General features: G+C 44.7%; 1 protein-coding gene across 1 annotated transcript; it reads left to right on the top strand.

Annotated features, from left to right (window-relative positions):
- Positions 1–4911: 4911 nt before the first annotated feature.
- LOC139394380 (uncharacterized) lies at positions 4912–52629 on the top strand. The gene is made up of 15 exons (XM_071142434.1): positions 4912–5012; positions 5332–5507; positions 10245–10347; positions 10553–10598; positions 12087–12191; positions 26049–26144; positions 27571–27696; positions 27908–28027; positions 28195–28331; positions 32142–32358; positions 35063–35245; positions 35802–35946; positions 40916–41366; positions 41598–42493; positions 48452–52629. The coding sequence occupies exons 1-15, from the start codon at positions 4912–4914 to the stop codon at positions 52108–52110; spliced, it is 6561 nt and encodes a 2186-aa protein (XP_070998535.1). The 3' UTR covers positions 52111–52629.
- Positions 52630–65599: the final 12970 nt, after the last annotated feature.

Here is a 65599-nt window from a genome sequence, read left to right as displayed (position 1 = left end):
ATCCCCTCCTCACACAACTGATCCATTGGAGACCCATTTAAAAGAGACACCACAGCTGAGATTGGCAATTAGGAGCCATATTATTTGAAATCAATTGACATTATGCTCACCACATGTAGATTATCAGCCAATCGCAGCCTGTCTGGTCTACAGACCAATTAGAGCAACACAATCCCTAGTGACATCATCTCTGGTCCCTCAAAACCACATACAGCACTCTACTGAATAATATATACGTGTGTGTGTGTGTGTGTGTGTGTGTGTGTGTGTGTGTGTGTGTGTGTGTGTGTGTGTGTGTGTGTGTGTGTGTGTGTGTGTGCGTGCGTGTTTGTGAACTTTTATTTATTCAGGCGAGCCCAATTGAGACCAAGGTTTCATTTCCAATGGTGCCCCGAGGACAGAAAATAAATCAATTAATAAAATATAAATCTACAAGATAGAACAACAAGATAGAATAACAAGATGTAATACGCAGGAAGAGTAACTAGATAGAGTAACTATATAGACTAACCAGCTAGAATAACCAGATAGAATAACCAGATAGAATAACCAGATAGAATAACCAGATAGAATAACCAGATAGAACAACCAGATAGAATAACCAGATAGAATAACCAGATGGAATAACCAGATGGAATAACCAGATAGAATAACCAGATGGAATAACCAGATAGAACAACCAGATAGAATAACCAGATGGAATAACCAGATGGAATAACCAGATGGAATAACCAGATGGAATAACCAGATGGAATAACCAGATAGAATAACCAGATGGAATAACCAGATAGAACAACCAGATAGAATAACCAGATGGAATAACCAGATGGAATAACCAGATGGAATAACCAGATGGAATAACCAGATAGAATAACCAGATAGAATAACCAGATAGAATAACAAGATGGAATAACCAGATAGAACAACCAGATAGAATAACCAGATAGAATAACCAGATAGAATAACCAGATGGAATAACCAGATGGAATAACCAGATAGAATAACCAGATGGAATAACCAGATAGAATAACCAGATGGAATAACCAGATAGAACAACCAGATAGAATAACCAGATAGAATAACCAGATGGAATAACCAGATAGAATAACCAGATAGAATAACCAGATAGATTAACCAGATAGAATAACCAGATGGAATAACCAGATAGAATAACCAGGTGGAATAACCAGATGGAATAACCAGATGGAATAACCAGATGGAATAACCAGATAGAATAACCAGATAGAATAACCAGATAGAACAACCAGATAGAACAACCAGATAGATTAACCAGATAGAATAACCAGATGGAATAACCAGATAGAATAACCAGGTGGAATAACCAGATGGAATAACCAGATAGAATAACCAGATAGAATAACCGGATAGAATAACCAGATGGAATAACCAGATGGAATAACCAGATAGAATAACCAGATGGAATAACCAGATAGAATAACCAGATGGAATAACCAGATAGAACAACCAGATAGAATAACCAGATAGAATAACCAGATGGAATAACCAGATAGAATAACCAGATAGAATAACCAGATAGATTAACCAGATAGAATAACCAGATGGAATAACCAGATAGAATAACCAGGTGGAATAACCAGATGGAATAACCAGATGGAATAACCAGATGGAATAACCAGATAGAATAACCAGATAGAATAACCAGATAGAACAACCAGATAGAACAACCAGATAGATTAACCAGATAGAATAACCAGATGGAATAACCAGATAGAATAACCAGGTGGAATAACCAGATGGAATAACCAGATGGAATAACCAGATAGAATAACCAGATAGAATAACCAGATAGAATAACCAGATAGAATAACCAGATGGAATAACCAGATGGAATAACCAGATAGAATAACCAGATAGAATAACCAGATGGAATAACCAGATAGAACAACCAGATAGAATAACCAGATAGAATAACCAGATGGAATAACCAGATAGAATAACCAGATAGAATAACCAGATAGATTAACCAGATAGAATAACCAGATGGAATAACCAGATAGAATAACCAGGTGGAATAACCAGATGGAATAACCAGATAGAATAACCAGATGGAATAACCAGGTGGAATAACCAGATGGAATAACCAGATGGAATAACCAGATGGAATAACCAGATGGAATAACCAGGTGGAATAACCAGGTGGAATAACCAGATGGAATAACCAGGTGGAATAACCAGATGGAATAACCAGTACATTAGAACATCATAAACTACATATAAAGTCTAAATAATTGCACACCTCGTTGAAGTCATTTATCATCAGGGTTTTCAACCACTTTAGTGGCACCAGGGAATCCAAATGTCATAAATTGTGTAAGTCCAAAATGTGGAGTGTTAAAACTACATTTGGATTTAGCTGGTTTGGTGGCGGCCCGAGGAATGTCAAGAGTTAACTACCAATGTGAATGGGTTTGGTATCTCATGTTTTTATGAGTACTACCATACCCTGTTCAAAGGCACTTAAATATTTTGTCTTACCCATTCACCCTCTGAATGGCACACACACACAATCCATGTCTCAATTGTCTCAATGCCTAAAAATCCTTCTTTAACCCGTCTCCTCTCCTTCATCTACACTGATTGAAGTGGATTTAACACGTGGCATCAATAATGGATCATAGACTGACCAGGTGATTCCAGGTTAAAACTATGTCATGGAAAGATGCTTTGTACACTCCCCCATCGACTACCTGCTCGGACCCCCCTTTGGGCTTGGAGACATTGTTCCGTTGGTATCAAGGGACCTAACGTGTGCCAGGAAAACATTCCCCACACCAGTACACCTCCGCCACCAGCCTGTACCGTTGACAGCAGGCAGGACTGGTGGACTCATGGCCCCATAAGCATGACGCAACAGGAACCGGGATTCATCGGACTGGTCTAGGATCAGTGGGTTAACTGGTCTAGGATCAGTGGGTTAACTGGTCTAGGATCAGTGGGTTAACTGGTCTAGGATCAGTGGGTTAACTGCCTGTTCAGGGGTAGTATGGCCCCATAAGCATGACGCAACAGGAACCGGGATTCATCGGACTGGTCTAGGATCAGTGGGTTAACTGGTCTAGGATCAGTGGGTTAACTGCCTGTTCAGGGGTAGTATGGCCCCATAAGCATGACGCAACAGGAACCGGGATTCATCGGACTGGTCTAGGATCAGTGGGTTAACTGGTCTAGGATCAGTGGGTTAACTGCCTGTTCAGGGGTAGTATGGCCCCATAAGCATGACGCAACAGGAACCGGGATTCATCGGACAAGGCAATGTATTTCCATTCCTCATTTGTCCAGTGTTGGTGATTGCGTGTCCGCAGGAGCCATTTCTTCTTGTTTTTAGCTGATAGTAGTGGAAACCGGTGTGTTTGTCTGCTGCAATAGCCCATCCGTGACAAGTATCAACGACTGTTGTACTGCACCATTATTTATCTGTTTGTGGACTGCCTATTAGCCTTTGTGCGATTCTTGCCATTTTCCTTTGACCCATCTCGATCAACGAGTTGTTTACGCCCACAGGACTGGATGTGTTTTGTTTGTCACACCATTCTCTGTAAACCCTAGACACTGTCGTGAAAAACACAGGAGTCCGTTTCTGAGATACTGGAACTGCCACGCCCGGCATCGGCGGCCATACCGTGCTCAAAGCTGCTTCGGTCACTGGTTTTGACCATTCTAACGTTCAATTGAACAGTAACTGAATGCCTTAATGCCTGTCTGCCTGCTTTATTTAGAGTTGCTTCGGTCACTCGTTTTGACCATTCTAACGTTCAATGGAACAGTAACTGAATGCCTGTCTGCCTGCTTTATTTAGCAAGCCACAGCCATGTGAGTCACTGCCTGTAGGAGCGATCCATTTTTGTGAACAGGGTGGTCTTCCTAAACTGGCCACTGTGTGTAGTTTGAAGTAAAAAAAAAAAAACTTCTTAGCTGAAAGGTGCCAGTGATTCTAATATTTTTTTTTTACCAATTTAGCTTTAGCTCAGTCAAGAGGAGCCAGTCAAGAGGTAGAATCAGTCAATTTAGCTTTAGCCCAGTCAAGAGGAGCCAGTCAAGAGGTAGAATCAGTCAATTTAGCTTTAGCCCAGTCAAGAGGAGCCAGTCAAGAGGTAGAATCAGTCAATTTAGCTTTAGCCCAGTCAAGAGGAGCCAGTCAAGAGGTAGAATCAGTCAATTTAGCTTTAGCCCAGTCAAGAGGAGCCAGTCAAGAGGTAGAATCAGTAAATTTAGCTTTAGCCCAGTCAAGAGGAGCCAGTCAAGAGGTAGAATCAGTCAATTTAGCTTTAGCCCAGTCAAGAGAAGCCAGTCAAGTTTAGCTTTAGCCCTTTCTGACAATTAATGCGTGATCCATGAATTGTCTTTAACCCTTGATTTTTTATATGGGGCATGCTGATCTGCAACAGTTAAAGTTAAAGGGAGAGAGAGGGAGGGAGGGAGGGGTGAGGGAGGGAGGGGGTGAGGGAGGGAGGGAGGGAGGGGTGAGGGAGGGAGGGAGGGAGGGAGGGGTGAGGGAGGGAGGGAGGGAGGGAGGGAGGGAGGGAGGGAGGGGGGTGAGGGAGGGAGAGAGAGAGGTGAGGGAGGGAGAGAGAGGGAGGGAGGGAGGGAGGGAGGGAGGGAGGGAGGGAGGGAGGGAGGGAGGGAGGGAGGGAGGGAGGGAGGGAGGGAGGGAGGGGTAAAACATTTAAAGATCTGAATCAGAGATAGAGTACACACCCTCCCAGTCAGACATCCCTAGGTCATACAGGAAATGTTGCTCATTGAAAGTTATGACATGTCTTCGTGCATACTGCTAATGCAGGCAATGGAACAATAGTCACAATGTTAATCTATATTTGAACCCCTGCTCTCATCCTTGGCCTCTGACCTTTAACCCCCGTCTGTAGTTAAATGGAGGAGCGGGACAGAAGCCGCTCCCCGTCCCGCAGGACCAGTCGGGTGGAGCAGGTGGTGGGGCGATGGCTACGACGCTCCAGGGATTCCAGCAGCAGGTTAGTACTACCAGGCCAGCCACGTAACACAGTTAGCTTTGGCATTAGGCCTGGCTAGTTTGGGTTTGACTGGGATAGCCAGGGAGCTAGTAATGGCTTTGTCTGGGTTAGGCCTGCGGGGTAGAAATGGGTTCGTCTGGGTTAGGCCTGGGGTCTAGTAATGGGTTTGTCTAAATGGTTTTATTTGGGTTAGGCCTAGTTATTCAAGGCAATATTGGACATCATCTGTTGGAGACTATTATGAGGAAGTGTTTCCTTGTTTGTTTTGATTGGCTGATACCTTGTCCTCTGGCTGATACCTGGTCTCTACCCCAATCAGAGAGCGTATCCTGGTAGATGGGAAGGCGGCTGCGGGGGGAGAGTCTAGCGGTCAGGATCAGAAGAACAGCTACCCGGTTAGACTGACCGTCCAGATCCTACGAGACCCCCTCCTCAACACTCATGGAATCACCCTGACACCTCAGACACCCATACTGGTGCAGGACATCACCCCAGGTAGGCTACATAAACATGACATAGGACTATCATAACCTGACATAGAACTATCATAACCTGACATAGGACTATCATAACCTGACATAGGACTATCATAACCCTGACATAGGACTATCATAACCCTGACATAGGACTATCATAACCCTGACATAGGACTATCATAACCCTGACATAGGACTATATTGTGCTGTCATGAGCATGGGACCGCTGGACAGATTAATTTAACAATCAACATCTGATGAGAAAAACAGCAAGAGAAAAAAACAAACATATGGTTTCAGAGTCACTTGAAGATTTGATTTAATAATTTGGTTGGTTGGGTGGCAGAAATCAGACCAATTAGTTATGCTGTTGAATTCAGGTGGCAGTCTTTTGACCAATCATCCTTTGCTAAACTGAGATCCTGGCAGTCTTGCTAGTGATTACTCCATCAGGTGCAGGATCCAACTACATCTATGATCAAATTATTGAATCCGATTGTGATGTCATTGAGATTGACAGGCTGTACAGAAAAGGGAGAAGAGGGGTTTTGTGTGGTTCCATAGGCTCCATTAGGGTTTGTGTTGTTATAAGCCCAGGTGGAGACTGAGGGTGGGTCGCTAATGGCACCCGATTCCCTATATAGTGTACAACTTTTGACCAGAGTCCTAGTAGTGCCCTATAGAGAACAGGGTGCCATTTGGGACACAGTGAGAGGAGGGGTTAAGGTTGCTGAGCTAGTGGAAGTATCGCTGGTGTGTGTGTGGTGGTGGTTACAGTAATGAGAGGAACGGTTCATGGGAGATCAGTAGGACAACAAAGGGTTTATCCTCATATGCTGTATAGTACCTACAGTAGGGCCCTGTGTGTATGGATGTGTATAGACTACCCTCACAGACCTACTGTATATAGACTACCCTCACAGACCTACTGTATATAGACTACCCTCACAGACCTACTGTATATAGACTACCCTCACAGACCTACTGTATATAGACTACCCTCACAGACCTACTGTATATAGACTACCCTCACAGACCTACTGTATATAGACTACCCTCACAGACCTACTGTATATAGACTACCCTCACAGACCTACTGTATATAGACTACCCTCACAGACCTACTGTATATAGACTACCCTCACAGACCTACTGTATATAGACTACCCTCACAGACCTACTGTATATAGACTACCCTCACAGACCTACTGTATATAGACTACCCTCACAGACCTACTGTATATAGACTACCCTCACAGACCTACTGTATATAGACTACCCTCACAGACCTACTATATATAGACTACCCTCACAGACCTACTGTATATAGACTACCCTCACAGACCTACTGTATATAGACTACCCTCACAGACCTACTGTATATAGACTACCCTCACAGACCTACTGTATATAGACTACCCTCACAGACCTACTGTATATAGACTACCCTCACAGACCTACTGTATATAGACTACCCTCACAGACCTACTGTATATAGACTACCCTCACAGACCTACTGTATATAGACTACCCTCACAGACCTACTGTATATAGACTACCCTCACAGACCTACTGTATATAGACTACCCTCATAGACCTACTGTATATAGACTATCCTCACAGACCTACTGTATATAGACTACCCTCACAGACCTACTGTATATAGACTACCCTCACAGACCTACTGTATATAGACTACCCTCACAGACCTACTGTATATAGACTACCCTCACAGACCTACTGTATATAGACTACCCTCACAGACCTACTGTATATAGACTACCCTCACAGACCTACTGTATATAGACTACCCTCACAGACCTACTGTATATAGACTACCCTCACAGACCTACTGTATATAGACTACCCTCACAGACCTACTGTATATAGACTACCCTCACAGACCTACTGTATATAGACTACCCTCATAGACCTACTGTATATAGACTATCCTCACAGACCTACTGTATATAGACTACCCTCACAGACCTACTGTATATAGACTACCCTCACAGACCTACTGTATATAGACTACCCTCACAGACCTACTGTATAAAGACTACCCTCACAGACCTACTGTATATAGACTACCCTCACAGACCTACTGTAAATACAGTGGGGCAGAAAAGTATTTAGTCAGCCACCAATTGTGCAAGTTCTCCCACTTAAAAAGATGAGAGAGGCCTGTAATTTTCATCATAGGTACACTTAAACTATGACAGACAAAATGAGAAAAAAAATCCTGAAAATCACATTGTACGATTTTTAATGAATTTATTTGCAAATTATGGTGGAAAATAAGTATTTGGTAAATAACAAAAGTTTATCTCAATATTTTGTTATCCACCCTTTGTTGGCAATGACAGAGGTCAAACGTTTTCTGTAAGTCTTCACAAGGTTTTCACATACTTGGGACAGCTAGTCTGACTGGGGACAGCTAATCTAACTGGGGACAGCTAGTCTTACTGGGGACAGTTAGTCTGACTGTGGACAGCTAGTCTAACTGGGGACAGCTAGTCTAACTGGGGACAGCTAGTCTAACTGGGGACAGCTAGTCTTACTGGGGACAGTTAGTCTGACTGGGGACAGCTAGTCTAACTGGGGACAGCTAGTCTAACTGGGGACAGCTAGTCTGACTGGGGACAGCTAGTCTTACTGGGGACAGCTAGTCTAACTAGGGACAGCTAGTCTAACTGGAGACAGCTAGTCTTACTGGGGAAAGCTAGTCTAACTGGGGACAGCTAGTCTAACTGGGGACAGCTAGTCTAAATTGGGGAAAGCTAGTCTTACTGTGGACAGCTAGTCTAACTGGAGACAGCTAGTCTTACTGTGGACAGCTAGTCTAACTGGGGACAGCTAGTCTTACTGTGGACAGCTAGTCTTACTGTGGGCAGCTACTCTTACTGGAGACAGCTAGTCTAACTGGAGACAGCTAGTCTAACTGGGGACAGTTAGTCTTACTGGGGACAGCTAGTCTTATTTGGGACAGCTAGTCTAACTGGAGACAGCTAGTCTTACTGGGGAAAGCTAGTCTAACTGGGAACAGCTAGTCTAACTGGGGACAGCTAGTCTAACTTGGGGACAGCTAGTCTTACTGTGGACAGCTAGTCTAACTGGAGACAGCTAGTCTTACTGGGGACAGCTAGTCTAACTAGGGACAGCTAGTCTAACTGGGGACAGCTAGTCTTACTGTGGACAGCTAGTCTTACTGGGGACAGCTAGTCTTACTGGGGACAGCTAGTCTAACTGGGGACAGCTAGTCTTACTGGGGATAGCTATTCTAACTGGAGACAGCTAGTCTTACTGGGGACAGCTAGTCTAACTGGGGACAGCTAGTCTAACTGGAGACAGCTAGTACATAAACACAACCAGTAGGTCACATGGGGTACATAAACACAACCAGTAGGTCACATGGGGTACATAAACACAACCAGTAGGGCACATGGGGTACATAAACACAACCATTAGGTCACATGGGGTACATACACACAACCAGTAGCTCACATGGGGTACATAAACACAACCAGTAGGTCACATGGGGTACATAAACACAACCAGTAGGTCACATGGGGTACATAAACACAACCAGTAGGTCACATGGGGTACATAAACACAACCAGTAGGTCACATGGGGTACATAAACACAACCAGTAGGACACATGGGGTACATAAACACAACCAGTAGGTCACATGGGGTACATAAACACAACCAGTAGGTCACATGGGGTACATAAGCACAACCAGTAGGTCACATGGGGTACATAAACACAACCAGTAGGTCACATGGGGTACATAAACACAACCAGTAGGTCACATGGGGTACATAAACACAACCAGTAGGACACATGGGGTACATAAACACAACCAGTAGGTCACATGGGGTACATAAACACAACCAGTAGGTCACATGGGGTACATAAACACAACCAGTAGGTCACATGGGGTACATAAACACAACCAGTAGGTCACATGGGGTACATAAACACAACCAGTAGGTCACATGGGGTACATAAACACAACCAGTAGGACACATGGGGTACATAAACACAACCAGTAGGACACATGGGGGAGGGGCGTTGTGCTTTTTTTGTTTTTTTGTAACCACGTTTGCTGTTCCTCTGCGCCACATCAGATGGACACACACACTACAGATAGTAACGGCCCCCTGAGGCTGGGCTCTCTGGCACTGATCTCAGTAATACCACCATCTGTCTCTGTCTCTCTGTCCCTGTTGCTCTGCCCTCCCTCCTGTTGACTCAAAAACCCTGAGAGTCAGAGACAGAGAGTCAGATAGAGAGAGAGAGAGAAAGTTAGAGAGAGAGTTAGAGAGAGAGTCAGAGAGAGAGAGAAAGTCAGAGAGAGAGTCAGAGAGAGAGAGAGGGAGAGAGTCAGAGAGAGAGAGAGTCAGAGAGAGAGTCAGAGAGAGAGAGAGAGAGTCAGAGACAGAGAGAGAGTCAAAGAGAGAGAGCGAGTCAGAGAGAGAGTCAGAGAGAGAGAGAGGGAGAGAGTCAGAGACAGAGAGAGAGTCAGAGAGAGAGTCAGGGAGAGAGAGAGAGTCAGAGACAGAGAGAGAGTCAGAGAGAGAGTCAGAGAGAGAGAGAGAGTCAGAGACAGAGAGAGAGTCAGAGAGAGAGTCAGAGAGAGAGAGAGAGAGTCAGAGACAGAGAGTGTGAATCCTTTATCAGCAATGATCTGTTATATACTCTGTTGATCAAGATGATGAGGAAGAGGATCCTGTGTGTTTGTGTGTGGGTAGCGGGGCCGGCTGATGGAAGGCTCGTCCCTGGCGACCAGGTCGTAAAGATTAACAATGTTGCCGTCGACGACCTGACCCCAGAGCAAGCGGCTGACCTCATCAGGTACAATAACACACACGCACAAACACACACACACACGCATGCATACACACTCACAAACACACAAGCATTTATTTATCATATTGACCCCCACTCTCTGTCCCTCTCTCTGTCTCTCCCTCTCTCTCTCTCTCTCTCTCTCTCTCTGTCTCTCTCTCTCTCTCTCCCCTCCCTCTCTCTCTCTCTCTCTCTCTCTCCCTCCCCCTAGGGAGTGTCAGCACTCTGTGATGATAACGGTCCTCAGAAACTCAGCGGTGAGTCACTATGTTTTCCATGTTGTATTCTTCCTTCAGTTAAAAGTTGCTCTCTTCATCAACAGAGAAACCACACACACACACCCAGGTGCTCCATCATGGTTCCCCACAGGCAGCAGAGTGTTGTCACGCCTTTATTATGACCTAGTAGTGTGGCCTCGGCGTGTGTGTGTGTGTGGCCTCGGCGTGTGTGTGTCTGCTTGCCTGCGTGTTGATGAATGGGCAACTGCAGATATTTTTAACAACACACTTTATCCATTAGGAACACTGACTCTTTTCAACAACAACACACATAGTTTTCCCCATTAGGAACACTGACTCTTTTCAACAACAACACACATAGTTTTATCCATTAGGAACACTCCCTGGATGTGTTGCAGTGGCTGGCGTTACCTACAGTGGAGAAACCCCAACAACATTTACGTTTGTCTGAGATCATTGTCTCTGAGGTTCTGTTGTTTATCAGCCTGTTGGGTTGATCAGTCAGATTAGTGTCTCTGAGGTTCTGTTGTTTATCAGCCTGTTGGGTTGATCAGTCAGATTAGTGTCTCTGAGGTTCTGTTGTTTATCAGCCTGTTGGGTTGATCAGTCAGATTAGTGTCTCTGAGGTTCTGTTGTTTATCAGCCTGTTGGATTGATCAGTCAGATTATTGTCTCTGAGGTTCTGTTGTTTATCAGCCTGTTGGGTTGATCAGTCAGATTAGTGTCTCTGAGGTTCTGTTGTTTATCAGCCTGTTGGGTTGATCAGTCAGACTCGTGTCTCTGAGGTTCTGTTGTTTATCAGCCTGTTGGGTTGATCAGTCAGACTCGTGTCTCTGAGGTTCTGTTGTTTATCAGCCTGTTGGGTTGATCAGTCAGATTAGTGTCTCTGAGGTTCTGTTGTTTATCAGCCTGTTGGGTTGATCAGTCAGACTCGTGTCTCTGAGGTTCTGTTGTTTATCAGCCTGTTGGGTTGATCAGTCAGACTCGTGTCTCTGAGGTTCTGTTGTTTATCAGCCTGTTGGGTTGATCAGTCAGATTAGTGTCTCTGAGGTTCTGTTGTTTATCCACTACCTGTTAGTTTTCAGATCTAGATTTTTTTAGGGTTTACTGACACTTTATTTAGACAGGTATAGAAACAGATTGATATACAGGAAGGAGGCAGACAACAGGAAGGAGAAGGGGTTTGAACCCGGATAGGGTGAGGAGAATGTTATTTGTCTATGCTGTGAGCATTACCGCTAAACCACAGTTTGTGCAGTCTGTGTCCTTGTGCCTTTTGGAAACTCTGTCTAATTTCTCCTCCTGTGGTTTCCCAGGGACCCAAGTCCTAATTTCTCCTCCTATGGTTTCCCAGGGACCCAAGTCCTAATTTCTCCTCCTGTGGTTTCTCAGGGACCCAAGTCCTAATTTCTCCTCCTGTGGTTTCTCAGGGACCCAAGTCCTAATTTCTCCTCCTGTGGTTTCTCAGGGACCCAAGTCCTAATTTCTCCTCCTGTGGTTTCTCAGGGACCCAAGTCTTCCTTCATCACCCCAGAAAAGAGAGCTAAACTCCGGTCCAACCCGGTCAAAGTTCGCTTTGCTGAGGAGGTTGAGGTCAATAGTCACTCTCAGGTACGTCAGACTCTTAACGACACCCTATTGTCACTGCCTGATGTGTTATAAGCCCTTTATGAAGCTCTTGTGTCATATCTGTCCAGGATTCATGTATGATCTAGTCTATGCAGTGACTTCTAGAGCACCAGATGGACATGTCTGTTAATGCTTTATGGAGCTGACATGACTGCTGTATGGAGCCAGTCGCAAGTGGTTTATCTCTCAGCCATATGACAACCCCATATTCCTCCCTATCCTCACTGCTTGGCTTGGAAACCCATTTCACTGTGGTTTAGATGTCCTGTCCCTGTAGATGTCCTGTCCCTTTAGATGTCCTGTCCCTTTAGATGTCCTGTCCCTGTAGATGTCCTGTCCCTTTAGATGTCCTGTCCCTTTAGATGTCCCTTTAGATGTCCCTTTAGATGTCCTGTCCCTTTAGATGTCCTGTCCCTTTAGATGTCCTGTCCCTTTAGAGGTCCTGTCCCTTTAGATGTCCTGTCCCTTTAGAGGTCCTGTCCCTTTAGATGTCCTGTCCCTTTAGATGTCCCTTTAGATGTCCCTTTAGATGTCCTGTCCCTTTAGATGTCCTGTCCCTTTAGATGTCCTGTCCCTTTAGGGGTCCTGTCCCTTTAGATGTCCTGTCCCTTTAGAGGTCCTGTCCCTTTAGATGTCCTGTCCCTGTAGATGTCCTGTCCCTGTAGATGTCCTGTCCCTTTAGATGTCCTGTCCCTTTAGATGTCCTGTCCCTTTAGATGTCCCTTTAGATGTCCTGTCCCTTTAGATGTTCTGTCCCTGTAGATGTCCCTTTAGATGTCCTGTCCCTGTTGATGTCCCTTTAGATGTCCTGTCCCTGTTGATGTCCCTTTAGATGTCCTGTCCCTTTAGATGTCCTGTCCCTTTAGATGTCCTGTCCCTGTAGATGTCCTGTCCCTTTAGATGTCCTGTCCCTTTAGATGTCCTGTCCCATTAGATGTCCTGTCCCTTTAGATGTCCCTTTAGATGTCCCATCCCTTTAGATGTCCTGTCCCTGTAGATGTCCCTTTAGATGTCCTGTCCCTTTAGATGTCCTGTCCCTTTAGATGTCCTGTCCCTGTAGATGTCCCTTTAGATGTCCTGTCCCTTTAGATGTCCTGTCCCTGTAGATGTCCCTTTAGATGTCCTGTCCCTGTAGATGTCCCTTTAGATGTCCTGTCCCTTTAGATGTCCTGTCCCTGTAGATGTCCTGTCCCTTTAGATGTCCTGTCCCTTTAGATGTCCTGTCCCTTTAGATGTCCCTTTAGATGTCCTGTCCCTTTAGATGTCCTGTCCCTGTAGATGTCCCTTTAGATGTCCTGTCCCTGTTGATGTCCCTTTAGATGTCCTGTCCCTGTTGATGTCCCTTTAGATGTCCTGTCCCTTTAGATGTCCTGTCCCTTTAGATGTCCTGTCCCTGTAGATGTCCTGTCCCTTTAGATGTCCTGTCCCTTTAGATGTCCTGTCCCATTAGATGTCCTGTCCCTTTAGATGTCCCTTTAGATGTCCCATCCCTTTAGATGTCCTGTCCCTGTAGATGTCCCTTTAGATGTCCTGTCCCTTTAGATGTCCTGTCCCTTTAGATGTCCTGTCCCTGTAGATGTCCCTTTAGATGTCCTGTCCCTTTAGATGTCCTGTCCCTGTAGATGTCCCTTTAGATGTCCTGTCCCTGTAGATGTCCCTTTAGATGTCCTGTCCCTTTAGATGTCCTGTCCCTGTAGATGTCCTGTCCCTTTAGATGTCCTGTCCCTTTAGATGTCCTGTCCCTTTAGATGTCCTGTCCCTTTAGATGTCCTGTCCCTGTAGATGTCCCTTTAGATGTCCTGTCCCTTTAGATGTCCTGTCCCTGTAGATGTCCCTTTAGATGTCCTGTCCCTGTAGATGTCCCTTTAGATGTCCTGTCCCTTTAGATGTCCTGTCCCTGTAGATGTCCTGTCCCTTTAGATGTCCTGTCCCTTTAGATGTCCTGTCCCTTTAGATGTCCCTTTAGATGTCCTGTCCCTTTAGATGTCCTGTCCCTGTAGATGTCCCTTTAGATGTCCTGTCCCTGTTGATGTCCCTTTAGATGTCCTGTCCCTGTTGATGTCCCTTTAGATGTCCTGTCCCTTTAGATGTCCTGTCCCTTTAGATGTCCTGTCCCTGTAGATGTCCTGTCCCTTTAGATGTCCTGTCCCTTTAGATGTCCTGTCCCATTAGATGTCCTGTCCCTTTAGATGTCCCTTTAGATGTCCCATCCCTTTAGATGTCCTGTCCCTGTAGATGTCCCTTTAGATGTCCTGTCCCTTTAGATGTTCTGTCCCTTTAGATGTCCTGTCCCTGTAGATGTCCCTTTAGATGTCCTGTCCCTTTAGATGTCCTGTCCCTGTAGATGTCCCTTTAGATGTCCTGTCCCTGTAGATGTCCCTTTAGATGTCCTGTCCCTTTAGATGTCCTGTCCCTGTAGATGTCCTGTCCCTTTAGATGTCCTGTCCCTTTAGAGGTCCTGTCCCTTTCCTGTAAATACAAGTGAGAAGGAACAAGCTCCCTGTAGGACTCCATACAGAAAGGAACAAGCTCCCTGTAGGACTCCATACAGAAAGGAACAAGCTCCCTGGAGGACTCCATACAGAAAGGAACAAGCTCCCTGGAGGACTCCATACAGAAAGGAACAAGCTCCCTGGAGGACTCCATACAGAAAGGAACAAGCTCCCTGGAGGACTCCATACAGAAAGGAACAAGCTCCCTGGAGGACTCCATACAGAAAGGAACAAGCTCCCTGGAGGACTCCATACAGAAAGGAACAAGCTCCCTGGAGGACTCCATACAGAAAGGAACAAGCTCCCTGGAGGACTCCATACAGAAAGGAACAAGCTCCCTGTAGGACTCCATACAGAAAGGAACACGCTCCCTGGAGGACTCCATACAGAAAGGAACACGCTCCCTGGAGGACCCGATACAGAAAGGAACAAGCTCCCTGGAGGACTCCATACAGAAAGGAACAGACAAGAGGGGGGACCACAAGCTTCCGCTAGTGATCAGAGAGTCCCTACAAAGTGTACTACTGTTGACCAGGTCCCTATTCCCTATATACTGTACTACTAGTGACCAGAGCCATATTCACTATATAGTGTACTACTGTTGACCAGAGCCCTATTCCCTATATAGTGTACTACTAGTGACCAGAGCCATATTCCCTATATAGTGTACTACTGTTGACCAGGGCCCTATTCCCTATATAGTGTACTACTGTTGACCAGGGCCCTATTCCCTATATAGTGTACTACTGTTGACCAGGACCCTATTCCCTATGTAGTGTACTACTGTTGACCAGGGCCCTATTCCCTATATAGTGTACTACTGTTGACCAGAGCCCTATTCCCTATATAGTGTACTACTGTTTACCAGGGCCCTATTCCCTATATAGTGTACTACTGTTGACCAGAGCCCTATTCCCTATATAGTGTACTACTGTTGACCAGAACTTTGGCATATATGATATAGGTTCCCATTTGGGACTCATACGGAGACAGAGTGGTCGTATCGAGGGCTGGATGATTCCCTGATTACAGGAGAAAACGCTGAGTTTACACAACATGAGGAAAACTTGCTCTTTCCATGACACAGACTGACCAGGTGAATCCAGGTGAAAGATATGATCCCTTGTTGATGTCACCTGTTAAATCCACTTCAATCAGTGTAGATGAAGGGGAGGAGACCTGGTTAAAGATGAAGGGGAGGAGACCTGGTTAAAGATGAAGGGGAGGAGACCTGGTTAAAGATGAAGGGGAGGAGACCTGGTTAAAGATGAAGGGGAGGAGACCTGGTTAAAGATGAAGGGGAGGAGACCTGGTTAAAGATGAAGGGGAGGAGACCTGGTTAAAGATGAAGGGGAGGAGACCTGGTTAAAGATGAAGGGGAGGAGACCTGGTTAAAGATGAAGGGGAGGAGACCTGGTTAAAGATGAAGGGGAGGAGACCTGGTTAAAGATGAAGGGGGGGAGACCTGGTTAAAGATGAAGGGGAGGAGACCTGGTTAAAGATGAAAGGGAGGAGACCTGGTTAAAGATGAAGGGGAGGAGACCTGGTTAAAGATGAAGGGGAGGAGACCTGGTTAAAGATGAAGGGGAGGAGACCTGGTTAAAGATGAAGGGGAGGAGACCTGGTTAAAGATGAAAGGGAGGAGACCTGGTTAAAGATGAAGGGAAGGAGACCTGGTTAAAGATGAAGGGGAGGAGACCTGGTTAAAGATGAAGGGGAGGAGACCTGGTTAAAGATGAAGGGGAGGAGACCTGGTTAAAGATGAAAGGGAGGAGACCTGGTTAAAGATGAAGGGGAGGAGACCTGGTTAAAGATGAAGGGGAGGAGACCTGGTTAAAGATGAAGGGGAGGAGACCTAGTTAAAGATGAAGGGGAGGAGACCTGGTTAAAGATGAAGGGGAGGAGACCTGGTTAAAGATGAAAGGGAGGAGACCTGGTTAAAGATGAAGGGGAGGAGACCTGGTTAAAGATGAAGGGGAGGAGACCTGGTTAAAGATGAAGGGGAGGAGACCTGGTTAAAGATGAAGGGGAGGAGACCTGGTTAAAGATTAAGGGGAGGAGACCTGGTTAAAGATGAAGGGGAGGAGACCTGGTTAAAGATGAAGGGGAGGAGACCTGGTTAAAGAGGAAAGGGGAGGAGACCTGGTTAAAGATGAAGGGGAGGAGACAGGTTAAAGATGAAGGGGAGGAGACAGGTTAAAGATGAAGGGGAGGAGACCTGGTTAAAGATGAAGGGGAGGAGACCTGGTTAAAGATGAAGGGGAGGAGACGGGTTAAAGAAGGATTTTATGCCTTGAGACAATTCAAACATGGATTGTGTGTGTACCATTCAGAGGGTGAATGGGCATAATTAAGTATCTTTGAACGGGGTATGGTAGTAGGTGCCAGGCGCACCAGTTTTTGTCAAGAACTGCAACGCTGCTGGGTTTTTCACGCTCAACAGTTGCCCGTGTGTATCAAGAATGGTTCATCACCCAAAGGACATCCATCCAACTTGACACAACTGTGGGAATTATTGGAGTCAACATGGGCCAGTCTCGCTGTGGAACGATTTCAACACATTGTAGAGTCCATAGCCCGATAAATTGAGGCTGTTCTGAGGGCAAAGGGAGGATGCAACTCAATATTAGGAAGGTGTTGTTCTGTATACTCAGTGTAAACGCACTATTAACGATTAGAGGGGAGCAGAGAGAAGGGTGGAGGGGGAGAGAGAGAAGGGTGGGGGAGGAAGGGAGCGGAGCGAGGGGTGGAGAGAGAGAGAGAGAGTGAGAGAGAAAGGGTTGGAGGGAGAGAGAGAAAGCAAGAGAGAGAGAGAGAGAGGTGGAGGGAGAATGAAAGAGAGATGAGAGGGGGGGTGGAGCGAGAGAGAGAGAACAACAGGAAAAGATTGAGTGGTTGGATCAATGCCAGTCTGATTCCCTTCAGAACAGCTGTGATTACAGAAGAATAATGTATTGAAAGGGAGGAGGAGGAGAGAGTGGAAGAGAGGGGGTGAGAGGAGGAACATAAAGAGGGAGGGAGAGACATGAAAAACACAGTATAATAGACAGAGAGACAGATGGAGAAAGACATGGAAAGAGACAGAGACAGAGAGAGAGGCAGATATATATATTTAGAGAGAGAGACAGAGAGAGAGGCAGATATATATTTAGAGAGAGAGACAGAGAGACAGAGAGAGAGGCAGATATATATTTAGAGAGAGAGACAGAGAGAGAGGCAGATATATATTTAGAGAGAGAGACAGAGAGGCAGATATATATTTAGAGAGAGAGACAGAGAGAGAGGCAGATATATATTTAGACAGAGAGACAGAGAGAGAGGCAGATATATATTTAGACAGAGAGACAGAGAGAGGCAGATATATATTTAGAGAGAGAGACAGAGAGAGAGGCAGATATATATTTAGACAGAGAGGCAGATATATATTTAGACAGAGAGACAGAGAGAGAGGCAGATATATATTTAGACAGAGAGACAGAGAGAGAGGCAGATATATATTTAGACAGAGAGACAGAGAGAGAGGCAGATATATATTTAGAGAGAGAGACAGAGAGAGGCAGATATATATTTAGACAGAGAGACAGAGAGAGAGGCAGATATATATTTAGAGAGAGAGACAGAGAGGCAGATATATATTTAGACAGAGAGACAGAGAGAGAGGCAGATATATATTTAGACAGAGAGACAGAGAGAGAGGCAGATATATATTTAGAGAGAGAGACAGAGAGAGAGGCAGATATATATTTAGACAGAGAGGCAGAGAGAGAGGCAGATATATATTTAGAGAGAGAGACAGAGAGAGAGGCAGATATATATTTAGAGAGAGAGACAGAGAGAGAGGCAGATATATATTTAGACAGAGAGGCAGAGAGAGAGGCAGATATATATTTAGAGAGAGAGACAGAGAGAGAGGCAGATATATATTTAGAGAGAGAGACAGAGAGACAGATATATATTTAGACAGAGAGACAGAGAGAGAGGCAGATATATATTTAGAGAGAGAGACAGAGAGAGAGGCAGATATATATTTAGAGAGAGAGACAGAGAGACAGATATATATTTAGACAGAGAGACAGAGAGAGAGGCAGATATATATTTAGAGAGAGAGACAGAGAGACAGATATATATTTAGACAGAGAGACAGAGAGAGAGGCAGATATATATTTAGAGAGAGAGACAGAGAGAGAGGCAGATATATATTTAGAGAGAGAGACAGAGAGGCAGATATATATTTAGAGAGAGAGACAGAGAGAGAGGCAGATATATATTTAGAGAGAGAGACAGAGAGACAGATATATATTTAGACAGAGAGACAGAGAGAGAGGCAGATATATATTTAGAGAGAGAGACAGAGAGAGAGGCAGATATATATTTAGAGAGAGAGACAGAGAGACAGATATATATTTAGACAGAGAGACAGAGAGAGAGGCAGATATATATTTAGAGAGAGAGACAGAGAGACAGATATATATTTAGAGAGAGAGACAGAGAGAGAGGCAGATATATATTTAGAGAGAGAGACAGAGAGAGAAGCAGATATATATTTAGAGAGAGAGACAGAGAGAGAGGCAGATATATATTTAGAGAGAGAGACAGAGAGAGAGGCAGATATATATTTAGAGAGAGAGACAGAGAGAGAGGCAGATATATATTTAGAGAGAGAGACAGAGAGAGAAGCAGATATATATTTAGAGAGAGAGACAGAGAGAGAGGCAGATATATATTTAGAGAGAGAGACAGAGAGAGAGGCAGATATATATTTAGAGAGAGAGACAGAGAGAGAGGCAGATATATATTTAGAGAGAGAGACAGAGAGAGAAGCAGATATATATTTAGAGAGAGAGACAGAGAGAGAGGCAGATATATATTTAGAGAGAGAGACAGAGAGAGAGGCAGATATATATTTAGAGAGAGAGACAGAGAGAGAAGCAGATATATATTTAGAGAGAGAGACAGAGAGAGAGGCAGATATATATTTAGAGAGAGAGACAGAGAGAGAGGCAGATATATATTTAGAGAGAGAGACAGAGAGAGAAGCAGATATATATTTAGAGAGAGAGACAGAGAGAGAGGCAGATATATATTTAGAGAGAGAGACAGAGAGAGAGGCAGATATATATTTAGAGAGAGAGACAGAGAGAGAGGCAGATATATATTTAGACAGAGAGACAGAGAGAGAGGCAGATATATATTTAGAGAGAGAGAACCTATATTTATGTTTATTTATTTTCCCTTTCGTACTTTAACTATTTGCACATCGTTACAACATTGTTTATGGACATAATATGACATTTGAAATGTCTTTATTCTTATGGAATTTTTGTAAGTGTAATGTTTACTGTTCATTTTTTATTGTTCATTTCACTTTTGTTTATCTTCTATTTCACCTGCTTTGGCAATGTAAACATACTTTTCCCAAGCCAATAAAGCACTTATGTTGAATTGAGAGAGACAGAGACACAGAGACACAGAGAGACAGTCAGAGAGAGAGAGATACCGTGGGATATGCGTCAACAGCAACCATGGGAAAATCTTCTGCTTTATCATTATCATCATTAACAGCAGACTCGTACATTTCCTCTGTGAAAAACAATGTACTGAGCAATTGTCAAATTGGCTTTTTACCAAATTACCGTACAATTAGCCTATCAGAAACTTCTTAGCCATAGCATAATTTTCGAGAATTTTCCAAGCTGTTTAACCTCACTAGGGGACGCTAGCGTCCCACCTGGCCAACATCCAGTGAAATTGCAGAGCGCCAAATTCAAAAACAGAAATACTCATCATAAAAATTCATAAAACATACAAATGTTATACATCGGTTTAAGATGAACTTCTTGTTAATCCAAACACGGTGTCAGATTTCAAAAAGGCTTTACGGCGAAAGCATAACATGCGATTATCTGAGAACAGCGCCTAGCAGACAAATCATTACAAACAGTAAACAGCCAAGTAGAGGAGTTACACAAGTCAGAAATAGTGATAAAAATGTATCACTTTCCTTTGATGATCTTCATATGGTTGCACTCACGAGACTCCCGTTTACTCAATGAATGTTCGCTTTGTTCAATAAAGTCTCTCTTTTTATCCAACCCCCCCCGTTTTGTTCAGTAATCCACAGGCTCAAACACAGTCACAACAGGCAGACGAAACATCCAAATAGTATCCGTAAAGTTCGTAGAGACATGTCAAACGATGTTTATAATCAATCTTCAGGTTGTTTTTAGCCTAAATAATCGATAATATTTCAACCGGACGTTGTGAATATAAAAGGTAAACAAGAAAGGCGCACCCTCGGTCTCGCGCATGAAAAAGCTCTGGGCCACTGCAGTGTTCACTCATTCAGAGAGGTCTTACTCCCTCATTTTTCAGAATACAAGCCTGAAACAATTTCTAAAGACTGTTGACCTCTAGTGGAAGCCATGGGAAGTGCAATTTGAGTTCTAAGTCAATGGATACTGTAATGGTATTCAATAGAAAACTACAAACATAAAATATATTTTTCTCAGGTTTTTGCTTGCCATATCAGTTATGTTATCTCACAGACATTGTTTCAACAGTTTTGGAAACTTTAGGGTGTTACCTTTCCAAATTAACCAATCTTATGCATATCAGCTTCTGGGCCTGAGTAGTAGGCAGTTTACTTTGGGCACGCTTTTCATCCGTAAGTGAAAATAGTGCCCCCTACCCTAGTGAAGTTAAAGGCACAGTCAATTTAGTGTATGTAAACTTCTGACCCACTGAAATTGTGATGCAATGAATTATAAGTGAAATAATCTGTCTGTAAACAATTGTTGGAAAAATTACTTGTGTCATGCACAAAGTAGATGTCCTTACCGATTTACCACAACTATAGTTTGTTAACAAGACATGTGTGAAGTAGTTGAAAAACTAGTTTTAATGTCTCCAACCTAAGTGTATGTAAACTTCCAACTTCAACTGTACCTCGGCCTAAACATCAGCACCACAGGTAACTTCTACAAAGCTGTGAACGATCTGAGAGACAAGGCAAGAAGTGCCTTCTATGCCATCAAAAGGAACATACCAAGGATCTGGCAAAAAATACCTGAATCAGTTATCGAACCCTTTGCCCTTTATGGTTGTGAGGTCTGGGGTCCGCTCACCAACCATGAATTCACAAAATGGGACAAACACCAAATTGAGACTCTGCAGGCAGAATTCTGCTAAAATATCCTCTGTGTACAAAGTAAAACACAAAATAATGCATGTCTTCTTTCTTTTGGAACTTTAATAAGTGTAATGTTTACAGTTCATTTTTTGTTGTTTATTATTTATTGCACTTGCTTTGGCAATGAAAACATATGTTTCCCATGCCAATAAAGCCCTTCATGTGAAATTGTCACGAGAATTTTGCTATCTCAATGGTTGAACTCGGTTATCCCTCAAGCTTTGTCTATTTCCCAGAGGTCGTACATCTCCGGTTAATAAAGAATTAGACAAAGTCTCAGATTCTGCAATAGATCAATACTTTATTCAGAGAGCGCTCTGTCTTCAAAATGAGAACACAATCTTTTTACAGCACACACACACACAAGAACTCACATCAGTAGAAACTCCACCTCTCTTTAGATGGGCTGTATTTTTCCAGAGTTCACATACGTTGTTAATCACACTTCTGCAACGTTTCATTATCTTCTTCAAGCCTAACCATTTCTAACAGTGTTTCCCCTCCCTAGGGGGGGGAGGCCTCTTTCCAGTGATTAGTTTCACTGTTATCACAAGTCGACAGTTGTCCTTGAATGTCTCAACTCTACCCAGCTCATATTGCGAAATAGTAACACAATGGCCTAGTCACACAAATTATTGAATTATGACTCAACACATTTCATACAATGATATGGTTTCAGGGTGGAACACTTTAGTCATTATCTTAAACATACAAATGATTCTATCAGAAATTGAAATTGAGAGCCAGAGAGAGAGACAGACATCCACTCTAAAACGTAAATGTAACGAGTTTCGTCTTCATACGAAGGAGAGTCGGACCAAAATGCAGCGTGTGGTTTACGATCCATGTTTATTAATAATACGAAACACGAATCTCCAATACAATACTACAAAACAAAACGTAACGAAAACCTAAACAGCCTATCTGGTGAAAAAACACATAGACAGGAACAATCACCCACCCCCACACAGTGAAACCCAGGCTACCTAAATATGGTTCCCAATCAGAGACAATGACGAACACCTGCCTCTGACTGAGAACCATATCAGGCTGAACATAGAAATAGACAAACAAGACATGAAACATAGAATACCCACTCAGATCACACCCTGACCAATCAAAACATAGAAAATACAAAGTAAACTATGGTCAGGGCGTGACAGTACCCCCCCCCCAAGGTGCGGACTCCGGCCGCAAAACCTGAACCTATAGGGGAGGGTCTGGGTGGGCATCTGTCCGCGGTGGCGGCTCTGGCGCTGGACGTGGACCCCACTCCATGACAGTTTTAATCCCCCTCCTAAACGTCCCTAAATAGGTTACCCACCACAATGATAACATGGGACAGAGGGACAGCTCGGGACAGAGGTAACTCGGGACAGATAGGTAGCTCAGCACTGAGAGGAAGCTCAGCACTGAGAAGAAGCTCAGCACTGAGAGGAAGCCCAGGCAGGTAGTAGAAACTACCAGAACCTGGCTGGCTGGCGGTTTCAGCAGATCCTGGTCGACTAGCAGATCTGGGAGAATCTGGTCGACTGGCGGATCTGGGAGAATCTGGTCGACTGGCGGATCTGGGAGAATCTGGTCGACTGGCAGATCTGGGAGAATCTGGACGACTGGCAGATCTGAGAGAGTCTGGACGACTGGCAGATCTGGAAGAGTCTGGACGACTGGCAGATCTGGAAGAGTCTGGACGACTGGCAGATCTGGAAGAGTCTGGACGACTGGCAGATCTGGAAGAGTCTGGTCGACTGGCAGATCTGGAAGAGTCTGGTCGACTGGCAGATCTGGAAGAGTCTGGACGACTGGCAGATCTGGAAGAGTCTGGACGACTGGCAGATCTGGAAGAGTCTGGACGACTGGCAGATCTGGAAGAGTCTGGACGACTGGCAGATCTGGAAGAGTCTGGACGACTGGCAGATCTGGAAGAGTCTGGTCGACTGGCAGCTCTGTCTGCTCCATGCTGACTGGCTGCTCCATGCTGACTGGCAGCTCTGGCTGCTCCATGCTGACTGGCTGCTCCATGCTGACTGGCAGCTCTGGCTGCTCCATGCTGACTGGCTGCTCTGGCTGCTCCATGCTGACTGGCTGCTCCATGCTGACTGGCTGCTCTGGCTGCTCCATGCTGACTGGCTGCTCCATGCTGACTGGCTGCTCCATGCTGACTGGCGGCCCTGGCTGCTCCATGCTGACTGGCGGCCCTGGCTGCTCCATGCTGACTGGCGGCCCTGGCTGCTCCATGCTGACTGGCGGCCCTGGCTGCTCCATGCTAACTGGCAGCTCTGGCGGCTCCTTGCAGACTGGCAGCTCTGGCGGCTCCTTGCAGACTGGCAGCTTTGGCGGCATCCTGCAGACAGGCAGCTCTGGCGGCTCCTTGCAGACTGGCAGCTCCATGCAGACTGGCAGCTCTATGCAGACTGGCAGCTCCTTGCAGACTGGCAGCTCCTTGCTAACTGGCAGCTCCTTGCTAACTGGCAGCTCTATGCTAACTGGCAGCTCTATGCTAACTGGCAGCTCTATGCTAACTGGCAGCTCTATGCTAACTGGCAGTTCTGAACAGGCGGGAGACTCCGGCAGCGCTGTAGAGGCGGAAAGCTCTGACAGCGCTAAACAGGCGGGAGACTCCGACAGCGCTGGAGAGGAGGAGGGCTCCGACAGCGCTGGACAGGCGAGGCGCACTGTAGGCTTGATGCGTGGTACTGGCACTGGTGGTACTGGGCCAAGGACACGCACAGGAAGCCTGGTGCGGGGAGCTGCTACCGGAGGGCTGGGGTGTGGAGGTGGTACTGGAAAAACCGGACCGTGCAGGCGCACTGGAGCTCTTGAGCACCGAGCCTGCCCAACCTTACCTGGTTGAATGCTCACGGTCGCCCTGCCAGTGCGGCGAGGTGGAATAGCCCGCACTGGGCTATGCAGGCGAACCGGAGACACCGAGCGCAAGGCTGGTGCCATGTAAGCCGGCCCAAGGAGACGCACTGGGGACCAGCTGCGTAGAGCCGGCTTCATGGCATTAGGCTCGACGCTCAATCTAGCCCGGCCGACACGCGGAGCTGGAATATACCGCACCGGGCTATGCACCCGCACTGGAGACACCGTGCGCACCACTGCATAACACGGTGCCTGTCCGGTCTCTCTAGCCCCCCGGTAAGCACAGGGAGTCTGCTCAGGTCTCCTACCTGGCATAGCCATACTCCCTGTTAGCCCCCCCCCAAGAAATTTTTGGGGCTGCCTCTCAGGCTTCCATCCGCTACGTCGTGCTGCCTCCTCGTATCTGCGCCTCTCAGCTTTCGCCGCCTCCAGTTCTTCTTTGGGGCGGCGATATTCTCCTGGCTGAGCCCAGGGTCCTCTTCCTTCTAATTCGTCCTCCCATGTCCATACCTCCTCTTTGGGCTGCTCCTGTTGTTTCTTCTCCCGCTGCACCTTAGTGCGGCTACACTCCCCTGGTTTAGCCCAGGGTCCTCTCCCGTCGAGGATTTCCTCCCATGTCCAGAAATCCTTATTGCGCTTCTCCTCGCGCTGCTCCTGCCTGTTGACACGCTGCTTGGTCCGTTGGTGGTGGGTGATTCTGTAACGAGTTTCGTCTTCATACGAAGGAGAGTCGGACCAAAATGCAGCGTGTGGTTTACGATCCATGTTTATTAATAATACGAAACACGAATCTCCAATACAATACTACAAAACAAAACGTAACGAAAACCTAAACAGCCTATCTGGTGAAAAAACACATAGACAGGAACAATCACCCACCCCCACACAGTGAAACCCAGGCTACCTAAATATGGTTCCCAATCAGAGACAATGACGAACACCTGCCTCTGACTGAGAACCATATCAGGCTGAACATAGAAATAGACAAACAAGACATGAAACATAGAATACCCACTCAGATCACACCCTGACCAATCAAAACATAGAAAATACAAAGTAAACTATGGTCAGGGCGTGACAGTAAAGGTTCCTGGAGCATCCTTTAGGGTTTCTTCACATAACCCCTTTTAATGGATCCTCAACAAGAAAATACTATTATTATTACTATTATCACCACAGGCCCAGGTAGCTTATTTGTCACCCCCCCCCCCTTCTCTAATATGTATCTGATACCAGTAAAAGTATTTAGCTAATAATAACACACCCTTATTTCCTGATTCATCTGGTTTCCAGGGCAACTCGCTGCTCTTCCTCCCCAACGTTCTAAAGGTGTATCTGGAGAACGGACAGACCAAGGCCTTCAAGTTTGAACCCAACACCACTGTCAAGGTAACTATATTTTACTATATGATACCACACCGCTTCGACACCATATTCAACCAAATATTTATTTATATATTTCTTAATTCCGTTCTTTTACTTTTAGATGTGTCTGTCTTGTTGTAAATTGTTAGATACTAACGCATTTTGTTACACCTGCAATAACATCTGCTAAATTTGTGTATGTGACCAATACAATTTGATTTGATTTGTTAATAAGGAACTTTACTGGGGCGCGTTGGGCCAGTAACCGAAAGGTTGCTAGATCGAATCCCCGAGCTGACGAAATAAAACTCTGTCGTTCTGCCCCTGAACAAGGCAGTTAACCCACTGTTCCCCTGAACAAGGCAGTTAAATACTGTCTACTAGTGTCCTGTCCAGGGGTGAACATGAACATCAAGCTGCCTCACACTACAGAAGCAAATAGACTCCTCCTCTACATGCTGTCCTGGCTCAGACAATAGACTCCTCCTCTACAGGCCGTCCTGGCTCTGACAATAGACTCCTCCTCTACAGGCCGTCCTGGCTTTGACAATAGACTCCTCCTCTACAGACCGTCCTGGTTCAGACAATAGACTCCTCCTCTACAGGCCGTCCTGGTTCAGACAATAGACTCCTCCTCTACAGGCTGTCCTGGCTCAACCTCAACCATATAGTTTAACTGGCCTAACAAATCAGTGTCTTGTCTCCTGTTCTCTCTGGTTCCTCCCAGGACATAGTGATGACCCTGTCTCCTGTTCTGTCTGTTTCCCAGGACATAGTGATGACCCTGTCTCCTGTTCTGTCTGGTTCCTCCCAGGACATAGTGATGACCCTGTCTCCTGTTCTGTCTGGTTCCTCCCAGGACATAGTGATGACCCTGTCTCCTGTTCTGTCTGTTTCCCAGGACATAGTGATGACCCTGTCTCCTGTTCTGTCTGTTTCCCAGGACATAGTGATGACCCTGTCTCCTGTTCTGTCTGTTTCCCAGGACATAGTGATTACCCTGTCTCCTGTTCTGTCTGTTTCCCAGGACATAGTGATGACCCTGTCTCCTGTTCTGTCTGTTTCCCAGGACATAGTGATGACCCTGTCTCCTGTTCTGTCTGTTTCCCAGGACATAGTGATTACCCTGTCTCCTGTTCTGTCTGTTTCCCAGGACATAGTGATGACCCTGTCTCCTGTTCTGTCTGTTTCCCAGGACATAGTGATGACCCTGTCTCCTGTTCTGTCTGTTTCCCAGGACATAGTGATGACCCTGTCTCCTGTTCTGTCTGTTTCCCAGGACATAGTGATGACCCTGTCTCCTGTTCTGTCTGTTTCCCAGGACATAGTGATGACCCTGTCTCCTGTTCTGTCTGTTTCCCAGGACATAGTGATGACCCTGTCTCCTGTTCTGTCTGTTTCCTCCCAGGACATAGTGATGACCCTGTCTCCTGTTCTGTCTGTTTCCCAGGACATAGTGATGACCCTGAAGGAGAAACTGTCTCTGTCTCGTATTGAACACTTCTCTTTGGTTCTGGAACAGAAGTATAGCATCAGTAAACTGTTGTTGCTACATGAAGAGGAGAGGATACAACAGGTACACTAACACACACACACACACACACACACACACACACACACACACACACACACACACACACACACACACACACACACACACACACACACACACACACACACAAGTATAGCATCACTAAACTGCTGTTACTACCTAAAGAGGACAGGATGCATCCTTTACACTCACACACCCCTGTACCCCGCCCCCCTCCCCTACTGTCCATCTCCAGGTGGTTCATCAGAAGGAAGTCCATGACTACAGATGTCTGTTCAGAGTGTGTTTTATACCCAGAGAACCTGAGCACCTGTTACAAGACGACCCCACTGCCTTCCAGTACCTCTACCTGCAGGTAGGTGTGTGTGTGTGTGTGTGTTTGTGTGTGTCTGTGTGTGTGTTCGTGTGTGTAACATCACCGTGTGTGTGTGTGTGTGTGTGTGTGTGTGTATGTGTGTGTGTGTGTGTGTGTGTGTGTGTGTGTGTGTGTGTGTGTGTGTGTGTGTGTGTGTGTGTGTGTAGGGTATAAATGACGTGCTACAGGAGCGTTTTGCAGTGGAGATGCGATGCAACACGGCCCTGCGTCTGGCAGCCCTGCACATACAGGAGAGACTAGCCAGCTGTGGACAGTCACCTCGGACCAAACTCAAGATCATCACGTACGTCCCTCTATTAGAACAGAACATTACAGCTGATCATATTCCCTCTATTAGAGCAGAACATTACAGCTGATCATATTCCCTCTATTAGAACGGAACATTACAGCTGATCATATTCCCTCTATTAGAACAGAACATTACAGCTGATCATATTCCCTCTATTAGAACAGAACATTACAGCTGATCATATTCCCTCTATTAGAACAGAACATTACAGCTGATCATATTCCCTCTATTAGAACAGAACATTACAGCTGATCATATTCCCTCTGTTAGAACAGAACATTACAGCTGATCATATTCCCTCTATTAGAGCAGAACATTACAGCTGATCATATTCCCTCTATTAGAACAGAACATTACAGCTGATCATATTCCCTCTATTAGAACAGAACATTACAGCTGATCATATTCCCTCTATTAGAACATTACAGCTGATCATATTCCCTCTATTAGAACAGAACATTACAGCTGATCATATTTCCTCTATTAGAGCAGAACAGCTGATCATATTCCCTCTATTAGAACATTACAGCTGATCATATTCCCTCTATTAGAACAGAATATTACAGCTGATCATATTCCCTCTATTAGAACATTACAGCTGATCATATTCCCTCTATTAGAACAGAACATTACAGCTGATCATATTCCCTCTATTAGAACAGAACATTACAGCTGATCATATTCCCTCTATTAGAGCAGAACATTACAAATGAGCATAGTCCCTCTATTAGAACAGAACACTACAGCTGATCATATTCCCTCTATTAGAACATTACAGCTGATCATAGTCCCTCTATTAGAACAGAACATTACAGCTGATCATATTCCCTCTATTAGAACAGAACATTACAGCTGATCATATTCCCTCTATTAGAACAGAACAGAACATTACAGCTGATCATATTCCCTCTATTAGAACAGAACATTACAGCTGATCATATTCCCTCTATTAGAACATTACAGCTGATCATATTCCCTCTATTAGAACAGAACATTACAGCTGATCATATTCCCTCTATTAGAGCAGAACATTACAGCTGATCATATTCCCTCTATTAGAACAGAACATTACAGCTGATCATATTCCCTCTATTAGAACATTACAGTTGATCATATTCCCTCTATTAGAACAGAACATTACAGCTGATCATATTCCCTCTATTAGAACAGAACAGAACATTACAGCTGATCATATTCCCTCTATTAGAACAGAACATTACAGCTGATCATATTCCCTCTATTAGAACATTACAGCTGATCATATTCCCTCTATTAGAACAGAACATTACAGCTGATCATATTCCCTCTATTAGAGCAGAACATTACAGCTGATCATATTCCCTCTATTAGAACAGAACATTACAGCTGATCATATTCCCTCTATTAGAACATTACAGTTGATCATATTCCCTCTATTAGAACAGAACATTACAGCTGATCACATTCCCTCTATTAGAACAGAACATTACAGCTGATCATATTCCCTCTATTAGAGCAGAACATTACAAATGATCATAGTCCCTCTATTAGAACAGAACATTACAGCTGATCATATTCCCTCTATTAGAACAGAACATTACAGCTGATCATATTCCCTCTATTAGAACAGAACAGAACATTACAGCTGATCATATTCCCTCTATTAGAACAGAACATTACAGCTGATCATATTCCCTCTATTAGAACATTACAGCTGATCATATTCCCTCTATTAGAACAGAACATTACAGCTGATCATATTCCCTCTATTAGAGCAGAACATTACAGCTGATCATATTCCCTCTATTAGAACCGAACATTACAGCTGATCATATTCCCTCTATTAGAACATTACAGTTGATCATATTCCCTCTATTAGAACAGAACATTACAGCTGATCACATTCCCTCTATTAGAACAGAACATTACAGCTGATCATATTCCCTCTATTAGAGCAGAACATTACAAATGATCATAGTCCCTCTATTAGAACAGAACATTACAGCTGATCATATTCCCTCTATTAGAACAGAACATTACAGCTGATCATATTCCCTCTATTAGAGCAGAACAGCTGATCATATTCCCTCTATTAGAACATTACAGCTGATCATAATCCTTCTATTAGAACAGAACATTACAGCTGATCATATTCCCTCTATTAGAGCAGAACAGCTGATCATATTCCCTCTATTAGAACATTACAGCTGATCATATTCCCTCTATTAGAGCAGAACAGCTGATCATATTCCCTCTATTAGAACATTACAGCTGATCATATTCCCTCTATTAGAACATTACAGCTGATCATATTCCCTCTATTAGAACAGAACATTACAGCTGATCATATTCCCTCTATTAGAACAGAACATTACAGCTGATCATATTCCCTCTATTAGAGCAGAACAGCTGATCATATTCCCTCTATTAGAACATTACAGCTGATCATAATCCTTCTATTAGAACAGAACATTACAGCTGATCATATTCCCTCTATTAGAGCAGAACAGCTGATCATATTCCCTCTATTAGAACATTACAGCTGATCATATTCCCTCTATTAGAACAGAACATTACAGCTGATCATATTCCCTCTATTAGAACAGAACATTACAGCTGATCATATTCCATCTATTAGAGCAGAACATTACAGCTGATCATATTCCATCTATTAGAGCAGAACATTACAGCTGATCATAGTCCCTCTATTAGAACAGAACATTACAGCTGATCATATTCCCTCTATTAGAACAGAACATTACAGCTGATCACATTCCCTCTATTAGAACAGAACATTACAGCTGATCATAGTCCCTCTATTAGAACAGAACATTACAGCTGATCATAGTCCCTCTATTAGAACAGAACAGAACATTACAGCTGATCATAGTCCCTCTATTAGAACAGAACATTACAGCTGATCATATTCCCTCTATTAGAACAGAGCATTACAGCTGATCATAGTCCCTCTATTAGAACAGAACAGCTGATCATAGTCCCTCTATTAGAACAGAACATTACAGCTGATCATATTCCCTCTATTAGAACAGAACATTATAGCTGATCATATTCCCTCTATTAGAACAGAACATTACAGCTGATCATATTCCCTCTATTAGAACAGAACAGCTGATCATATTCCCTCTATTAGAGCAGAACATTACAGCTGATCATAGTCCCTCTATTAGAACGGAACATTACAGCTGATCATATTCCCTCTATTTGAACAGAACATTACAGCTTATCATATTCCCTCTATTAGAACAGAACATTAAAGCTGATCATATTCCCTCTATTAGAACAGTTCAGCTGATCATATTCCCTCTATTAGAACAGAACATTACAGCTGATCATAGTCCCTCTATTAGAACAGAACATTACAGCTGATCATATTCCCTCTATTAGAACAGAACATTACAGCTGATCATATTCCCTCTATTAGAACAGAACATTACAGCTGATCATATTCCCTCTATTAGAACAGAACATTACAGCTGATCATATTCCCTCTATTAGAACAGATCATTACAGCTGATCATATTCCCTCTATTAGAACAGAACAGTTCAGCTGATCATATTCCCTCTAGTAGAACAGAACATTACAGCTGATCATATTCCCTCTATTAGAACAGAACATTACAGCTGATCATATTCCCTCTATTAGAACAGAACATTACAGCTGATCATATTCCCTCTATTAGAACAGAACAGAACATTACAGCTGATCATAGTCCCTCTAGTAGAACAGAACATTACAGCTGATCATATTCCCTCTATTAGAACAGAACAGTTCAGCTGATCATATTCCCTCTTTCTTCTCTACAGGAAGAGTTGGGGCATTGAGAACTTTATCTCTTCAACCCTCCTGAGGAACATGAGGGAAAAGGATCTGAGAAAGGCCATTGGCTATCACATGAAGAAGAGCCAATCACAGGAGCCAAAGCAGAAGGTGCTGTCGGCCAATCAGGCGAAGATTAACTACCTGGAGGAGCTATGTGACCTCAAGTCCTTTGGCGGGAAGTCTTTCAGCGCCACCATGATGGTAGTGTATTACCTCTATCTAGTTATCTCTGTATCTCTACCATGATGGTAGGAGAGAGATTACCTCTATCTAGTTATCTCTGTATCTCTACCATGATGGTAGGAGAGAGATTACCTCTGTCTAGTTATCTCTGTATCTCTACCATGATGGTAGGAGAGAGATTACCTCTGTCTAGTTATCTCTGTATCTCTACCATGATGGTAGGAGAGAGATTACCTCTGTCTAGTTATCTCTGTGTCTCTTCCTTGATGGTAGTGGAGAGATGACCTCTGTCTAGTTATCTCTGTATCTCTGCCATTATGGTAGTGGAGAGATTACCTCTGTCTAGTTACAGTGCCTTGCGAAAGTATTCGGCCCCCTTGAACTTTGCGACCTTTTGCCACATTTCAGGCTTCAAACATAAAGATATAAAACTGTATTTTTTTGTGAAGAATCAACAACAAGTGGGACACAATCATGAAGTGGAACGACATTTATTGGATATTTCAAACTTTTTTAACAAATCGAAAACTGAAAAATTGGGCGTGCAAAATTATTCAGTCCCCTTAAGTTAATACTTTGTAGCGCCACCTTTTGCTGCGATTACAGCTGTAAGTCGCTTGGGGTATGTCTATCAGTTTTGCACATCGAGAGACTGACATTTTTCCCCATTCCTCCTTGCAAAACAGCTCGAGCTCAGTGAGGTTGGATGGAGAGCATTTGTGAACAGCAGTTTCAGTTCTTTCCACAGATTCTCGATTGGATTCAGGTCTGGACTTTGACTTGGCCATTCTAACACCTGGATATGTTTATTTTTGAACCATTCCATTGTAGATTTTGCTTTATGTTTTGGATCATTGTCTTGTTGGAAGACAAATCTCCGTCCCAGTCTCAGGTCTTTTGCAGAATCCATCAGGTTTTCTTCCAGAATGGTCCTGTATTTGGCTCCATCCATCTTCCCATCAATTTTAACCATCTTCCCTGTCCCTTCTGAAGAAAAGCAGGCCCAAACCATGATGCTTCCACCACCATGTTTGACAGTGGGGATGGTGTGTTCAGGGTGATGAGCTGTGTTGCTTTTACGCCAAACATAACGTTTTGCATTGTTGCCAAAAAGTTCAATTTTGGTTTCATCTGACCAGAGCACCTTCTTCCACATGTTTGGTGTGTCTCCCAGGTGGCTTGTGGCAAACTTTAAACAACACTTTTTATGGATATCTTTAAGAAATGGCTTTCTTCTTGCCACTCTTCCATAAAGACCAGATTTGTGCAATATACGACTGATTGTTGTCCTATGGACAGAGTCTCCCACCTCAGCTGTAGATCTCTGCAGTTCATCCAGAGTGATCATGGGCCTCTTGGCTGCATCTCTGATCAGTCTTCTCCTTGTATGAGCTGAAAGTTTAGAGGGACGGCCAGGTCTTGGTAGATTTGCAGTGGTCTGATACTCCTTCCATTTCAATATTATCGCTTGCACAGTGCTCCTTGGGATGTTTAAAGCTTGGGAAATCTTTTTGTATCCAAATCCGGCTTTAAACTTCTTCACAACAGTATCTCGGACCTGCCTGGTGTGTTCCTTGTTCTTCATGATGCTCTCTGCACTTTTAACGGACCTCTGAGACTATCACAGTGCAGGTGCATTTATACGGAGACTTGATTACACACAGGTGGATTGTATTTATCATCATTAGTCATTTAGGTCAACATTGGATCATTCAGAGATCCTCACTGAACTTCTGGAGAGAGTTTGCTGCACTGAAAGTAAAGGGGCTGAATAATTTTGCACGCCCAATTTTTAAGTTTTTGATTTGTTAAAAAAGTTTGAAATATCCAATAAATGTCGTTCCACTTCATGATTGTGTCCCACTTGTTGTTGATTCTTCACAAAAAAATACAGTTTTATATCTTTATGTTTGAAGCCTGAAATGTGGCAAAAGGTCGCAAAGTTCAAGGGGGCCGAATACTTTCGCAAGGCACTGTATCTCTGTATCTCTACCATGATGGTAGTGGAGAGATGACCTCTGTCTAGTTATCTCTGTCTATATTATGATGGTAGAAGAGAGATGAGCTCTATCTATCTCTAGTTATCTCTGTCTATATCATGATGGTAGAAGAGAGATGAGCTCTATCTATCTCTAGTTATCTCTGTCTATATCATGATGGTAGAAGAGCGATGAGCTCTATCTATCTCTAGTTATCTCTATCTATCTCATGATGGTAGTCCCTCAGCACCACTGTGAAGGATTCTATTATCTCTCTATTTCTCTTTGTCAGTGCTTGCATGATGTATTCATCTCTATTGATATTTATCTCTATCAACGTATCCTGTCATGGTGTCTCTCTCTCTCTCTCTATTCATCTCTGTCTACTGACAGGATATGATGGGTTTCAGTGGGGATGACAGAGCTATTAATTATTCTATTTTGGCACCCCCTGGTGGTGTGGCCAGGGAGTGCCATGTATTCAGGCCAAAGTTACACCTTGAGTCGGGAAGTGCTGGTTGTAGGGGCGGGAATTAGGTGGCCCCAGAACCTGGATCTTCAGTACTCCCATGATGCACCTCCCTTATCCACAGATCTAGGTGAGAAAAACGCTCAACTTAATTCTCTCTCTGTCGCTCTCTCTGTCTCTCTGTCTCTGTCTCTCTCTCTCTCTCTCTCTCTCTCTCTCTCTCTCTCTCTCTCTCTCTCTCTCTCTCTCTCTCTCTCTCTCTTTCTCTCCATAGCTCCAAGACAGAGAGTCGATGGTGACCCTGTTGGTGGGGTCGCGGTACGGTATCAGTCAGGTGGTGAACCACAAACTGAGCATCATGACCACCCTCACAGAGTTCAGCAGTATCACACGCATAGAGCTGCTACCAGAGTCTGACCGCGTCAGTCTGGTCAAGATATATCTACAGGACATCAAGGTATGATACACAAACACAGACATGCATGCACGGACTAGCAGATACACACAGACACAGACACACGCTACAAAGCCAATTTCCCCAAAAGCTAGTTTTCTACTACTGAAAGCCGTGTTTTTATCACTGAAGCCTCGTCTTCTCTCCCCTCACCTGCTCTCCTCTACTCCCCTCCCCCTCTCCTCCTCTCTCTCTTCGCTTCTCCCTCCCTCCTCTCCTCCTCTCTTTCTTCCCCCTCCTCCTCTCCTCTCCTCCTCCTCCTCCCTCTCTCCTCCTCCTCTCCTCTCTTCTCCTCCTCCTCTCTTCTTCCTTGTTGCTCTCCTCCTCCTCTCTTCTTTCTTGTTCCTCTCCTCCTCCTCCTCCTCCCTCTCTCCTCCTCCTCTCCTCTCATCCTCCTCTCTTCTTCCTTGTTGCTCTCCTCCTCCTCTCTTCTTCCTTGTTCCTCTCCTCCTCCTCCTCTCTCCTCTCCTCCTCCCTCTCTCCTCTCCTCCTCCCTCTCTCCTCCTCCTCTCCTCTCCTCCTCCTCTCTTCTCCCTCCCTCCTCTCCTCCTCTCCCCAGCCGATCACCCTGTTGTTGGAGTCAATAGCAGCTAAGGAACTGTCCTGTCTGGTGGCAGGGTACTGTCGTGCCCTAGTGGACCCCAGCCTCATCATCTTCCCCTGGACACAGGACGGCAAGCAGCACCGCGTGTCTGCTGAGGAGGGTATAATACCACACACACACACACACACACACACACACACACACACACACACACACACACACACACACACACACACACACACACACACACAAGTCTCTGCTGAGGAAGGTGCGATACCACCCCACTACCAGGCTATTCACAACCCCACTACCAGGCTATTCACCACCCCACTACCAGGCTATTCACCACCCCACTACCAGGCTATTCACCACCCCACTACCAGGCTATTCACCACCCCACTACCAGGCTATTCACCACCCCACTACCAGGCTATTCACCACCCCACTACCAGGCTATTCACCACCCCACTACCAGGCTATTCACCACCCCACTACCAGGCTATTCACCACCCCACTACCAGGCTATTCACCACCCCACTACCAGGCTATTCACAACCCCACTACCAGGCTATTCACCACCCCACTACCAGGCTATTCACCACCCCACTACCAGGCTATTCACCACCCCACTACCAGGCTATTCACCACCCCACTACCAGGCTATTCACCACCCCACTACCAGGCTATTCACAACCCCACTACCAGGCTATTCACCACCCCACTACCAGGCTATTCACCACCCCACTACCAGGCTATTCACCACCCCACTGTGTCTGTGTGTCAGACAGTAGAACTAGGTTGTTTCTGTGTGTCAGACAGTAGAACTAGGTTGTATCTGTGTGTCAGATAGTAGATCTAGGTTGTGTCTGTGTGTCAGACAGTAGATCTAGGTTGTGTCTGTGTGTCAGACAGTAGAACTAGGTTGTATCTGTGTAATAGACCATAGAACTAGATTGTGTCTGTGTGTCAGACAGTAGATCTAGGTTGTGTCTGTGTGTCAGACAGTAGATCTAGGTTGTATCTGTGTGTCAGACAGTAGAACTAGGTTATATCTGTGTCAGACAGTAGAACTAGGTTATATCTGTGTGTCAGACAGTAGAACTAGATTGTGTCTGTGTGTCAGACAGTAGAACTAGGTTGTATCTGTGTCAGACAGTAGAACTAGGTTGTATCTGTTTAACAGACCGTAGATTTAGATTGTGTCTGTGTGTCAGACAGTAGAACTAGATTGTGTCTGTGTGTCAGACAGTAGAACTAGGTTGTGTCTGTGAGTTAGGCAGTAGAACTAGGTTGTATCTGTGTGTCAGACAGTAGAACTAGATTGTGTCTGTGTGTCAGACAGTAGATCTAGGTTGTTTCTGTGTGTCAGACAGTAGAACTAGGTTGTGTCTGTGTGTCAGACAGTAGAACTAGGTTGTTTCTGTGTGTCAGACAGTAGAACTAGGTTGTGTCTGTGTGTCAGACAGTAGATCTAGGTTGTGTCTGTGTGTCAGACAGTAGATCTAGGTTGTATCTGTGTGTCAGACAGTAGAAGTAGGTTGTGTCTGTGTGTCAGACAGTAGAACTAGGTTGTGTCTGTGTGTCAGACAGTAGAACTAGGTTGTATCTGTGTGTCAGACAGTAGAAGTAGGTTGTGTCTGTGTGTCAGACAGTAGAACTAGGTTGTGTCTGTGTGTCAGACAGTAGAACTAGGTTGTGTCTGTGTGTCAGACAGTAGATCTAGGTTGTATCTGTGTGTCAGACAGTAGAACTAGGTTATATCTGTGTCAGACAGTAGAACTAGGTTGTATCTGTGTGTCAGACAGTATAACTAGGTTATATCTGTGTGTCAGACAGTAGAACTAGGTTATATCTGTGTGTCAGACAGTAGAACTAGATTGTGTCTGTGTGTCAGACAGTAGAACTAGGTTGTATCTGTGTCAGACAGTAGAACTAGGTTGTATCTGTTTAACAGACCGTAGATTTAGATTGTGTCTGTGTGTCAGACAGTAGAACTAGATTGTGTCTGTGTGTCAGACAGTAGAACTAGGTTGTGTCTGTGTGTCAGACAGAAGAACTAGGTTGTGTCTGTGAGTCAGACATTAGAACTAGGTTGTTTCTGTGTGTCAGACAGTAGAACTAGGTTGTGTCTGTGTGTCAGACAGTAGAACTAGGTTGTATCTGTTTAACAGACTGTAGATTTAGATTGTGTCTGTGTGTCAGACAGTAGAACTAGATTGTGTCTGTGTGTCAGACAGTAGAACTAGGTTGTGTCTGTGTGTTAGTCAGTAGAACTAGGTTGTATCTGTGTGTCAGACAGTAGAACTAGGTTGTGTCTGTGTGTCAGACAGTAGAACTAGGTTATTTCTGTGTGTCAGACAGTAGAACTAGGTTGTGTCTGTGTGTCAGACAGTAGATCTAGGTTGTGTCTGTGTGTCAGACAGTAGATCTAGGTTGTATCTGTGTGTCAGACAGTAGAAGTAGGTTGTGTCTGTGTGTCAGACAGTAGAACTAGGTTGTGTCTGTGTGTCAGACAGTAGAACTAGGTTGTATCTGTGTGTCAGACAGTAGAAGTAGGTTGTGTCTGTGTGTCAGACAGTAGAACTAGGTTGTGTCTGTGTGTCAGACAGTAGAACTAGGTTGTATCTGTGTCAGACAGTAGAACTAGATTGTGTCTGTGTGTCAGACAGTAGAACTAGGTTGTATCTGTGTCAGACAGTAGAACTAGGTTGTATCTGTGTAACAGACCGTAGAACTAGATTGTGTCTGTGTGTCAGACAGTAGAAGTAGGTTGTATCTGTTTAACAGACCGTAGATTTAGATTGTGTCTGTGTGTCAGACAGTAGAACTAGATTGTGTCTGTGTGTCAGACAGTAGAACTAGGTTGTGTCTGTGTGTTAGTCAGTAGAACTAGGTTGTATCTGTGTGTCAGACAGTAGAACTAGGTTGTGTCTGTGTGTCAGACAGTAGAACTAGGTTATTTCTGTGTGTCAGACAGTAGAACTAGGTTGTGTCTGTGTGTCAGACAGTAGATCTAGGTTGTGTCTGTGTGTCAGACAGTAGATCTAGGTTGTATCTGTGTGTCAGACAGTAGAAGTAGGTTGTGTCTGTGTGTCAGACAGTAGAACTAGGTTGTGTCTGTGTGTCAGACAGTAGAACTAGGTTGTATCTGTGTGTCAGACAGTAGAAGTAGGTTGTGTCTGTGTGTCAGACAGTAGAACTAGGTTGTGTCTGTGTGTCAGACAGTAGAACTAGGTTGTATCTGTGTCAGACAGTAGAACTAGATTGTGTCTGTGTGTCAGACAGTAGAACTAGGTTGTATCTGTGTCAGACAGTAGAACTAGGTTGTATCTGTGTAACAGACCGTAGAACTAGATTGTGTCTGTGTGTCAGACAGTAGAAGTAGGTTGTTTCTGTGTGTCAGACAGTAGAACTAGGTTGGTTCTGTGTGTCAGACAGTAGAACTAGGTTGTATCTGTGTAACAGACCGTAGAACTAGATTGTGTCTGTGTGTCAGACAGTAGAACTAGGTTGTATCTGTGTCAGACAGTAGAACTAGGTTATATCTGTGTCAGACAGTAGAACTAGATTGTGTCTGTGTGTCAGACAGTAGATCTAGGTTGTTTCTGTGTGTCACACAGTAGAACTAGGTTGTGTCTGTGTGTCAGACAGTAGAACTAGGTGTGTCTGTGTGTCAGACATTAGAACTAGGTCGTTTCTGTGTGTCAGACAGTAGAACTAGGTCGTGTCTGTGTGTTAGGCAGTAGAACTAGGTTGTGTCTGTGTGTCAGACAGTAGAACTAGGTGTGTCTGTGTGTCAGACATTAGAACTAGTTCGTTTCTGTGTGTCAGACAGTAGAACTAGGTTGTGTCTGTGTGTTAGGCAGTAGAACTAGGTGTGTCTGTGTGTCAGACATTAGAACTAGGTCGTTTCTGTGTGTCAGACAGTAGAACTAGGTCGTGTCTGTGTGTTAGGCAGTAGAACTAGGTTGTGTCTGTGTGTCAGACAGTAGAACTAGGTGTGTCTGTGTGTCAGACATTAGAACTAGTTCGTTTCTGTGTGTCAGACAGTAGAACTAGGTTGTGTCTGTGTGTTAGGCAGTAGAACTAGGTGTGTCTGTGTGTCAGACATTAGAACTAGGTCGTTTCTGTGTGTCAGACAGTAGAACTAGGTCGTGTCTGTGTGTTAGGCAGTAGAACTAGGTTGTGTCTGTGTGTCAGACAGTAGAACTAGGTGTGTCTGTGTGTCAGACATTAGAACTAGGTCGTTTCTGTGTGTCAGACATTAGAACTAGGTCGTGTCTGTGTGTCAGACAGTAGAACTAGGTTGTGTCTGTGTGTCAGACAGTAGAACTAGGTCATGTCTGTGTGTCAGACAGTAGAACTAGGTCATGTCTGTGTGTCAGACAGTAGAACTAGGTCATGTCTGTGTGTCAGACAGTAGAACTAGGTCATGTCTGTGTGTCAGACATTGGAACTAGGTCATGTCTGTGTGTCAGACAGTAGAACTAGGTCATGTCTGTGTGTCAGACATTAGAACTAGGTCATGTCTGTGTGTCAGACAGTAGAACTAGGTCATGTCTGTGTGTCAGACAGTAGAACTTGGTTGTGTCTGTGTGTCAGACAGTAGAACTAGGTCATGTCTGTGTGTCAGACAGTAGAACTAGGTTGTGTCTGTGTGTCAGACAGTAGAACTAGGTTGTATCTGTGTGTCAGACAGTAGAACTAGGTTGTGTCTGTGTGTCAGACAGTAGAACTAGGTCATGTCTGTGTGTCAGACAGTAGAACTAGGTCATGTCTGTGTGTCAGACAGTAGAACTAGGTTGTGTCTGTGTGTCAGACAGTAGAACTAGGTTGTATCTGTGTGTCAGACAGTAGAACTAGGTTGTGTCTGTGTGTTAGGCAGTAGAACTAGGTTGTTTCATGAAAATGAAGTTGTGGAAGTGTTTTTTCATGATGTTATGTGTTCCAGGTTTCATGTTGTCATGGTGTGTGTGTGTCTATAGGTTATGTGTTCCAGGTTTCATGTTGTCATGGTGTGTGTGTGTCTACAGGTTATTTGTTCCAGGTTTCATGTTGTCATGGTGTGTGTGTGTCTATAGGTTATGTGTTCCAGGTTTCATGTTGTCGTGGTGTGTGTTTGTCTATAGGTTATGTGTCGCGGGGTGGCAGTGACTCGGACGATTCCTCCGACATGGATATGGACACTCTCATCTCCCTTGTATCCCATAACAACAAGCGAACCACATCAGACCCGGTCGGTCTACGCCGGATTATGGAGGAGAGGAAAGAGGAGAGGAAAGAGAGGAAGGAGAGAGAGGAGAGGAAAAAGAATGAGAAGGGAGAAGGAGAACAAGAGAAAAATATGAAATACGGAACTATGTCTCCACTGAGAAAAAACAGAAAGAAGGAGAGAATTGAGGAGAAGGTGGGGGGAGTTGGGGACCAGAGAGAGAAAGACACAAACGCAGGAGGAGAGGTGAACTCTGGGAAACAACGAGGAGCAGAGAACGGAGGAATGCAGAAAGACGACAGAGAAAGAGAGGATGAGAGCACAAAGAAGGAAAGAGAAGGAAAGAAGAGGAAAGCAGAGGAGGAGAGAGGAGGAGGGGAGAGGAAAAGAGAGGAGGAGAGAGGAGGACGGGAGAGGAAAGGAGAGGAGGAGAGAAGAGGAGGGGAGAGGAAAGGAGAGGAGGAGAGAAGAGGAGGGGAGAGGAAAGGAGAGGAGGAGAGGGAAGGAGGGGAGGTTCGGGAAGCTATGACAGAAGAGCACCGGTCCGTATCAGAGGAGGCGTCAGACTCGTGTCGTACTGATTCTCGTTTCATGACCAGCATCTCCAGTGACTCCCTGGATGCTCTGGAGGAAGATGACCTGATCGCCTGCTCTTCCTCCCTCCCTCACCCTCACCCTCCCTTCCGCCTCACAGTGGAGCCCCCTCATCCCCAGCCTCACCCACGAGAGGGTGCATCCTCACCCCAAGGAGGGGCAGGAGAGTGGAGAGGAGAAGGAGGTGGAGGGGGGTCAGGAGATAGGAGAGGTGTAGGAGGAGAGTGGAGAGGAGGTGTAGGAGGAGAGTGTAGAGGAGGGGTAGAAGGAGAGTGGAGAGGAGGGGGAGGAGAGTGCAGAGGAGGGGGAGGAGAGTGCAGAGGAGGGGGAAGAGGGAGGAGATCGGGCAACGGAGCTTGGGTCAACTCTCACCATTCTCCCATGACCCCTGACTCTATGAACTCTGAACCTGTGACCCCCGTTGTTGACCCCTCTGAGAACCTGAACTACGCTGAGCTCTCTCTCATGCTGGAGTACCTCCCCAGTCCTCCGGAGGCGAGTGACGATGAGGATGAGGAGGAGAAGAGGGAAGAGAGGAGGAGGAGTAATGAAGGAACTGGACAGGAGGTATTTTCTGTATCCGGATGTCCCCGTTCCTCCTCCTCCTCACTTATGGACTGTGTGTTTACCTTCGAGCAGAGCGACGCGAGGCATTACTACAATATCTGCCCTAATGTTACCCCCGACAGCACCCGCAGCCTCACCCACCCTCACCATGAGACTGAGGAAGAGGAAGGTGGTGGTGAGGAGGAAGAGCAGGGGGGGCTCCTAACCTTGGAGCCCGTGCCCATCCTCCAGCCGCCTCCAGGGTTCGGAGACAGCAGTTCTGATGAGGAATTCTTTGATGCGAGGGATCGGATCGCCTCGCCTGAAGACCCAACATCAGGGACTGTGTCCAGAGGTGTGTCAGGGTTGTTACTGTACTGTAAGGTGTAATAGTTAGTTCCCTCTTAGATGTCAGGGTTGTTACTGTACTGTAAGGTGTAATAGTTAGTTCCCTCAGATGTCAGGGTTGTTACTGTACTGTAAGGTGTAATAGTTAGTTCCCTCTTTGATGTCAGGGTTGTTACTGTACTGTAAGGTGTAATAGTTAGTTCCCTCAGATGTCAGGGTTGTTACTGTACTGTAAGGTGTAATAGTTAGTTCCCTCTTAGATGTCAGGGTTGTTACTGTACTGTAAGGTGTAATAGTTAGTTCCCTCTTAGATGTCAGGGTTGTTACTGTACTGTAAGGTGTAATAGTTAGTTCCCTCTTTGATGTCAGGGTTGTTACTGTACTGTAAGGCGTAATAGTTAGTTCCCTCTTTGATGTCAGGGTTGTTACTGTACTGTAAGGTGTAATAGTTAGTTCCCTCAGATGTCAGGGTTGTTACTGTACTGTAAGGTGTAATAGTTAGTTCCCTCAGATGTCAGGGTTGTTACTGTACCGTAAGGTGTAATAGTTAGTTCCCTCTTAGATGTCAGGGTTGTTACTGTACTGTAAGGTGTAATAGTTAGTTCCCTCAGATGTCAGGGTTGTTACTGTACTGTAAGGTGTAATAGTTAGTTCCCTCAGATGTCAGGGTTGTTACTGTACTGTAAGGTGTAATAGTTAGTTCCCTCAGGTGTCAGGGTTGTTACTGTACTGTAAGGTGTAATAGTTAGTTCCCTCTTAGATGTCAGGGTTGTTACTGTACTGTAAGGTGTAATAGTTAGTTCCCTCAGGTGTCAGGGTTGTTACTGTCCTGTAAGGTGTACTAGTTAGTTGCCTCAGATGTCAGGGTTGTTACTGTACTGTAAGGTGTAATAGTTAGTTCCCTCTTAGATGTCAGGGTTGTTACTGTCCTGTAAGGTGTAATAGTTAGTTCCCTCTTTGATGTCAGGGTTGTTACTGTCCTGTAAGGTGTAATAGTTAGTTCCCTCTTAGATGTCAGGGTTGTTACTGTCCTGTAAGGTGTAATAGTTAGTTCCCTCAGATGTCAGGGTTGTTACTGTACTGTAAGGTGTAATAGTTAGTTCCCTCTTAGATGTCAGGGTTGTTACTGTACTGTAAGGTGTAAAAGTTAGTTCCCTCTCAGATGTCAGGGTTGTTACTGTACTGTAAGGTGTAATAGTTAGTTCCCTCTTTGATGTCAGGGTTGTTACTGTACTGTAAGGTGTAATAGTTAGTTCCCTCTTTGATGTCAGGGTTGTTACTGTACTGTAAGGTGTAATAGTTAGTTCCCTCAGATGTCAGGGTTGTTACTGTACTGTAAGGTGTAATAGTTAGTTCCCTCAGATGTCAGGGTTGTTACTGTACTGTAAGGTGTAGTAGTTAGTTCCCTCTTAGATGTCAGGGTTGTTACTGTCCTGTAAGGTGTAATAGTTAGTTCCCTCTTTGATGTCAGGGTTGTTACTGTACTGTAAGGTGTAATAGTTAGTTCCCCCAGATGTCAGGGTTGTTACTGTACTGTAAGGTGTAATAGTTAGTTCCCTCTTAGATGTCAGGGTTGTTACTGTCCTGTAAGGTGTACTAGTTAGTTGCCTCAGATGTCAGGGTTGTTACTGTACTGTAAGGTGTAATAGTTAGTTCCCTCTTAGATGTCAGGGTTGTTACTGTACTGTAAGGTGTAATAGTTAGTTCCCTCAGATGTCAGGGTTGTTACTGTACTGTAAGGTGTAATAGTTAGTTCCCTCTTTGATGTCAGGGTTGTTACTGTACTGTAAGGTGTAATAGTTAGTTCCCTCTTTGATGTCAGGGTTGTTACTGTACTGTAAGGTGTAATAGTTAGTTCCCTCTTAGATGTCAGGGTTGTTACTGTCCTGTAAGGTGTAATAGTTAGTTCCCTCAGATGTCAGGGTTGTTACTGTACTGTAAGGTGTAATAGTTAGTTCCCTCTTAGATGTCAGGGTTGTTACTGTACTGTAAGGTGTAATAGTTAGTTCCCTCTTAGATGTCAGGGTTGTTACTGTACTGTAAGGTGTAGTAGTTAGTTCCCTCAGATGTCAGGGTTGTTACTGTCCTGTAAGGTGTAATAGTTAGTTCCCTCAGATGTCAGGGTTGTTACTGTACTGTAAGGTGTAATAGTTAGTTCCCTCTTTGATGTCAGGGTTGTTACTGTACTGTAAGGTGTAATAGTTAGTTCCCTCTTAGATGTCAGGGTTGTTACTGTCCTGTAAGGTGTAATAGTTAGTTCCCTCAGATGTCAGGGTTGTTACTGTACTGTAAGGTGTAATAGTTAGTTCCCTCAGATGTCAGGGTTGTTACTGTACTGTAAGGTGTAATAGTTAGTTCCCTCAGATGTCAGGGTTGTTACTGTACTGTAAGGTGTAACAGTTAGTTCCCTCAGGTGTCAGGGTTGTTACTGTCCTGTAAGGTGTAATAGTTAGTTCCCTCAGGTGTCAGGGTTGTTACTGTACTGTAAGGTGTAATAGTTAGTTCCCTCAGATGTCAGGGTTGTTACTGTACTGTAAGGTGTAATAGTTAGTTCCCTCTTTGATGTCAGGGTTGTTACTGTACTGTAAGGTGTAATAGTTAGTTCCCTCAGATGTCAGGGTTGTTACTGTACTGTAAGGTGTAATAGTTAGTTCCCTCTTAGATGTCAGGGTTGTTACTGTACTGTAAGGTGTAATAGTTAGTTCCCTCTTAGATGTCAGGGTTGTTACTGTACTGTAAGGCGTAATAGTTAGTTCCCTCTTTGATGTCAGGGTTGTTACTGTACTGTAAGGCGTAATAGTTAGTTCCCTCTTTGATGTCAGGGTTGTTACTGTACTGTAAGGTGTAATAGTTAGTTCCCTCAGATGTCAGGGTTGTTACTGTACTGTAAGGTGTAATAGTTAGTTCCCTCAGATGTCAGGGTTGTTACTGTACCGTAAGGTGTAATAGTTAGTTCCCTCTTAGATGTCAGGGTTGTTACTGTACTGTAAGGTGTAATAGTTAGTTCCCTCAGATGTCAGGGTTGTTACTGTACTGTAAGGTGTAATAGTTAGTTCCCTCAGATGTCAGGGTTGTTACTGTACTGTAAGGTGTAATAGTTAGTTCCCTCAGGTGTCAGGGTTGTTACTGTACTGTAAGGTGTAATAGTTAGTTCCCTCTTAGATGTCAGGGTTGTTACTGTACTGTAAGGTGTAATAGTTAGTTCCCTCAGGTGTCAGGGTTGTTACTGTCCTGTAAGGTGTACTAGTTAGTTGCCTCAGATGTCAGGGTTGTTACTGTACTGTAAGATGTAATAGTTAGTTCCCTCTTAGATGTCAGGGTTGTTACTGTCCTGTAAGGTGTAATAGTTAGTTCCCTCTTTGATGTCAGGGTTGTTACTGTCCTGTAAGGTGTAATAGTTAGTTCCCTCTTAGATGTCAGGGTTGTTACTGTCCTGTAAGGTGTAATAGTTAGTTCCCTCAGATGTCAGGGTTGTTACTGTACTGTAAGGTGTAATAGTTAGTTCCCTCTTAGATGTCAGGGTTGTTACTGTACTGTAAGGTGTAATAGTTAGTTCCCTCTTAGATGTCAGGGTTGTTACTGTACTGTAAGGTGTAATAGTTAGTTCCCTCTTTGATGTCAGGGTTGTTACTGTACTGTAAGGTGTAATAGTTAGTTCCCTCTTTGATGTCAGGGTTGTTACTGTACTGTAAGGTGCAATAGTTAGTTCCCTCAGATGTCAGGGTTGTTACTGTACTGTAAGGTGTAATAGTTAGTTCCCTCAGATGTCAGGGTTGTTACTGTCCTGTAAGGTGTACTAGTTAGTTGCCTCAGATGTCAGGGTTGTTACTGTACTGTAAGGTGTAATAGTTAGTTCCCTCTTAGATGTCAGGGTTGTTACTGTACTGTAAGGTGTAATAGTTAGTTCCCTCAGATGTCAGGGTTGTTACTGTACTGTAAGGTGTAATAGTTAGTTCCCTCTTTGATGTCAGGGTTGTTACTGTACTGTAAGGTGTAATAGTTAGTTCCCTCTTTGATGTCAGGGTTGTTACTGTACTGTAAGGTGTAATAGTTAGTTCCCTCTTAGATGTCAGGGTTGTTACTGTCCTGTAAGGTGTAATAGTTAGTTCCCTCAGATGTCAGGGTTGTTACTGTACTGTAAGGTGTAATAGTTAGTTCCCTCTTAGATGTCAGGGTTGTTACTGTACTGTAAGGTGTAATAGTTAGTTCCCTCTTAGATGTCAGGGTTGTTACTGTACTGTAAGGTGTAGTAGTTAGTTCCCTCAGATGTCAGGGTTGTTACTGTCCTGTAAGGTGTAATAGTTAGTTCCCTCAGATGTCAGGGTTGTTACTGTACTGTAAGGTGTAATAGTTAGTTCCCTCTTTGATGTCAGGGTTGTTACTGTACTGTAAGGTGTAATAGTTAGTTCCCTCTTAGATGTCAGGGTTGTTACTGTCCTGTAAGGTGTAATAGTTAGTTCCCTCAGATGTCAGGGTTGTTACTGTACTGTAAGGTGTAATAGTTAGTTCCCTCAGATGTCAGGGTTGTTACTGTACTGTAAGGTGTAATAGTTAGTTCCCTCAGATGTCAGGGTTGTTACTGTACTGTAAGGTGTAATAGTTAGTTCCCTCAGGTGTCAGGGTTGTTACTGTCCTGTAAGGTGTAATAGTTAGTTCCCTCTTAGATGTCAGGGTTGTTACTGTACTGTAAGGTGTAATAGTTAGTTCCCTCAGATGTCAGGGTTGTTACTGTACTGTAAGGTGTAATAGTTAGTTCCCTCTTTGATGTCAGGGTTGTTACTGTACTGTAAGGTGTAATAGTTAGTTCCCTCTTTGATGTCAGGGTTGTTACTGTACTGTAAGGTGTAATAGTTAGTTCCCTCTTAGATGTCAGGGTTGTTACTGTCCTGTAAGGTGTAATAGTTAGTTCCCTCAGATGTCAGGGTTGTTACTGTACTGTAAGGTGTAATAGTTAGTTCCCTCTTAGATGTCAGGGTTGTTACTGTACTGTAAGGTGTAATAGTTAGTTCCCTCTTAGATGTCAGGGTTGTTACTGTCCTGTAAGGTGTAATAGTTAGTTCCCTCAGATGTCAGGGTTGTTACTGTACTGTAAGGTGTAATAGTTAGTTCCCTCAGATGTCAGGGTTGTTACTGTACTGTAAGGTGTAATAGTTAGTTCCCTCTTAGATGTCAGGGTTGTTACTGTCCTGTAAGGTGTAATAGTTAGTTCCCTCAGATGTCAGGGTTGTTACTGTCCTGTAAGGTGTAATAGTTAGTTCCCTCAGATGTCAGGGTTGTTACTGTACTGTAAGGTGTAATAGTTAGTTCCCTCTTTGATGTCAGGGTTGTTACTGTACTGTAAGGTGTAATAGTTAGTTCCCTCTTAGATGTCAGGGTTGTTACTGTCCTGTAAGGTGTAATAGTTAGTTCCCTCAGATGTCAGGGTTGTTACTGTACTGTAAGGTGTAATAGTTAGTTCCCTCAGATGTCAGGGTTGTTACTGTACTGTAAGGTGTAATAGTTAGTTCCCTCAGATGTCAGGGTTGTTACTGTACTGTAAGGTGTAATAGTTAGTTCCCTCAGGTGTCAGGGTTGTTACTGTCCTGTAAGGTGTAATAGTTAGTTCCCTCTTAGATGTCAGGGTTGTTACTGTACTGTAAGGTGTAATAGTTAGTTCCCTCTTGGATGTCCAGAGGTTGGTGGGGTTTTGCACTTTATTGCACTAGGATCGATATGGTGTTAACAACTTAACAGCTTTAGTTTTTAAGTGTTTACTTGAAGAACTGAAACTGGTCATATTACATAAACTGTGAGAAGCACAGTGCGTATTCTCCAGTTAATTGGTGATGTATAAAGAGAGATTAATGAGATTAAATGAAATGTTCTAATTCCTGATGATCTGAAGTGAATACATACCTGGGAAGCATTTAATTATGTAAGGTTTGTTCTGATTTCTTTCGCCACATAAAGTTGTCATTTTTTTCAGATTTTTCAGCCGAGATGACGAGTGGAATGACGCAGCAAACTGTGAGCCTGAGTGACATCAGAATCAGCCTGGCTGAAGGAACGAGGCATGAAAGAGAGGAGGAGGGTAGAGAGGGCGAGACCAGCGAAGGAGGAGGAGGGAGAGACATGTGCTCCAGGCTCTCTAGGAAAAGATCGAAGAAACGGCGTTCCTTCATGCAGACCGACTTCACCTCAACAGTCTCCTACCCTGGACCGGATGAAAACCAGGAGCGGAACAGGAACCCAGATCACGTTCCTGATCAGTATCGGGACCGGGCACAGAACCGGAGAGAGAGCTCAGACGAAAGCCAGCAGCTGAGTCTGGACCCAGAACCATCTGAGCAGAGCCAGAACCCATGTCCTACTGTCTCCTCTCTGAGCCACGCCGAGGGTGAGGCATCCCAGCTCGAGTCCAAGCCTATCCTCGCCAAGCCCAGTCCAGAGGGGTCCCATCGGGGACCTGGAGAGCCATGTGTGCTTGGTAACCCAAAGGGAAATCCACGGGCGCCTGATAACCCGAAGGGTGACCTCCATAGGAGCTCCAGGAACAGGCGGCAGTCCATGGAGACGGAGCCCGACATGATGGAGTCCAAATCGGTCACGGCCCTGGTGACGGCAGCCTCCCTCTCCATCACGGCTGTCCGCTGTAGAGTAGAACCAGACGGCAAGGAGAGCCCTGATCGGAGAGGAGACGGGGAGGAGGTGGAGGGAGAGATGGAGGAAGAGGAGGGGGGTGGAGAAGCAGGGGCAGGACCATTCACATGTCACATGTTTCTAACTGAGATTAAGGAGGAGGAGGGGCAGAGGGGGGAGGAAACAGGGGAGGAGGGGGAGAGCGACAGAGAGGAGAGACAGCCCTCGCTCATTTCTGAAGGACCACCCTCTGTTAGGGGGTCCCAATTTAGTAGACGACCTCTGTGTCTCACGAAAGACGAGGATCAGGAAGCCTCTTTCGTACCCCAAATAAGTATCTCCCATCCAGGTGTGTATGGGAGGGACACAGGGGGTGAACAAGGCGTGGCTGGTGGTGAGGAGAGCGTGACTCCCCTTTCTGCTCCTCCTCCCCCCACCTCTCCACTGCCACCATTCCCAGCCCCCTCCATCCCCCACACAGAGAGAGGAGAGAGGGATAGCAAGGATGGGAATGTTTGGTCTCAACCCAAACTTTTCACACTCTCAGACAGAGAGAAGGACATTAGCTACTTGACTCAAGTCCATAGAAAACTCGCTATCAGTCACCAAGACCTGACAAGCCAAAGGAAAGCAGAAATTGACAATGATGAAGCTATAGATAGCACTAATTCTGTTACTGATAACACTGATGTTGCTACGGCTAACATTGCAGCTACAGGCAACATTAATTCTGTCATGGCTAACACTGAGACTACAGTTGACTCTGATTTAGCCATTGCTAATCACAAAGATACAAACAGCATCAAATCTGTTCCAGCTAACACTATAGCGTATGCCGATTTTGCTATGACTAACAATGAAGCTAATGCTATAATTAATTCCCTTACAACTAGCAATGATTCTACAAGTAATGCTAACTTAGCTATGACTAATGCTAATTCAGCTAATGCCAACTCAGCTATGGCTAACATTCCCAAAGAGTCTCCCATATCACCTACAACAGGCTTCCTCCTCCGGCCTTGCTCACCGGGCATCATCGGGCAAAGCCTCTCGGCCTCCACATTACGGGGGAAGATCCAGAGCCTGCCCCTCTATTTATCTCGCTCCCAGGAAACCCTCACCCTCTCTGGGGTGGGAAGCCCCAACAGGAGCCCCTCTCCGGAGACCACCAGCAACAAGACTGAGGTAATGGTCACCACCGAAACCACCAAGTACGACGATGTCACAAAGGTGGCAACAGGGGAGGATTTGAAAGATTCCGGGGTGGCGTTGGTAGAATCGGATGATTCTGAGGTTACGCTGACAGAATCGGAGGTTGGCGAGGTTGTTGTGGAGACGGCCGGGGCGGAAATCACGAGGTTGACGGTTTCAGAGGTCAAGGAGGTGATCGAGAAGGTTGTGATGGTCTACGGATCCTCCCTTCCTCCCCCTTTAGCACCCATCTCTCTAGAGTCCAAACCAGATCCCAAAATGGTTGTCAAGTTGCCTACCTGTCCCATTGCTACAGTGGAAACTGCCCCTCCTATGGCTCCAGCACCTATCTGTCTGGAGCCCAAACCAGTCCCTGAACTACTCTCCCCAGGCTCCACTATCCACAAAATGGCCGCCCCATTACCTTCCTGTCCTTCCTTTCCCGTGCCCATACGCGTAGAGCCCAAACCAGACCATGAACCACTATCCATACGCTCCAAAATGGCCGCCTTGTCGTCTTCTTATCCCCCTGCTTTAGTGGTAACCACAGAGAGTCTGAATTCCTCTTCTTCTAATCCTCACCCCATCAGAGTAGAACCCAAGCCAGAGCCTTGCCCTGAACCCCATTCAGGCCCCAAAATGTCTGCTCCGTTGTCTTCCTGCCCCTCTGCTTTAGTGGTGACCACACAGAGTCTGAACGGACCGGGGCTCAGCTTCCCTGGTTCTAACATGAGAGGACAGCCATTTGGGAGCAACAGCTTCTGTAGACCCCCAGGTGAGGAGGCAGGCCTGCTGAACACTCTGACTACAGGGTGTGGGGTCTTCACCTCCACCTGTGAGACCCAGCCCAACCAGGCCCACATGGAATCCTATTCGCAGGCAAAGCCTGACTTTGGGTGTAGCTCGGTGCTGGCGTCAGGGTGCGAGACGGTCCTGGATGGGGTGCAGACGCCCCTGGAGGCATGCAGGTGTCCACCACCGCTGGTGTATACCAACTGTTTCAGCGGGGGTGACAGCTTCGACGATGAGTTGACAGTTTACGAGTTCTCCTGCCGGACAAGTTCTCCTCCCGCCTCCCAACCCTCTTCCTCTGCGCTGGCCCTCCCTCTCACGACCTCTCCTCCTCTCTCCTCTTTCCTCTCCTCCTCCCCTCCCTCCTCCCTCCTCTCTCCCTCCTTCCCTCGCTCCGTCCTGCCCCCATCCTCCTCCATGGAGCTCTCACCACTCCTCTCCCCGCTCCTTTCCCCGTCCAACTGCTTCTTGTCCCAGTCAAGTCTCCATGATGATATCAGCCGACTACGCCACCGCCGCTTCCCACCGCCCCCCGCAGGGTTCCAGACCATCCGGAGCGACGTGGACGAGCTTCTCACCCTCCTGCAGGGGGGGAGGATGGGGAGCAGAGGGGGGAGGCACCCCAGGGAGACCTGCGCCACCCACTTCTCAGAGAACAAGCGTCTTCTCCACGGGGAGGCCCGGAGGCTGATGGCTGGCTGTCAGAAGGTGGTCCGGGTGGGGCAGACTCCAGACGAGATGCTCTTCTCCCTCTCCGACAGCTTCAGGACCCTGGTGGGCATGGCCGGCATGTGCCTATGGTTCTCTGGGTGCGACCGGTGCGACCGGAGGAATGCCGAGGCACTGGCGGGGCTGGCGGACGTGGCCAGAACGTACCGGGAGTTTGTGCTGGCGGCGGAGAGGGCGAGCGGGAGGCGGAGCTGTCATGACCTCAGTACCAAGCTCCTTGCCAAGCAGTGTACCGCCCTCACTGCTTCTGTCTTCTGCCTCACACAGCTGTTCCGCACACTCACCGCGCTCTGAACTGAACCAACGATCTCTGACCCCTATAACAACATGTCGGTTGACCTTTCAATTCTGACCTCTAGACCCACTACACAGGGTTGCCAGCCAATCACTCAGTCACCAGGCTGAGTGGGGAATGAATGTGTGAACTGCAACAGGTCCATGTAGCGACAAAAAAAAAAAAAGTAGAAGCACAATTGAAAGGAGAGAGAGATGAGACAAGACGGGATGAAACAAGACGGTTCTAGTGTCCTGTGACATCATGGAGAGCCTCTGTGGCATCATAAATAAGGAACCTCTATGACATCACAAAGTGCCTGTGTGACATCACAGAGAACATGTGACACGCTGGAAGACATAAAAGTGATGTCATAACAGGTCCCAAATGACTGTTCAGCTTTTTTAACCGTAACCTACAGTACACTGTGCTGAAACCACACGAGGGACAAACTGGACATACGTAGCATCATCACCACACTGCAAGAAGCCTCACGCAATGACAATCTCCGGACTCAAAGCCAACCTGCTTTAATAGAGTATTTAAGTAACTATTATATTTGAATGTCAATTATTTATTTGTTTTCATTCATTATTTATTTATTTTCATTCATTATTATTTGTTTTGATGTATTATTTATTTGTTTTCATTCATTATTTATTTATTTTCATTCATTATTATTTGTTTTGATGTATTATTTATTTGTGATGTTATCACTTTGATTATTGATTCTGTACGGTATTGGTGTGGGGTGTGAGAAAGAGGAATGTGGAGGGGTGTGTTTACAGAAAAGAGGATCTATGTATCTACACACACACTCCAGAGTTGGCTGAAAGGTACAGGCATGTTGATTGTGTTATTATTTGGCTGATCAGTCAGTGGAAGGTTTGATTTGATACTTCTAATACTTTTAATACAGATTTCTGACAACTACAGATACTCTGTCTCTCTCTCTCTCTTCCTGTCTGTCTCTCTCTCTGTCTCTGTCTCTCTCTCTCTCTCTCTCTCTCTCTCGCTCTCTCTCTCTCTCTCTCCCTCTGTATCCCTCTGCTCTCTCTTCATCTGTCTGTCTGTCTGTCTCTCTGTCTCTATCCCTCTGTCTCTCTCTCCCTCTGTCTCTCTCCCTCTCTGTCTCTCCCTCTGTCTCTCTCTCTGTCTCTCTCTTTGTCTTTCTCTCTCCCTCCACTCGATCTCCCTCCCTCCCCCCTCTCTCTTTCTCTCTGTCTCTCTCTCTCCCCATCTCTGAAAACGTGACAGGCGGTATGGTCACATGACCAACCCTCAGGTGAAGGGGCGGGGCTCTGAATGTCAACCGTTTACAAAACCAAAAAAAGGAGGGAAATTATATCCCAAATGGCCTTCTCCCTCTATAGTGCACTACAAGGGCTTATAGGGCTCGGGTCAAAAGTAGTGCACTATGCAGGGAATAGTGCCCTTAGAGTTGTACTATCTAGACCGTATAAAGGTTCATCACTGTGTATGATATTTTATAAACCTAGTAGCTGAATGCTGATGTCTGCGTATTACTGTTTTAAATGGCGGAGTTGGGGGGGGGAGTGTACACTTTGGGGGAAGCGTAGAGAAATCGCACACAAACCTAACGTTATGTGGTTGTAAAAAAAATAGTGTCCATTTATATTTACAGGATGTGTCCCAATGGAAGCCTATTCCCAGTATAGGGCACTACTTTCGATTGTTCGCTATAGAGCCCTATGGTCCCTGGTCAAAAGTAGTGGACTACAGCCCTATGGTCCCTGGTCAAAAGTAGTGGACTACAGCCCAATGATCCCTGGTCAACAGTAGTGGACTACAGCCCAATGATCCCTGGTCAAAAGTAGTGGACTACAGCCCAATGATCGCTGGTCAAATGTAGTGGACTACAGCCCAATGATCCCTGGTCAAAAGTAGTGGACTACAGCCCAATGATCGCTGGTCAAATGTAGTGGACTACAGCCCTATGGTCCCTGGTCAAAAGTAGTGGACTACAGCCCTATGGTCCCTGGTCAAAAGTAGTGGACTACAGCCCTATGATCCCTGGTCAAAAGTAGTGGACTACAGCCCTATGGTCCCTGGTCAAAAGTAGTGGACTACAGCCCTATGATCCCTGGTCAAAAGTAGTGGACTACAGCCCTATGGTCCCTGGTCAAAAGTAGTGGACTACAGCCCTATGGTCCCTGGTCAACAGTAGTGGACTACAGCCCAATGGTCCCTGGTCAAATATAGTGGACTACAGCCCTATGGTCCCTGGTCAACAGTAGTGGACTACAGCCCTATGGTCCCTGGTCAAAAGTAGTGTGCTGCATAGGGAATGGTAAGCTTACTAGTTGGTAGGTTGTTGCAGTTTTTCTAACCACACTTTGTTTCTGGAAAGAGATGTCAACCTGCATGTTCACTGTTCAGACATTAGGATTGTTTCCAACTTGAAAACTACACACATTCATGTGTTTCCTGATTTCACGTGTTACCTCATTTCATGTGTTTCCTCATTTCATGTGCTTCCTGATTTCATGTGTTTCCTGATTTCATGTGTTTCCTGATTTCATGTGTTTCCTGATTTCATGTGTTTCCTGATTTCATGTGTTTCCTGAATTCATGTGTTACCTGATTTCATGTGCTTCCTGATTTCATGTGTTTCCTGATTTCATGTGTTTCCTGATTTAATGTGTTACCTGATTTCATGTGCTTCCTGATTTCATGTGTTACCTGATTTCATGTGCTTCCTGATTTCATGTGTTTCCTGATTTCATGTGTTTCCTGAATTCATGTGTTACCTGATTTCATGTGCTTCCTGATTTCATGTGTTTCCTGATTTCATAAAGCACATTTCTATATGTTAAATGTTCAGGTAACTGTTCGTCATGGGAAACAATATCTCATTTTACTCATTCATATTTCCTGTTTGGGGAAAAGTTTGCTGATCAAAACCCAATATGGACAAAATAGTTCCACAACTCTGTTTGTCCAGCAGGGTTGGGATGAATTCAATTTCAGTTTGCAGTTCATTCAGAAAGTAAACCAAATTAATTTAAAAGCATTGACGAGAATTGGAATGACAGAATTGGAATTTCAGTGTCTGAATGAACTTGAATTGAAGTGGAATGTAACCAACGCTGATGTCCACATACTGCTTCTAGTTCTATTATACTTTCATCCTAGAATGAAGACTAAAATGTATTTTTTTGTCCTCTCTGCTACGCTTGCAATATTCCGGTAAATTGTCTAGATATCCCCGTTGAAGGATTCCAGATTCCCTGATTAATACGTTCACATTCTGGGAATCTTTCATCCGGAGTTTTTGGAAAAACCTTGGAATTTTGGGGGAAATAGAGTTTCTGGAATTTTGCAAACCTACTTCCTGCTCACTAAGCCCTACTCAACCAGAACTGCATCTTGAAACATCAGGGAGACAATCAACCTACTTCCTGCTCACTAAGCCCTACTCAACCAGAACTGCATCTTGAAACATCAGGGAAATAATCAACTTCCGAACGGCTGTATGTGAATGACTGAAGGAGTGATCTCTGTCTATGCTTTGTCATGCTGTACTTCAACTATTAAAAATACAGAACTGTTAAGACTCTCTCCTCGCTTCTTCTTCTCTGACCCTTACTGGCTACTGAGTTTCTTCTATTCTTCTTTAGTTAGACAGTAGATGAAGAGGTTTAGTTAGACAGGAGATGAAGAGATTTAGTTAGACAGTAGATGAAGAGGTTTAGTTAGACAGGAGATGAAGAGGTTTAGTTAGACAGGAGATGAAGAGATTTAGTTAGACAGTAGATGAAGAGGTTTAGTTAGACAGGAGATGAAGAGGTTTAGTTAGACAGGAGATGAAGCGGTTTAGTTAGACAGGAGATGAAGAGGTTTAGTTAGACAGTAGATGGTGATGAAGAGGTTTAGTTAGACAGTAGATGAAGAGGATTAGTTAGACAGGAGATGAAGAGGTTTAGTTAGACAGGAGATGAAGAGGTTTAGTTAGACAGTAGATGGTGATGAAGAGGTTTAGTTAGACAGTAGATGAAGAGGTTTAGTTAGACAGGAGATGAAGAGGTTTAGTTAGACAGGAGATGAAGAGGATTAGTTAGACAGTAGATGAAGAGGATTAGTTAGACAGTAGATGAAGAGGTTTAGTTAGACAGGAGATGAAGAGGATTAGTTAGACAGGAGATGAAGAGGTTTAGTTAGACAGGAGATGAAGAGGTTTAGTTAGACAGTAGATGAAGAGGATTAGTTAGACAGTAGATGAAGAGGTTTAGTTAGACAGGAGATGAAGAGGTTTAGTTAGACAGTAGATGAAGAGGATTAGTTAGACAGTAGATGGTGATGAAGCGGTTTAGTTAGACAGGAGATGAAGAGGTTTAGTTAGACAGTAGATGAAGAGGTTTAGTTAGACAGGAGATGAAGAGGTTTAGTTAGACAGGAGATGAAGAGGTTTAGTTAGACAGGAGATGAAGAGGTTTAGTTAGACAGGAGATGAAGAGGTTTAGTTAGACAGGAGATAAAGAGGTTTAGTTAGACAGTAGATGAAGAGGATTAGTTAGACAGGAGATGAAGAGGTTTAGTTAGACAGGAGATGAAGAGGTTTAGTTAGACAGGAGATGAAGAGGTTTAGTTAGACAGGAGATGGTGATGAAGCGGTTTAGTTAGACAGTAGATGAAGAGGTTTAGTTAGACAGTAGATGAAGAGGATTAGTTAGACAGGAGATGAAGAGGTTTAGTTAGACAGGAGATGAAGAGGTTTAGTTAGACAGGAGATAAAGAGGTTTAGTTAGACAGTAGATGAAGAGGTTTAGTTAGACAGTAGATGAAGAGGTTTAGTTAGACAGTAGATGAAGAGGTTTAGTTAGACAGTAGATGAAGAGGTTTAGTTAGACAGGAGATGAAGAGGTTTAGTTAGACAGTAGATGAAGAGGTTTAGTTAGACAGTAGATGAAGAGGTTTAGTTAGACAGGAGATGAAGAGGTTTAGTTAGACAGTAGATGGTGATGAAGCGGTTTAGTTAGACAGTAGATGAAGAGGTTTAGTTAGACAGAGGTTTCGTTAAACTCTTAAACTTTCTATAAAATAACAGACTGACAGACAAGAGACGGAGAGCAGAGTTAGGAGATGAATACAAACTGTTTTTCCATCATCTCTGCTGTGATGACACCTATATGTTGTTTTACAGTATAAACACAGGAGCAGCGTTTTCACGAGAAACATTTAGGACCCCCTATTGACTCCTCCTCTGCCTGGCTCAATCTAGAGAAAATGTTTAGCATCTCCATATTGACTCCTCCTGTGCCTGGCTCAATCTAGAGAAAATGTTTAGCATCTCCATATTGACTCCTCCTGTGCCTGGCTCAATCTAGAGAAAACATTTAGCATCTCCATATTGACTCCTCCTGCGCCTGGCTCAATCTAGAGAAAATGTTTAGCATCTCCATATTGACTCCTCCTGTGCCTGGCTCAATCTAGAGAAAACATTTAGCATCCCCCTATTGACTCCTCCTCTGCCTGGCTCAATCTAGAGAAAACATTTAGCATCCCCCTATTGACTCCTCCTCTGCTTGGCTCAATCTAGAGAAAACATTTAGCATCCCCCTATTGACTCCTCCTGTGCCTGGCTCAATCTAGAGAAAACATTTAGCATCTCCATATTGACTCCTCCTGTGCCTGGCTCAATCTAGAGAAAATGTTTAGCATCTCCATATTGACTCCTCCTGTGCCTGGCTCAATCTAGAGAAAACATTTAGCATCCCCCTATTGACTCCTCCTCTGCCTGGCTCAATCTAGAGAAAACATTTAGCATCCCCCTATTGACTCCTCCTCTGCCTGGCTCAATCTAGAGAAAACATTTAGCATCCCCCTATTGACTCCTCCTCTGCTTGGCTCAATCTAGAGAAAGTATAACAGTTTATCAATATAAAAGTTCTGAAACCTCTCTGAATGTTTGCATTTAGGGCTGGATTCCTGGACACAGATTAAGCCCAGTCCTTGACTAAAAAAATCTAGTTCAATGAAGATTCTGCAGTGATCATTGAGTACTTACCAGGGTCAAAGGTAAGCTCTGTCCAGACTCCACAGTCCGTCAGCCCAAGTCCTATTGTAGTGGTGTTGATGTCCTATTGTAGTGGTGTTGATGTCCTATTGTAGTGGGGTTGATGTCCTATTGTAGTGGTGTTGATGTCCTATTGTAGTGGTGTTGATGTCCTATTGTAGTGGTGTTGATGTCCTATTGTAGTGGGGTTGATGTCCTATTGTAGTGGTGTTGATGTCCTATTGTAGTGGTGTTGATGTCCTATTGTAGTGGTGTTGATGTGATGTTCTATTGCAGTGGGGTTGATGTTCTATTGTAGTGGGGTTGATGTGATGTTCTATTGTAGTGGTGTTGATGTCCTATTGTAGTGGTGTTGATGTCCTATTGTAGTGGTGTTGATGTCCTATTGTAGTGGTGTTGATGTTCTATTGTAGTGGTGTTGATGTCCTATTGTAGTGGTGTTGATGTTCTATTGTAGTGGTGTTGATGTGATGTCCTATTGTTGTGGGGTTGATGTGATGTCCTATTGTAGTGGGGTTGATGTCCTATTGTAGTGGTGTTGATGCCCTATTGTAGTGGTGTTGATGTTCTATTGTAGTGGTGTTGATGTGATGTCCTATTGTAGTGGGGTTGATGTGATGTCCTATTGTAGTGGGGTTGATGTCCTATTGTAGTGGTGCTGATGTGATGTCCTATTGTAGTGGTGCTGATGTGATGTCCTATTGTAGTGGGGTTGATGTTCTGTTGTAGTGGTGCTGATGTGATGTCCTATTGTAGTGGGGTTGATGTCCTATTGTAGAGGTGCTGATGTGATGTCCTATTGTAGTGGTGCTGATGTGATGTCCTATTGTAGTGGGGTTGATGTCCTATTGTAGTGGTGCTGATGTGATATCCTATTGTAGTGGTGTTGATGTCCTATTGTAGTGGTGTTGATGTCCTATTGTAGTGGGGTTGATGTGATGTCCTATTGTAGTGGTGTTGATGTCCTATTGTAGTGGTGTTGATGTCCTATTGTAGTGGTGTTGATGTGATGTCCTATTGTAGTGGTGCTGATGTCCTATTGTAGTGGGGTTGATGTCCTATTGTAGCGGTGTTGATGTGATGTCCTATTGTAGTGGTGTTGATTTGATGTCCTATTGTAGTGGTGTTGATTTGATGTCCTATTGTAGTGGTGTTGATTTGATGTCCTATTGCAGTGGTGTTGATGTTCTATTGTAGTGGGGTTGATGTGATGTCCTATTGTAGTGGGGTTGATGTGATGTCCTATTGTAGTGGGGTTGATGTGATGTCCTATTGTAGTGGTGTTGATGTGATGTCCTATTGTAGTGGTGTTCATGTGATGTTCTATTGTAGTGGTGTTGATGTCCTATTGTAGTGGTGTTGATGTCCTATTGTAGTGGGGTTGATGTGATGTCCTATTGTAGTGGTGTTGATGTCCTATTGTAGTGGTGTTGATGTTCTATTGTAGTGGTGTTGATGTCCTATTGTAGTGGGGTTGATGTGATGTCCTATTGTAGTGGGGTTGATGTGATGTCCTATTGTAGTGGTGTTGATGTCCTATTGTAGTGGTGTTGATGTCCTATTGTAGTGGTGTTGATGCCCTATTGTAGTGGGGTTGATGTTCTATTGTAGTGGTGTTGATGTTCTATTGTAGTGGTGTTGATGTCCTATTGTAGTGGGGTTGATGTCCTATTGTTATGGTGTTGATGTGATGTTCTATTGTAGTGGTGTTGATGTGATGTCCTATTGTAGTGGCGTTGATGTGATGTCCTATTGCAGTGGTGTTGATGTGATGTTCTATTGTTGTGGGGTTGATGTGATGTCCTATTGTAGTGGTGTTGATGTGATGTCCTATTGTAGTGGTGTTGATGTGATGTTCTATTGTAGTGGTGTTGATGTGATGTCCTATTGTAGTGGTCCTATTGCTGCTCTACCAGCTGCTCCACCAGCTGCTCTACTGTACCTAACAGCTGCTCTAACAGCTGCTCTACCATACCTGACAGCTGATCTACCATACCTAACAGCTGATCTTCTGTACCTACCAGCTGCTCTACCATACCTAACAGCTGATCTACCGTACCTAACAGCTGCTCTACCATACCTGACAGCTGATCTACCATACCTAACAGCTGAACTACCATACCTAACAGCTGCTCTACCGTACCTAACAGCTGATCTACCATACCTAACAGCTGCTCTAACAGCTGCTCTACCATACCTAACAGCTCATCTACCGTACCTAACAGCTGCTCTACCGTACCTAACAGCTGATCTACCTGACCTAACAGCTGCTATAACAGCTGATCTACCATACCTAACAGCTGATCTACTGTACCTAACAGCTGCTCTACCATACCTAACAGCTGATCTACCATACCTAACAGCTGATCTACTGTATCTAACAGCTTCTCTACCATACCTAACAGCTGATCTACCAGCTGATCTACCATACCTAACAGCTGATCTACCATACCTAACAGCTGATCTACCATACCTAACAGCTGATCTACCATACCTAACAGCTGCTCTACCTTACCTAACAGCTGCTCTACCTTACCTAACAGCTGCTCTACCATACCTAACAGCTGATCTACAGTACCTAACAGCTGCTCTACCATAACTAACAGCTGATATACCGCACCTAACAGCTGCTCTACCATACCTAACAGCTGATCTACCATACCTAACAGCTGCTCTAACAGCTGATCTACCATACCTAACAGCTGCTCTACCATACCTAACAGCTGATCTACCGTACCTAACAGCTGATCGACCGTACCTAACAGCTGATCTACAATAACTAACAGCTGATCTACTGTACCTAACAGCTGATCTACAATAACTAACAGCTGATCTACCATACCTAACAGCTGATCTACCATACCTAACAGCTGATCGACCATACCTAACAGCTGATCTACAATAACTAACAGCTGATCTACCGTACCTAACAGCTGATCTACCATACCTAACAGCTGCTCTAACAGCTGATCTACCATACCTAACAGCTGCTCTACCATACCTAACAGCTGCTCTACCATACCTAACAGCTGCTATAACAGCTGCTCTACCATACCTAAAAGCTGATCTACTGTGCCTAACAGCTGATCTACCATACCTAACAGCTGATCTACCATTCCTAACAGCTGCTCTACCATCCCTAACAGCTGCTCTACCATACCTAAAAGCTGCTATAACAGCTGCTCTACTGTACCTAACAGCTGATCTACCATACCTAACAGCTGATCTACCATACCTAACAGCTGCTCTACCATACCTAACAGCTGCTCTACCATACCTAACAGCTGATCTACCATACCTAACAGCTGCTCTACCATACCTAACAGCTGCTCTACTGTACCTAACAGCTGATCTACCATACCTAACAGCTGCTCTACCATACCTAACAGCTGCTCTACCATACCTAACAGCTGATCTACCATAACTAACAGCTGATCTACCATACCTAACAGCTGATCTACCATTCCTAACAGCTGATCTACCATACCTAACAGCTGCTCTACCATACCTAACAGCTGCTCTACCATACCTAAAAGCTGCTATAACAGCTGCTCTACTGTACCTAACAGGTGCTCTACCATACCTAACAGCTGCTCTACCATAGCTAACAGCTGATCTACCATAACTAACAGCTAATCTACCATTCCTAACAGCTGATCTACCATACCTAACAGCTGATCGACCATACCTAACAGCTGATCTACAATAACTAACAGCTGATCTACCGTACCTAACAGCTGATCAGCCATACCTAACAGCTGCTCTAACAGCTGATCTACCATACCTAACAGCTGCTCTACCATACCTAACAGCTGCTCTACCATACCTAACAGCTGCTATAACAGCTGCTCTACCATACCTAACAGCTGATCTACTGTGCCTAACAGCTGATCTACCATACCTAACAGCTGATCTACCATTCCTAACAGCTGCTCTACCATCCCTAACAGCTGCTCTACCATACCTAACAGCTGATCTACCATACCTAACAGCTGATCTACCATACCTAACAGCTGCTCTACCATACCTAACAGCTGCTCGACCGTACCTAACAGCTGATCTACCATACCTAACAGCTGCTCTAACAGCTGCTCTACCTGACCTAACAGCTGCTCTACTGTACCTAACAGCTGCTTTACCTTACCTAACAGCTGATCTACCGTACCTAACAGCTGCTCTACCATAACTAACAGCTGCTCTACCATACCTAAAAGCTGCTATAACAGCTGCTCTACTGTACCTAACAGGTGCTCTACCATACCTAACAGCTGCTCTACCATAGCTAACAGCTGATCTACCATAACTAACAGCTAATCTACCATTCCTAACAGCTGCTCTACCATCCCGAACAGCTGCTCTACCGTACCTAAAAGCTGCTATAAAAGCTGCTCTACTGTACCTAACAGCTGATCTACCATACCTAACAGCTGCTCTACCATACCTAACAGCTGCTCTACCATACCTAACAGCTGATCTACCATACCTAACAGCTGATCTACCATACCTAACAGCTGCTCTACCATACCTAACAGCTGCTCTACCATCCCTAACAGCTGCTCTACCGTACCTAAAAGCTGCTATAACAGCTGCTCTACTGTACCTAAATGCTGATCTACCATACCTAACAGCTGCTCTACCATACCTAACAGCTGCTCTACCATACCTAACAGCTGATCTACCATACCTAACAGCTGCTCTACCATACCTAACAGCTGCTCTACCGTACCTAAAAGCTGCTATAACAGCTGCTCTACTGTACCTAACAGCTGATCTACCATACCTAACAGCTGCTCTACCATACCTAACAGCTGATCTACCATAACTAACAGCTGATCTACCATACCTAACAGCTGATCTACCATTCCTAACAGCTGATCTACCATACCTAACAGCTGCTCTACCATACCTAACAGCTGCTCTACCATACCTAACAGCTGCTATAACAGCTGCTCTACCATACCTAACAGCTGATCTACTCTGCCTAACAGCTGATCTACCATACCTAACAGCTGATCTACCATTCCTAACAGCTGCTCTACCATCCCTAACAGCTGCTCTACCGTACCTAAAAGCTGCTATAACAGCTGCTCTACTGTACCTAACAGCTGATCTACCATACCTAACAGCTGATCTACCATACCTAACAGCTGCTCTACCATACCTAACAGCTGCTCTACCATACCTAACAGCTGCTCTACCATACCTAACAGCTGATCTACCATACCTAACAGCTGCTCTACCATACCTAACAGCTGCTCTACCATACCTAACAGCTGATCTACCATACCTAAAAGCTGCTATAACAGCTGCTCTACTGTACCTAACAGCTGATCTACCATACCTAACAGCTGATCTACCATACCTAACAGCTGATCTACCATAACTAACAGCTGATCTACCATACCTAACAGCTGATCTACCATTCCTAACAGCTGATCTACCATACCTAACAGCTGCTCTACCATACCTAACAGCTGCTCTACCATACCTAACAGCTGCTATAACAGCTGCTCTACCATACCTAACAGCTGATCTACTGTGCCTAACAGCTGATCTACCATACCTAACAGCTGATCTACCATTCCTAACAGCTGCTCTACCATCCCTAACAGCTGCTCTAAAATACCTAACAGCTGCTATAACAGCTGCTCTACTGTACCTAACAGCTGCTCTACCATACCTAACAGCTGCTCTACCATACCTAACAGCTGCTCTACCATACCTAACAGCTGCTCTAACAGCTGATCTACCATACCTACCAGCTGATCTACCATACCTAACAGCTGCTCTACTGTACCTAACAGCTGATCTACCATAACTAACAGCTGATCTACCTTACTTAACAGCTGATCTACCGTACCTAACAGCTGATCTACCATAACTAACAGCTGCTCTACCATACCTAACAGCTGCTCTACCATACCTAACAGCTGATCTACCGTACCTACCAGCTGATCTACTATACCTAACAGCTGATCTACCATACCTAACAGCTGATCTACCATACCTAACAGCTGATCTACCGTACCTAACAGCTGATCTACCATACCTAACAGCTGATCTACCATACCTAACAGCTGCTCTACCGTACCTAACAGCTGCTCTACCATACCTAACAGCTGCTCTACCATACCTAACAGCTGCTCTACCATACCTAACAGCTGCTCTACCATACCTAACAGCTGATCTACCTTACCTAACAGCTGATCTACCAGCTGATCTAGCATAACTAACAGCTGATCTACCATACCTAACAGCAGCTCTACCGTACCTAACAGCTGATCTACTGTACCTAACAGCTGATCTACCATACCTAACAGCTGCTCTACCGTACCTAACAGCTGATCTACCATACCTAACAGCTGATCTACTGTACCTAACAGCTGATCTACCATACCTAACAGCTGCTCTACCATACCTAACAGCTGCTCTACCATACCTAACAGCTGATCTACCATACCTAACAGCTGCTCTACCAGCAACAGTCAACATCTCTACTTCTATAGATTGATATAGAATGAAAATAAATATTGAATGATCTTGAGTCCACAACATACATAAGAATACATATGTTGTTCACCTTTAATTTTCCCTAGCAGAAAGATTCATAATGATTGACAGATTGCTTGGTTGATTTATTTATGTATTGATCGATCAATCGATTTAATTTACTGTATAATCAAAATGAGAAGGGTGCTCCTGCCAGACACAACATTGCAATCAATAGAAACAGATATAGAGGATAAACACACGTTGACTGAAGGCTTCATTCCACTGTGGTTCACTGAATAGCATCTCACACTGGGAAGAGCAGGAAGCCACTGAAGGTGTTTCTCTTGTGACTGTCATCATAGATTTTGGGTCCACCCAGTTGAACGTCAACTACGTCTCCCTGCTCCAGCAGCAGAGAGGCAGCATTAGCTACATGGTGCTGGGACTTTGCAATGTATTCCCAAAGACCTGCCTTCAGGGTTACGATGCCGTTTGTGCGGAGGTTGCAATGTATTCCCAAAGACCTGCCTTCAGGGTTACGATGCCGTTTGTGCGGAGGTTGCAATGTATGCCGCTGTTCCTTTCTACGATTCCGAACAAGGCGATTCTGAAGTAGTACACTCCCCTCACTGGGGCTGTGAAGTGACCTGGGAAAGAGATGGAACATGTGAGGCTCTCTCTCCATACAGAGTTCAGTTGAAGACTATCTATAGATAGTTCAGTTGAAGACTCTATAGATAATTCAGTTGAAGACTCTCTATAGATAGTTCAGTTGAAGACTATCTATAGATAGTTCAGTTGAAGACTCTCTATAGATAGTTCAGTTGAAGACTATCTATAGATAGTTCAGTTGAAGACTATCTATAGATAGTTCAGTTGAAGACTCTCTATAGATAGTTCAGTTGAAGACTCTCTATAGATAATTCAGTTGAAGACTCTCTATAGATAGTTCAGTTGAAGACTCTCTATAGATAGTTCAG

Source organism: Oncorhynchus clarkii, unplaced genomic scaffold, assembly GCF_045791955.1.
Source record: "Oncorhynchus clarkii lewisi isolate Uvic-CL-2024 unplaced genomic scaffold, UVic_Ocla_1.0 unplaced_contig_5678_pilon_pilon, whole genome shotgun sequence".
In the NCBI taxonomy this organism is placed as follows: Eukaryota; Metazoa; Chordata; class Actinopteri; order Salmoniformes; family Salmonidae; genus Oncorhynchus; species Oncorhynchus clarkii.
This window is presented reverse-complemented; position numbering and strand designations above follow the sequence as displayed.

Excerpts from the sequence above, each read along its gene's own strand:
- LOC139394380 (XM_071142434.1), top strand. The coding sequence starts at position 4,912 with ATGGAGGAGCGGGACAGAAGCCGCTCCCCGTCCCGCAGGACCAGTCGG. Across the intron at positions 27,697-27,907 it reads AAGAGGAGAGGATACAACAG|GTGGTTCATCAGAAGGAAGT; the intron begins GTACACTAACAC and ends GTCCATCTCCAG. Across the intron at positions 41,367-41,597 it reads AGGAAAGCAGAGGAGGAGAG|CATCTCCAGTGACTCCCTGG; the intron begins AGGAGGAGGGGA and ends TTTCATGACCAG.